Source organism: Sphaeramia orbicularis, chromosome 4 (assembly GCF_902148855.1).
Source record: "Sphaeramia orbicularis chromosome 4, fSphaOr1.1, whole genome shotgun sequence".
Taxonomy (NCBI): Eukaryota; Metazoa; Chordata; class Actinopteri; order Kurtiformes; family Apogonidae; genus Sphaeramia; species Sphaeramia orbicularis.
The window spans coordinates 17,463,178-17,524,125 of NC_043960.1; the positions used below are offsets into that span (position 1 = coordinate 17,463,178).

Below are 60,948 nucleotides of genomic sequence, written 5' to 3' on the forward strand. Positions count from 1 at the left end.
GAAAAGATATTAAACACTTTCTATGTCACAGTGACCTAAACTGAAGTGATGAGCTGCCCTCCTCCTTTTGTAAAATTAGTTCTTTTTCCTCTTCCTAAACTGAACAAAACCTTGGCTTCCTTTTCTAAACATAATCATCCTAAAAACTAGGTGAAATTCCAAATCAAGTTGACAAAAGTATGTGCATTTACGTGTTGGAGCAACATTTTACTCCTTTTGAATGAATGAATGAATGAATGAATAAATAAATAAAATGAATTTGTGGTTACAGTTTGGTGGCCCATTTTAATCCAGAATCCAATCTCTAAAATGAAAATAAAAAAAAATATTTTTAAACATCATATTTTTTGTTTTGTGTGGGTTCAGTAATAAAAAAAAACACCGGAAGGGAGACAGATTAACTTCAGATGGCACTCAAACTTTACTATTCAGCTTTACATTATACAGTATGGCGTACATGTTCATTACTCACTCACTAACTTATCAAATCTTTTTCTGATGTAACTTTACAGTCAGTCAGGAGTAACTACAACCAATCAGAACTAACTGCGACCAATCAGAATCCATAAAGGAGTAAATGCATGTGAAACACAGATCCAACAATTACTGTCAATGTGAGTCTAAAGATAACAACAATAAAACTGAACCGTATTAATATAAATGTGCATATATTTCAGTGTGCAGGTATTTTATAGTATGTAAATATATGAATGATCCCATGCACATCATGTCATGCTGAGTCTTGTTGGTGTTTTGTTCAACATTTGTACCGATATTGAATTGTGATGTTGACTTGTGTGGGCTGTGGTTTTAAATATGATGTTTTTGACTATATGTTCATCTATAAATGTGGACCCCTGGATCACTAGTCATCCCTTCAGGCAAGAATCAAAACAGAAAATGGCCCTTGAAATGTTATGTAAATAAATGTGAATAATTTGGCTGAATCATAACATAGTTCTGTTGTTCAAACTCCAATTAGAGCATACACTCGAGACTCTCGGTTGGTTTGCTTGGTTAAACTGTCAGTGTGAATGCCAAAAATTCAGCACCTGATTAAAAAATTACGAACAGCTAAAACATACATTTAACCAATGTAAATTACTAGCATAAGTTAGCATTAGCAACTCGATTTTTGTGTAACATTATTCTAAGGATGCAAATATCTAAAAATTCATAAAGTTTGCATTATATTGAAAACAACATATCCAATCTACATAAAGCAGACAAAATACCGTGGGTGCTGTCTCAACTTTCACTTTGGTGCTAGGTTTTGTACTGTTTTACTACACTGCTTTAGGCTGAAACATCACACCGGTATGAAGGCAGAATATATGAGAAAGTGAGGCAGACAGACATTCAGTGGAGTGCTCCCAAAGACTTTTGGCTAAGAGGGACTGAGAGGTGAGGGAAAGCCAGGGAGTTCAGAGGCTGTGAAGTTAGTTAACTGGCAGGTGGAGAGGATGGCACAGATATGAAAATTGGAAGCCTGAGGGTGCACTATGTCAAAAGGGGGAAGTGGAAACCTTCTGAGCACCGAGGGCTGTTAGACACTCAGATTTAATCAGAGCATCTGTCTAGCAAGTCTATAAAACTTTATGCAAGCTCCTCTAATTTCAGCGAAGGATTCATTAATGCAGGAACCAAAGAGGCTACAGTCACTGCAGAAAAAAAATATGAAAAGACTGCCCATGGAGATGACTGCATTAGGGAGACAGTCCTGATGTTGGACTACCACATCCAACTACATTTTTAAAGCATCCATTAATCATGTAATATCTGGATAGTACAGTGGGTCACAGGACAAAGCCTGTGAGTGGCTATTTACACGAATGCTTACTGACTATGACTAGGTTCATATATGCAGAAATGTTCAGTCTTTGCATGTATTACACAAAAGTTAATATTCTTACTACGCAAGGCAATGTGACGGAAATGCCAATTAGAAAGGACAGTAGTAATATTTAAATTTACTTTAACCCTTTGTAGGGCGCTTGCACTGGTCTACAATTTTTTAGAAATGATTTGCTTCAGAGATTAAATGTGCTAAATGTTACGTATTTTAGTAAGATTAATTGGAAAATAAATGACAAAAGTGCCGGTTTGCTGATGTTTTCAAGGTGTATGATTAAGTGTTATTACACATATATATTAGTTTATGTACATTTATATCATAGTTTTATAAATCTTCCACTAAACAGAACCTGTAAAGTGAATGTATTCTAATGTGCAGACAGTGTTTTGAAGTAGATCTTGTAGCTCTGAGACAAATATTCCTTTTGAGTCAAACCCATTCTCTCGTTCATTCTTGAATTTCACATTTTGACCCAAGGCTGTATCTTGGAAAGTTTAGCCAACCAGCATTTTTTACTTGATTTTTCTTTATCAGTGACTCTCGTGTGGTCAAATGTCATTACTTTTATTCTGGAAGCATTTTCCTTGTAGACGAGTGTTACAGAAATACTCTGAAATTCAAATTTTCAACCTTAGTATTAAAGGACATAAGACTTTATTACTTCTGGGAAATTTTTAAAAATGTTATATTAAGCAGAAAATCAAGGTCAACAAAGTTACCATATTTGGTTCCTTACCGGCAAGTGGCAAAAAAAAAAAAAAAAAAAAAAATTCCAATAAGTAAATATATAAAAACAAAAAAAAATACAAGAAAAACACATGTAAGGTGAAAGGAACATGTATTTTTGAACATTAGAACATCACTTTTAGAACATTACAACAACATAAGTGCTGATCCAGACACATTCTCCCTTTGAAAATCATTCCTTACATTAGTACCATTACTTCATGGTACCTAACAAAACCGTTACACGCACTGTTCATGCAGAGGTGGACCTTGCAGACCCTGTAGACCACATTGGACCTGAAATTGTTGACTCACTAGTGGCTTTTCCATTGGACATCTGTGCAAAACTTTACCAATATTTACTAAATGTTGAAAAAACAGAAGTGCGTAATGTTGGTTTTTCCATTAAATCACAAATGCGATGATTTGTTTATTATCGTGAGATGACACGAGAAGTCATTCCGTAAACATGGCGATGAACGTAAATATCACGTTGATTTACAGATATATTTATTGTTATTATGTGTTACCCTTCTGTCCTGTACTAAATTAAAAAATGATTCGGTTTCCTGGTGTGTCCATACATACCGCGCCATGTTTCTTTTAAAACTCTTCTTCTTTGCTTGTTGTAACATCCGTCAACATCCTGTAGTTGCGGAATAAAAGGTCTTTCATTGCAATTTTGCGTGATATACCAATTTTGCTACACCCGAAAAACCATCTCTTGCCAGCGCAAAAACGTTTCATCAAAAAATGAGAGTTTAAGCAAAATTTATGTTTTTCCATTAGGTAAAATTTTTTTGCATTAGGTCAGTTTTTTCCACTGACCCACTGAGGGTCAATGGAAAAGCGACTAGTGTCCTCATTGTAACTGTTACTGTCACTGTCTTATATGTGAAAACTATCAAAAATAGTCACTTGCCTGATAAAGGGTTAACTTACATTTCATGTGTTTGTGACAGAATGAGCATAATATGTTTCATATTTTCTGTCATCTTCAGTGCATTTGCAAATACACGTCCATTCTTCACATTCAGGCTGCATTTAAAGACAAGTAATGTGATAATAACAATGTGGTTAAAAACTGTTGATGTGAATAAATAATTCTGATCATGATGGCGCAAAAATAGCATCCAGGAAAAGTTGAGTCCTTTAGGAGCAATTAAGTAAGAAATGAGAAATGTAAATAAGAAAATTATTGAAATGTCACTCAAAGATAAAGAGCGATTTGGATATTTTACCCTCTACGGTGCATAATATAATTAAAAGATTCAAGGAATTGGAGTGTGTTTCAGAGCATAAAGGAGGCGAGCCTAATGTGAACACCCATGATCTCTGATCACTCAGACGCCACCCCATCGAGAACAGCAAACCTATGTTAAGCTCTGCGATGCAAAGTAACACAAATGGCAGTTCTTATTTGGGGTTGCACATGAGCACTGACAATTAATATTACACTACTGTTCCATTTACATTTACATATGCTTTGATTAAAAATACTCGGTCTTGCTGTTTATCATATCAAAGTATGGAAGTGTTGGAGTGGATGTGTATTACCATGTAAACACAAAATATCTCTTTCATTACCAAAACCTGCTGGTGTCCAAGTTCTCCTTAATGTAAAAAAAAAATCTCCTTCTAACCAAAAACATACGCTTCAGTTTCAGCCTTGTATCTTTACCCCAGCCTTGCAGCAGCACTGAGTGATTCACATACATGGCATAGTCATGGAAAAAATTATTAGACCATCAAAAGTCATCAAAAACAATTGTTTATGCAATCAAGTGCCAACTCCTGTGTGTATCATGTGACTAAAACAGGCAGAAAAAAAAAAAACACGGAATGCCTAAAAGCACTGTTTTTGGCAGTACAATGCCACAGATATTGATGTAAGAACTGAAGTGATTTTGGTTATTATCAAGAAAACCATTGAAAATGGATAGATATCAGCTCTGAAATTAAACTCTTATGAGCTATTTTTGTTATTATCATTATATTTGTCCAAACGAATGTACCTTTAGTTGCACCAGGTATTAAAATGAACAAGAAAGAAGGAGTGGTCTAATAATTTTTTCCGCAACTGTAGAGGCAAAAGGCTTCGAGGTATTGAAGGACATATTCCACCTGTGCAATAATGCTCCTAAAACCCAAATAATATCAGTAAATCATGTTTTATTTTGATAATGCTGCATTTAGAAGACCTGACCTGTGGCCATGACTTGAATCACTATTGTATATTGTAATAATTATAATAATAGTGGAATGTAGTCAGTATATTTCTTGAAAGTCATGGAGGAGGAAACTCAAAAAGTAAGGCTGCAACATACAGGTTTCTGAATCTAGAAATCTCCCTATGATGGAACATGGTAAAGCCGTATACAGACAAACTCACATCATGTGGTCACCAGGATATTTCATTACAACAAACATTGCTCAAATTATCCAGATGAATATTGTCACCGGTTCTGTTCAGAATTTTTATGGACAGAATTTCTAGGCGCAGCCAGGGGCTGGAGGGGGTCCAGTTTGGGGACCACAGGATTTCATCTCTGCTTTTTGCAGATGACATTGTCCTGTTGGCCTCATCGAACCTGGACCTTCAACATGCCCTGGGGCGGTTTGCAGCTGAGTGTGAAGCGAGTGGGATGAGGATCAGCACCTCCAAATCCGAGGCCATTGTTCTCGACCGGAAAAAGGTGGTTTGCCCTCTCCGGGTCGGTGGAGAGTCTTTGCCCCAAGTGGAGGAGTTTAAGTATCTTGGGGTCTTGTTCACAAGTGAGGGAAGAATGGAGCGTGAGATTGACAGACGGATCGGTGCAGCGTCTGCAGTGATGCAGTCATTGTATCGGTCGGTTGCGGTGAAGAAGGAGCTGAGCCGAGAGGCGAGGCTCTGGATTTACAGGTCAATCTACGTTCCTACCCTCACCTATGGTCATAAGCTTTGGGTCATGACTGAAAGGACAAGATCCCAGATACAAGCGGTCGAAATGAGTTTCCTCTGTAGGGTGGCTGGGCGCATCCTTAGGGATAGGGTGAGGAGCTCGGAGCAGAGCCGCTGCTCCTCCACATCAAGAGGGGCCAGCTGAGGTGGCTCGGGCATCTGTTTCAGATGCCTCCTGGACGCCTCCCTGGGGAGATGTTCCAGGCATGTCCCACCGGGAGGAGACCTCGGGGAAGACCTAGGTCACGTTGGAGAGACTATGTCTCTCGGCTGGCCTGGGAATGCCTCAGGGTCCCCCCGGAAGAGCTGGAGGAGGTGTCTGGGGAGAGGGAAGTCTGGGCATCACTGCTTAGACTGTTACTCCCGCGACCTGGCCCCGGATAAGCGGCAGATAATGGATGGATCCAGATGAATAGAAATTAATAAATGATAGACACATAACAGGAAGCATCTGGTGTTGATATCCATGAGAGTCTAATATTGAGTTGGTTCTCAAGTAAAACAGCAAAAAGGAAAGTCATGTTAAAACTCCTGATCCAATCACCAGTGTTGGGAGTAACAGATTACTTTTTACTGTAACACAGTCGTGTAAGGCATTACTAATCAATTTTCAGTAATATTTTACTCAGTACATGTTCAATAGCACTTGTGTAAGATCACTTTCACTCATAATTTAACTGCTCAATTGAAAAAAAAAAAAACAAGACCACGTGACTTTAACGAATCAAAAGTGCAGCAGTAAAGTTCTATTTCCTGTTTGTGGTCAGCCAATGGGTGAAGATGGCAGAAGACAGTACATTCACAAGGCGGATGTATGCTCATTACCTGGAGTTTGTTCAAGATAAGGACATGAAGAATATAATAGTCAAATGTCCAAAACCAAAAACATATCGACATCGAGAAATGGCACTAGCAATTTAAAAAAAGACATCTTGAATGGTGCCATGTCACCACTCCACTTACTGAGGTAGTCCTGTTGTGTTTAATATGAATAGACCCAAGCTGTTCGCAGATATTACCAGATAATCACTTTACCTCTACTGGACTTAATAGACTTGGATTATTTGGGATTCTGACTGTCATCCTTTCTTTCATTGTCTTGAACCTTCACTTTTTTGTTAGTAGCCTGGATAGCCCACAGTCATTATGCTACACCATATTTATTTTTTATTTACTTTATTTATTAGGGACCATGTATAATTCTAAACATGCATGTTGCCATTTGATTCATCGTATCAGTTACCCTTCAGCTAATTTACATCTGCAGTCCCCTGACAGGGCACAATAAAAAAGAAAACACATACAGACTCATAACACAAAACACAGAAGTATTCTGAACTTCTCTAAAAATGCTAAGACAGTAATTTATTTCCAGGTTTCATCAGTTTCATTTGGACCCTACGATAAGTGATCTGGTGGTTCACATCCTCTGTTGACAGACACTTACAAATACCCACTACACACATACACACGCACACACACACACATTTTGTCAACACCATGAGAGAAGACAAAAAAAAGTTAAATACAAAGTTAAGTCATTGATTGCAGATTTGATTGGTTTTCAGACAAGTTTTTCGTTGGAATTTGAAACCATTTATGGAACTGCAGCTTCTTATGTCATCTGTTATCCACTGTAGTGGCTTTCAAAGAAAAAGCAAATTGTCCAAAGGTTGTGTGGCAAAAAGGTTGATTACACTTATAAAAAGAAGCTATTCTGGTAGATCTCATAGAAGTCGCAGAGCTACAGCAAAGTCCAGTTGGCATGAAGGGGCCAGGCTGTTTAAGATCTTGAACACAAGACTCAAGTTGGAGAAGAGTCTAAAATTTTCAAAGCTCAGTAGATTGTGTTTCTCTAGAATCTTGCAATGATGGTACTGGAATGGCTTTTTATCAAAGATTTTCAGAGCTTGTTTACAGAGGTCTAATGACAGATTCACTGGCCTGACCCCAACAGGTGATACAGTAGGACAGGGGTTCCCACAGTGGGGTATGCATACCCCCAGGGGTACTTGGAGGAAGCTCAGGGGATACTTGATTTTTTTTTTTTTTTTTTTGAAAAATACATTAAATAAGTCACCATGTACCAAATACAGAATAAATAATGAGAATTAATGCTGAAATATAAAACACAATAAATACATTCATCTAATAGTTTTATTGTCAATCATCTTGTTTAGGCTTTGGTAACATTTTAAGAACATTTCTACTTTATATTATTCAAAATGAGTTTATTTGAGTAGCTAAGTAATTATCTTTTTGTTGATGAAAGGTTCATTTATTTATTAAAGGTAGGGTGGGAGATGTTTTCCTGGAGCATTTTTTACTATATTGCTTAAAATCCCCTTCACACTCCGATTACAACCAATTAATTAAATGCTCTAACACAAAAATTAAAAAAAAAATGTAGTCACCTGTGGAACGGACAGGACTGAAAAAACACTATCCACTCATTTAAACCGGCTCATCGAAATGATTGAATGATGATATGTCTATCAAATTCAACTGTCATCAGCTTGCTCAAACTGTTTTTCCAAGATCTCCCACCCTACCTTTAATGTCCGATTTATTTATTTTTTTCATCAATGAAAGAGGACACTTTTCAGTTTAAATTTTGCACACAAAATTTACTTATAAAATCTGTTAATTTTAATATATTAAAGTTAAATATATGTTGTTTCTTTACAAAGTTTTGACAATATAAACAGACACCTTTGGCACTGGAACAAATTTTGCTTAATTTGTCTCAATCAAAAATGCAGAAGCAAGAGTTGGGGGTACTTGGCTAAAAAAGGATATTTCAGGGGGTACTCCACTGTAAAAAGTTTGAGAACCACTGCAGTAGGAGATATCCCCCTCTACTTAATATAAAATGCTCTGAAGTACATTTTGTTTAGAATGTTAAGTTCTACTTCTGTAGTTATTTTGGTGAAAGTAACTCAAAAGTAGGAGTCATGTAATGCATTACAATTCTGAGACAGTAATAATTTAAGGTAAGGAATTCATTTTAAATAACAGTAACAAGTAATCTGTAATGTATTACAGTTTGGAAGTAACTTACACAACACTGTCAGTCACTAATTGGGGGTGAAGTTAAAGATTAAAAACTCGTAACACAAGGAATCAAGTTCATATTTTCATCACTGAGACCAAGATGCATTTTTCTAACAACTGTCGTCTAATGTGCTTTGAGCTATGAGATTACAATCCATCTCAAATGCGTCACATATTTTGCTGTGTACAAATCGCTATCTGATCCACCAAAGTCACACACCAGACTAAGTTTAACTGGGGTTTGATTTAATAACGCACAGAGGACTTTTACGCACAAAGTGACACACTGCCGCTGGCTCATCTGACACTTGGATGCTGGCATTTTTAGTCATCGGATAGCAAATTTCAGCGAATTAAAAAAACCTGATGATTCAGTACAATGCGTTCATCTTGAAAATTCAGTGCTAAAGAGTTGCTCAATGCCTCTAGATGTGTTGCGATCCACTTGATAACAAAAAGACAGGACACATAACATGTCCGTCCACGACCATCTGTGTTAGATGGAAATTTCATACGCTTAACAAATGTAATTCCCACTGAGACTGATTACATGTGAAATAAACCAAAAATAAAATTTAAAGGCTCCGGTTAAGTGGCCACAGCAGACTACCGCAGGCAGGACATGACAGAAGGTCCTAATTTGCGGGGATTGCTACACCTCACTTACCTAAAATCCACACCAGGTAATTGTAGCCATGTGGGCTTGAGCGTAATTCTCTTAGTTCGGTTTGATGCAATTTGCTCGTTTTCAGCTTGCTGCCTCTCTCACACACATTTTCAACGACTCACTCCAGACTTATCTCCACATTCCAATGAGCACACACTAATTCACTTAAGGCAGACAAATCTTACACCATATGCAGCCCAAACAGTCATCTCAGCTCCCTCAACCGCCGCTGCGTCATTTCCCCACACGAGTTCAGCAGTTCACCACTCCGAGGGGACCAAACCTCCCCCGTGCATTATGTATACCCTCATAGACCTAATTGAAACTGAAAATGTTATGTTCCACTCCAGTGCTCTCCTAATAGGCTGGCTCTCAGTAACCAGACTTGTGAGGCAATTACACTGCAGAGCCATGAGAAACTTAAAATGGGAGTGTCAGCGAGAGAGGGAGCCTGTGTGTTTATGGTGGGTGGGGGTGGGGGTGGGGGTTCGGTCAGCTGAGAGAGGAGCTACAGAGGGGTGAAGCCTAACTAACTCACTAATTATAGACGTCTCTTTTGGCTTTGCTTTAACGTTTCACACTTCTCTGTCTAGATGAGCGAACAAAGCCCTGGCAGATCTGAGGAGACGCTTCACTTCGTTGGCACAGCTCTAAGGCCTCTGTTCAGAACCGACGGGGGGGCCAAGTAAGAGCAGCCAAGGTGGTATCTCTATCCAACTGTTTAGGGGGGGAATGAAATTTAGGGCGCTTTTATACTGGCGGGGAAATCTGAATCTCGGATTTGCCTCAAACATGGCACTATGAACATTTAAAATGGGGCATTTGGGTTTGAGATCAGTTCCAGTCGAGCTGCAGGATGTAATCCTGTAGAAAGTGAAGTTGTGGTATTTCTAGTAAGGAAACAAAGGGGATATACTGTATGTAAGTAGGCGAGGACGGGAAATGTCATTTTGCAGTTGGGGGGGCGTTGATAAGAGCAATTCCTGAGGGAGACACCTACGGTTATGTCAAAAAGTACTGTCATATTTACAGTATACAGCAGCAGCCACTATTTCATTATTATTACTATATGTGTGTAATAACATAATTGTGGGCGGCCGTGGCTCAGGAGGTAGAGCGAGCCATCCAATAACCAAAGGGTTGGCGGTTCGAATCGAGTCATGTGCTGTTGTGTCCTTGGGCAAGACACTTCACTTCGCACTGGTGTATGAATGTGTATGAATGTTTGGTAGTGGTCGTAGGTGCCAATTTGCAGCCAGGCCTCCATCAGTCTGCCCCAGGGCAGCTGTGGGTACATATGTAGTTTACCACCACCAGAATGTGAATGTGTGAGTGCATGAATAATGGATCCACTGTACGCGCTTTGAGTATGCGTTCATAGAAAAGCGCTATATAAATTTAATCCATAATAATAATAATAATAATAATAATTATTATTATTATTATTATATTATTATTATTATTATTATTATTATTATTATTATTATTATTATTATTACTATTATATCAGTGTTTTGCTCTTAAAATGTGTGACTGACCTTGTAAAAGAAAAATTAACCTGAATGATCCTAAAAAAATTATCATGAAAAACCCACCACAAGAGGAGCTGCTACTGGAGACTCCAGTCCAGTCAAAGCTAGTTCTGGTTTGGAAATTTCATATTTCACAAGAAACTCAGGAGCAGAACTTCTAGGTCTCTCCTGGCTTTTCTGCGTAGACCACGCCCACTTCAAATTTCTGACCAATTACACAACAGTTGTGTCAAGAAAAAGCTGTGAGAACCCCCAAATCTGGGAGAGAGAACAAATGTCTCTGTTCTTGCAGCATATGTACAGGATGAAAAACATATCAAACACAGGACATACAGTCCTTTTTGCATATATATTATTCAAATTATACAATTATGTTTATGGTCGTCTCTTTAAAGGAGACATGGTGTCTTCTCATCTATAAATTCCTTTGGGGAAAATTACTTTCTGCATCTGCTTCATTAGTCAGATGGACTTTACTAGACCCGCTCCACTGACTGGCTCCTGTTTCATGTTCCACGAGTTGGGTTTTAAAGACTCTAAAGGCTTTTGATTTAACAGCACCTGAGTCATCGAACATAGTACAGCCTTAATTTGACCTTAAACCCCAAACCCCTCTCTCTCTATAAATATATATATATATATATATTTATGTTTTTATCTTAATGTTATTTATAAAAGATCTTCTCTCATCAATATCATTTTGTGGTGGCGTTATCTTTCCTTGTGGTGTTGTGAAATGATTCCTCCCTCCTCAACGATCTCTCAAGTATGAACAAAGGTTGATTGATTGAAAATGCTATATAGAGGTCGATGATAAGGGGGGGTGCAGACGATCGTTCCTCCCATTGGATTTTCTTGCATATGAATATGCTGTATGTAAGAACAGAGGCTGGACTGCTGTAGAGAAGTGATGAAAGAGGGAATCTAATTATCTGCATCAGAGCTTATGATTTAGTCAAAGGCTTCATTTAAAGCCTCTCCACCAGTGCCTGTTTCTTCAAACCTACACCCTCGTTGTATGGTGTGTTATTTATTGGAAAAAGTTCAGTTTAAGTGGTGGTCTTGCTCTTGTCAATAGTGCTTGTAAGGCTCAGCATGCTTAAATCAGCACCAATTTCCTTTTCTGGCAACAGTGTGTAAAATGATGCACTTATTGGCAAAAGGGCCCATGGGGGCATGGATCAGAACAACAGTTAGGAAGTTGGAAAGACCGGTAGGGTTAAGATAGCTGTGACAATCGAACTCTCGGACTTTAACAAATGAACCCACTGTGAAAACAGCCTTAGAGTGAGCTCTAGGCTTCCTATACTGTCCTCTATCCTCATGACCTGGGACAGTTCTTTTTGTATAGGCGAACATCTATTACTGTCTCCTGTAGCCAGAAACAAGAGAGCAGAGTTGGTCCGGGCCCCCGCAGGTGTGAGACTCCACAGAGGATTAATTAGAAAAGATGGAAAAGGTGGCTGAGGAGGAGCACAGGGTACAGGCATGTATTCTGGTTCAGAGCTGTTAGTGCCGCTCTAAGTGGTGCAGAAGTTCAAATCAACACTTTACAAGTTCACAAAGTTCATGTGTTGTTCATCTCTTTGCCAAAAGACCGTCTTAGTCTTGACAGCACCACAGATGCTCATGTTCACAAGTCAAGAAGTCCTCAAGACACGGTGTGATGTCGATTTTAATAGCCATTTCAGACTTGTTAAAGCAGCATTGAAAATAAAACTGTTCTACTGACACATTTGCAAAGAATAACTAACTTTGTGTTTGTTAAAGATGTTGGAAATTTCTTTTAGTAAGTAAATTCTCAAATTTATGCCGGTTTCAACCTACCTTGTTGCTATGACTCAACAATACTTTTATCTTTGTCAGTTGTTGATTAGTGACTGCAATTCAGAGAGAATTAATAGAGTGTTTGTGATTTTCAGAGGGCCAATAATATGGTACTAATTCATAATGAGGCAATCTCATTAAGAAAGAGCACCAACATGAGGTTAATTTGATCGGTAAGGTCATTAAAAAGTAGCATTTGGCACAGCACTTCCCTCCGATGAATGCATTAATTAACATACAGTATGACTTCCAATACTAAATGTGTCTGCCTTTAGCTCGCTTTGACCTTACAGTAGATTCTCTGCTTTCATTAGAATAATTAATGTCTAAAACAAGCTCAGAGTGCAACGTATTGTCAGCTGCCGAAAATGCATCGTTGATTATCTTCCCTTGACTTTTCTTTCTTGTCCAGCGTTTTCCCATTAACATATAAGGATTAATGGGAAATTAGCAGGGCTGCAAATTGTACTGCAGAGAAATAGAAAAAAAAAAGACCCACTGTGGTCCATTTCACAGGGTACACTGCCCCAAGGTTGGAAATAACAAGGTCACAAAACTTATTGTCCTGCATTCATCAGTGTGTTATGGCACCAAGGTCAAGTCATCAGAATAAATGTTGGCATTGTACATTTCTGCAAAACACAGACACTTATTATTATCTCAGCATAATGTGTCATTGAAGGAAGGATTCACTGTTTTTTATCTTTCCTCAGTGGGCATGAGATGGATGTGATTCTGCGTCTTAAATATTTATTTTTATTACCCCGCCTCCGCAGGGGAGGCAAGGGGTATTGTTTTTGGTTCAGTTTGTTTGTGTCATACCAAATTAGGTTTATAGATTGCCAGAGACCCAGAATAGATGTCATAACATTTTGGAAAAAGTAGGTCAAAGTTACATTTTTTAATGAATTTTGAAAAATCTTTTTTGCTTATAATGGGCAAAATTTCAAATCGCTACAAAAACATCAATTTTAACTCAATTTATGTAACGCTTTGCAGAGATATAGAAATTAATTTTAGACGTCACTCTGCAAAATTTCTAAGTGATAGCTTGTTTTTGAATGTTTTTGATAAATTTTTAAATCTTTTTTTCCCCATTTACTTATAATGGGCGAAATTTCAAATTTCTACAAAAATATCAATTTTGTTTCAGTTTACTTCAAACTTGGCACATATATGATTTTTTATATTTAACAAATATTGAATATGGATGAAAGAGGTGATTGATGCCAAAATAAACTACAATACATGCGAGGGGCGGGGTTTGTTGTGCCTGGCAACACTTGTTTTTATTTTTTTCTTTGCTAACCTTTAACCTTTGAAGACCTAAAATTACTTTTATGGTAACTTCCAAATAAACTTTTTTTTCTCTCTCTTTACTAAATGTGTTATCTCTATTTATTATTTTATCCTCTGCATTTTTCAGTAAAAAGCAAAGAATTTATTAAATTTTATTTGTTGACCATGTCAAAATTCAAAAAAGTTCAGAGTAAATTCAAAGGTTGTTATATCAGAACATACAAAACTGAAGCATAATAGACTTTTTCAACAAAATATATGTTTGCGTGCATGTGCACATGCTCACATGTGTGTGTTTGGTAATTAGGAGTTGAAGGATGTCAAAGAAAAGAAAACTGGTCAGAAGACACTTCTTTAGGAGTCTAAGTGTAAGTTACTTCAAGGGAATAAAACTGTAGAGACTCAACAATACAGGTATTAAATAAAAGACAATATTTAATGCCAAACAGATCCTTTTTTTTTTTTTTTAAGTTATTTTACTTATTATTTTCATGTATTTCTATGGAAGAGTACAACTGTTTAAAAAACACAAATAAACAAAATTTGTGGGGAAAATACAATAAAAGCTCAGATTCTAAATGTGATTCTAGATGTGATTTTATCCATATATTCGGGCAATAAATTACATGTAATAATTGAAAGTAAAAGCCTTTTTTGCTGTAGCAATAACTGTACAATCAAACTCTGTGATCATTGTATCCCTAATCTGTTCATATGTCATGCATCAACATATTTTTGTCAGGTGACAGACAGTAGAGAGGTTGGAGGAGAGGCTGGAAATTCACAGGTGAGGTTAAATAATAATGGATATGTTAGTCATGAGAATAACATTGCAGAATGCATTAAATTCTTGTATTGTCTTTAGATATTCAGATATGCATTCTAAACATGTCGACTACTGAATTTTTTGTCTGACTATGGTTGTTTGTTTGTTTGATCAGCTCTACATGACATGAAATTATGATTGAAATGCAAAAAAACATCAACTTTCAGGAGTGCTGCCTTGGAGCACTTTTGTGTCCCCACCAATGTCAGAATCAAACGTGACGTGAACATACATTTTTCGTGTACATACAGTAAATGTTGACCATTTATGTTTCCATGAAATACATATAGTTATTCTTGGATAATGGCTTGGGTCAAGTACTATTCCCGTTGAATTTTTGAATCAATTATCTAAACTATTGCTAGGATTCAAATCCTGCTTGAGCTTTTACGGCTCTTACATCCCCACCCTAATGACGAACACTAAGCACTGTTTCCTGTTAGGATGTGAGCCAGAAATACAGGCTCACAGAAGACAGCACAGTAAAGCATATGAATAGCTGATTGCGGAAGGAAGCATCTTCAAGGATATGGATAAGAGCTGTCAAATGGTGGGCTGAGTGGTACTTAGAACCCAAAAAGCAGCAGAGAGGGAAAAAATACATCCTACCACACCGGGCTAATCTCCTCATCCACCTCCTTCCACTGTCTCCCCCTCCTCGTCTGCCACTACTACTTCCTTCAAATCTGAATATGTTACTTTGTGCAAGAAACAGAGTATAGAATAGAAACATAGCAATGAAGTTTGCTCAGACATTGGATTCTGACAGTGTAGATTAGCGCATACACATACCAAACAAATCTGCAGAATTAAATACATAATTCAACTGAGCATTTCATATCTACGTCTCCGCATACATACCAATCATCATTTTAATGTCTTAGCTGCACGTGCAACCCAGTCTCACAGAAACCATTTGCATATTCAGGCCCATTTATTGGAGATAATTACATCTGAATTTCAGGAGCAGGACCACACCTGTCACATGCTTAGAAATGGCCTACACCTGTCCTACACACCTGTTTGCTCTCGCTTCCATAACCCTATCCTTCCTCCCTCTTCTCCTCCCTCTGTCATCATCTTTAGGGTACAAGGTGGGATCAGCTTAGCAGCAAACCCCTTGTTTCCTTCATTATCATCTTCATCATGATCAGTGTTGTGCAAGTTACTTCCAAAGTGTAATACATTACAGATTACTTGTTACTGTTATTGAAAAGTAATTCCTTACCTTATTGCTGCCTCAGAATTGTAATGTGTTACATGACTCCTGTATTACTTTTGAATTACATACAGACTCTGCTCATAAATGGTGAGTGCACAGTAGAAACACACACCCCCCACCCCCAAATACAAGAGGTAGAAGAGCCTTGGGACGCATACACTTTAGCCCCAAAGTACATGTGGACGGATAGCTCAGTAAGTAACACTACGGTCTATGATGCTTGAATCCCAGCAGGAACGCTTGCCTTTTTTTCAACATTTTCCATGTTCAAACAGGGGGCACAATGCCAAGAACACCAGTAGATAAAACCACAATTGATAAAGAATTCTAACTAGTCATAGAAACGTTAGCTTACCTTGTCATTGCTAATCACAGGGATCATGCTAACTAACTTGTCAAGGGATGATTTGAGTCTACGGATGATGTGAGTCGTGTGTGCGTAGACATCATGTGAAGACTGAAATCGTCCCTTCACAGTTGTCCTGCAGGGTTTCACGGCTCTGAAACAGGACCATGAGCAACCCGGACCCGGTGAGACCTGGTTCTGAGTGTTCGGATCCAGACCGATGAAGAAGAGCGGTCTGATGAGGATGAACCGGCTCTGCTCTGCCGGCCGGACCCCGCTGTCCCAGGCTAGGCTGGGCTAAATTTGATGCTGAGCTAACTTTACTCCAGAGTCGACCCATGCCATGCCGTGCTAACTGTGACCATGTGAGCTGTGTGTCAAGAGACGATTTGAGTCTCCGGACAATGTCTACGCTTGCGAGACTCAAATCGTCCCTTGACATAGCTTCTTAAAGTAGGGTTAGGGTTAGTAATGAGCATACGTCTTCTGCCATCTTCACCCATTGACTGAACACCAACAGGAAATAGAACTTTCCTGCTGCATTTTTGATTCATTAAGGTCTCATGGGCTTGCTGTTTTGTTTTGTTTTTTCATTTGAGTTAAGTCAATTAAATTATGGGCGAAAAGTGTGTTGTAACGCAAGCACTATTGAACATGTACTGAGTTAAATATTACTGAAAATTAGTTAGTAATGCCTTACACTACTGCGTAACAGCAAAAAGTAATCCATTACTGCTATGTATTACTAACAGATTACTCCCAACACTGATCACAATCATGTAAATAAACGCTAATTCCACTTATTTGAGGCTGTGGTCCTTGCTTGTGAACATTTATCATCATCATCAGTGTACCATTAGTATCACCACTGCAATTTTGTTGCAAGGAAACACAGTTTGATTGAAGGATCCACAATTTTTATTTATTTTTATTTATTTATTTCGTATTTCCTCACAGAGCAGGAGGTAGTTATGGTGGAATCCACATGTTTGCCACCCGAGACAGGAGTTTGCATCCCCATTCCTGTATGTTCCTTGGCTGGAGCTGAAGAAGTGTTTTCATTTGGGCTTAAGAAAGATTGTGGTCAATAAAAACACTGAGTCCTTTTTTCAATCGAATCAGGTTTCCTAAACCCTTGCAAAGTGCTTTCAGTGGCTCTACTTAACCATCAATAGTTTAATAATGTTGTTGTGTGAACCAGCTGGTATTGTAAATTGAGTTGGTGACCTTTTATCAGAATGGAATATGTTGTCCATGACCAAAAATTTGCTATTTTGAAATTCTTATTATTTTTATTATTATATTTGAAATTACTGTGTGATAGGTAAGTACAGTCCACTTGTCATTAATGGAAAATAACATCTAACATGGGTGGTGGTTTCCAGAAATGTACAATTTCTTTCCTGCGTAACTGGGTTAGACAGTACATACATGCCTGCACACACACACACCCTCACACAGCGAGGGAGCTAATGAAAGGCTGCCTCTTCACAGCTAGCCAGAGCAGCCTGAGGAATAAGAATTAGACAGAGAGCAAAAAGTGGAAAGGTAAAAGAGAACAAGAGGTTCTGGATAGTGAATCGGGGGCAAAAGAGGACAACACTGACAGGATGTCGAGAGGGTGCTGATATGTCAGCTTTTTATTTCTCGTCTCCTGAAGCTCTCTCTGTCAGAACAGGACTTGTCTGCGAAGCCCACTGAGGGGAACATTAGCCCTACAGCGCTCACCAGAAGCCGCTGACACTCATCAGTCTAAGAGCCCCACAGCTACGGCATCATCTTAGCTCTGACCTTGATTGATTGGTGCCAAAGACCTCCATCCTTTCCAAACGAGCCTTAATGAGTTTTAATGCATGACATCTAATAGATATATTCTAACTGGCATGAATATCGCCAAAAATTAATCAGTTTCTTAATTCATTTATCTAGTTAAGTCTTGTTAAGTGGTATTAAGTCATCCATGACCTCTGTAAGACCAGTAGGAATAGCAGCAATATTTTTCTTTCTTTCCTTCCTCTCTATCTTAAAACTTTAAATTCAGTAATTTACCAGCAGAGGAATCTGGTTTGTAAAAAAAAAAGAGACATAATCTTTCTTTCACATCAAATGCACAAATACATAAAAGCACTTTCAAAAAGATTCTTCTCGCACTGAACTGTCCTTCACTGTATTTGCGGCCAGGTTTTAAACTCGTTTACCATTAACCGATAAATATAGACACTCAAAGTGGCATTTCATCAACTGACAGCAAGTGGAAATTATTATGCTGTCAATTTTACTGAAAAGAAGAGCAGAGGAGACGTTCATTTTCCCAGAGTTGCACAACTCTACTTCTTGATCCTATGGGGATTTGGCTAAAGAAAAAAAAAAAGAAAAAAATCATGTAGTAAACATATCAGAAGGAATACCAGATTAGAAAATAAAAGATTGTTTATGCTGAAATGCAGTCTCTCGCATACTTGTTAGGTGGTTTTTGCCACACTATGTACATTCATCTGATTTAACCCTTCGTAATTGTGATCCCAGATTTATATTCTTTACGCCCTTATTGGATCCAAGGTGTTTTACTTGCCATGGAAACGTCTCACCACTGCAGTCTAGCACTGGGTTCATGACAGAATAGAATTACTTGGTAAACAAAACGAACAAATGGAGAAGTCTGGCTGTTTTAACACAACAAGCACATTCAAGAAAGTGGAAGTCTAAAAGTCTGAATGCAAGACTTTTTTTTTTTACCAAGTCTGCCATCACCGTTACACACCTGAAGATATTACCGTCATTTAGTGCAAGAAGACCATGAAAACCTTCAGTGTTTCTACTTTTAAATGTCACAGGGTTGGGTTCAGTGCTGACAGCCACAGGTCCTCTTTGCCAAAATGTGAAGTGCTGATGGGAAGCAGCTCTTTGTGAGCCATACGCTGCCTTTGTAATACTGATATTCACTGACATTTGAATTCTCCAAGTTTTTCTTTTCTGTTTGTTTCCTGTATTTATGTGACGGTATGTTTTTTTGTTTTGTTTTTTTTCTTTGCTTCTTCTCCCTCTTAACTTACTGTAATTTGTGATTTGATTGATTATTTCACAGGAAGTTAAAGCTGCAGTCATCACTGTCACGGTGCTTCATTAGAGACAAAAATCACATGCTTCTGTGAAATAAAATATTCTTTCTAGGTGTTATTTTGGCAGAGCTGCCAAAGACACTGCTATACAAGAATGAATGATTAATGTTTCTTTTTTATTATTTTTCATCTGATTGACAAGCGGAGTGAAAAGCAGGAACTCACCCCTGTGACAAATTGGTTCTACTGTATAAATCATATCTTCCCGAGTATTGATCTGAGCAGAGATGTCCGGACTTCCAGACATGTCCATCATTTTATAGATTCTAAGCAATGTTAGGAGGATAAAGTATATTTTTGGTTTCTTTCTTTTGCACATTACATGACCGTATGCGAATACTCCATCCTGTGGAAAGCTGGACCTTTACAGTATTTCTTAGTGTCAGGAAATGTTACCCCACGGTTGAGTGAACAAAATGTCAGAGGGGCTTAGCTGTAAGCCAACAAACATAGCTCTTTATATGTTCCTGTGGACCAAGGTATCTACACCACAAGAATGTCAAAAGATCATAGCTGTTGTCAGCTTCTGCTATGATCTATTGACTTGCTGCTTGTACTGCCAGCGTTATTATTAATTCCGCAACATCTACCTCCACTGCGGAGAAATACTATAAAGGTTAAGATAATTCCAAACATATGGGACGCAATATTTGGAAATCATGCCTTCATTCCAATTGAATCACTCATCATCCAATTAGGGAAAAAGCGGCAGATGGCCACATGGCAAGGACAGCTGGTTTTGAGGTTTTCACCGTTTGTCTGTCCATCAGCGTGTCAATCATTTGCCTCCCTTTCTGCAGCTCTCACAAGTTTGAGGCAGAGATTGTCAAAATTGTCAGGAATCTGTCATGAGTACCTTGCATTGCAGAGATGAGGAGGCGCGGCGCTGGAGAGCGATGAAGCAACAGCTCCATCTAGTGCTGCGAGGGTTAATCGTGTTGAGGAGATTTTTAGTGCTTCTGACCCAAGGGCTTCTGTAAAAAAGTCGACACAGTTGATTACAGCATCATGTTTTAAGGCTCTGTTCTCAATCTTGCAACCGGGGTGCGTTTAAGAAAATCTGTTGGGGCAGTAAATATTTGGATATTTCCCAATTTAATTTAGCATACAGTAATGAAATGTGCACATAATCTACTGCTAAATGTCGACCCTATACATCATGCTCTAATGGTTTAATCTTCTAATAAAAGGGCTTTGTTTAGAAAATTAGAGTAAAATACAGTTTTATGGCTACAATATTTCTACTTCTTAAAAAAATAAAGATTGCACTGTCAACATTAAGAGGCACTACATCTAAATATGATGTATCTAAAGAAGTGTTGTTGTGTTACATTGTTTTGGGGGTGTATTGTCCAACTTCCAGACACCTTATTATAAGTGCAACTCACTGTTGAATGAAATCAACTACAACTATAATGAAGGAAGAAAAAGAAAGGAAAAAAAAATAACATTGAACTTCTATGTCTTATCAGCCAGACACAGTGGGAGTTCTGTTGTGCAGCTAAACCACTGCACACATATGCTTATCACAGCCTCACAAACACCTCAATACCCCCCGCCCCTCACTGCACATATGCACACACACACTCAGTGGTTGTTTCAAAGTCAGGCTCCTGACTGCAGCAGCCTCATATGATTTGCCAGCAAGAGAGAAAAAAGGGAGATTGTGGGAAGAAGGGTTTGGTCTGTGAAGCGTTAGGAATCAATGCATCTGGGTTGGCTTTGAACACTCACTATGTCAGATGCAGCAATTCAGAAGCGATGAGGGAGGAAGGATAAATAGGTTAATTGAAATATTAAGCAAGGGCATCGTCAGGAAATTGAATAACCCAAGTCTGTGCTTTTAAGAACAAAATGTTCTACTGTAAAAGATTTACCGACAAAGGTGAGATTCGTGTGGATTTCTCACAGAGGAGGCTCTCATGTTTGTATGACTTTGCTGTCATGTTATAAACCGAAGGTGTTTTTGGGGGAAGGTTTGGGGTTAAAGTGCTTGATATCAGCAGGGTCAACCAGGGCATTTATTTCACAGCTTACAGTGAAACGTGTCAGTTTGAGTTCATGTAAGCCTCAAAATGAAACTCCACTCTGTCTTTTTTTTTTTTTTTTTAAGAGTTTCTATTGACAGCAAACACAAGAGTGTGTTCCCAAGAGTCTTTAGATGTCCCTCTCATGCTGAGCTCCATTTGGTCCGACTGTGCACAGCGGGGCCATTTCAGACATTTACCTGCCGTTGCCCCCCATGGACCGTACTCTAGTCGAAGCATCCCAGAACAATTGTAGGACTGTCTACTACTATCTTTACCAATGAACTTACAAATAGGAAAAAAGGAAGGAAAAAAAAAAGCTTTGATGATCTCTTCAGCACACACTGCAGGGAAAGGAAATGAGGAATTCTAGCTCATGAAAGAAAAGAACAAGGTCAGAGTCTGCCTTTTGTAAATTAATAGAGAAAAGACTGCAGGTTAGGCAAGAGTGTAACAACTCCAGACTTCTTCCGGAATTCTTTTTTAATTTGTTTATTTGTATTTGCTGTTACACTTTGCACAGTTCATGAGAGTAAAAATATGCAGTATCTTCTGTTGAAACCATTTTATAAGGGAGTTTTTCATCTTTTTCATCACCAAATACAGATGATATACGTATATTGCTTATGCACAGATTCCACAGACAGAACAAAAAGACTATATTTGTATGATCACATAGAGACAAATTCTAAATTAGAATATTTTTCTTCTCCATGTTCATACAACTATAACTGTCCCTTTGAAAAACTATCTATTATAAATAACTATCACTAAATCTGTATGGAAAACAAGTGTCTAATGTTGTTACAAGTCCCCATTATCATTCAGTCCACACAAATAAGAATATTTTAGAATATTTTTTATCTACATTTGGGACTCATAGTGTTTCAGGTCGTAAAAGTCTTTTTTTTTTTTTAAGTACAGTACTGTGCCAAAGTCTTAGGCCACCTCTAGGTTTGTTGTTTTTGCTGGGTTGGAATGAGCATACGTATTTATTTCTCATTCTCTTTACTTCAGATACAACAAGACAATATAAGAAACATGCGCACAGCCTTAAAAACTGAACTAAATGAACTGTAAAGGTCAAAATCATGATTTAGTGCGACCCCTTACCACATGACAAGAAGCAACACAAGCAGAAACATCTGACGTCATCAGAAAATACCTCGTCTTCTCCACAGTTCTTGTGTTTAGATCATTCGCTATGGCATCCACACGACAAACTAATGAAATTTATTTGATTGGCTATGCTGACAGAGAGACTATTACAAGATACAAACAATTACCAACTGTAAAGCAAGTATTGCAGCGTTTCTACCACCATTTGAAGGAGAGCAAATCCATCCGAAATGCCAGTCATGACACAATTGACTAGCTCTTGGTTGTGTGGTAAAATGCATCTATTCCGACAACTCTGAAGAAACATGCCATTGAAAAGCTGGAGAAAGTACATGACAACTGGCTGCTGTTGAAGAAAAACAAACACAGAACCTCAGAGACATGAAAAAACATCGAAAATACATTGTGAGGTTGACCTATCTTGAGCACTGCCATTCACTGAATATATCAACCTAAAACTTTGCAAAATAAAATAAAGTGGCATTTGAACAATTTGGGAAGGTGCCTAGACTTCTTTCATTGAATTTATTTTTTTCTCAAATTACTGGACCACCCTACTACTTTGGTGTGTAGAAGTTTTGTTTTTTTTTCCTGAAACTTGTTTTTACTGCTGTACATACACATACAGATATACCCATTCAGTCATTATAACTTTACTGAACTAACCTAAAGCAGGGTACACATATTTTGATCGTACTCTGTGTGATGTGCTCCGAGAATCTCAACACATAACCCCACACACATAATGATTCTGTCCCACACCCGATCTAGAATCTAGTCCTCCAAGCTAGAAATCTTGCGTGATCAAACGTGATCTAACAAAAACGCAGAACAAACATAGCAACAACCTGAAAACACAACACGCAACATGGAAGAGGACATACGAGAGGAGGGAATGATGGTGTTCTTGGTACTATTTTGTTTTTGTTTACGCCTGCTTTCTTGTTCCTCAGTCAGCTCGCTTCTTGATCGGCTACATTCCGTTCCACGTCACAATTAATAATAATAATAATAATAATGGATTGGATTTATATAGCGCCTTTCTAGACACCCAAAGCGCTTTACATTATTGACCCATTATTCATTCACTCTCACATTCACGGTTTCAATACTCGGAAGTCGTCGGTTTTCCCCACACATGAAGATTTTTGAAGTTTAATATTTACAATTGTCAGTCCCAGCCTGTTTCGGAGCTGATTATTGGGACAAATTCACTCTTAACACACCTCAGAACACAGGATAACCTTATAAGACGTAGGATAATCTGGCGTTTGCAGTCGATGGTCGGGAAGGGGGAAAATCGGGACAAAAACAGCCTGATTATCTTTATGTATGTACCTCGCTTAATGTTAGCCTAGGACTTTTACACAGTACTGTATGTTCCAAAATATATCATTTTAAAAACTTGATGGAAAGGTGAAAACATAGTAAACAATGCCATCACATCCTGAATACTAATAATTGTGTTGTGTGAAGAATATGAAACAAATAATTTTGGTAAGTCAGTGTATCACCTGTAATCTGCAAAGACATATGTACCGGTGTTTTGATGATATATATATATATATATATATATATATATATATATATATATATACACATATATATGTATATGATAAAAAGAAAACACGTCCACAACCTGAATACTTTTAAGTAGTTCATGCTATAAGTCTGCCAAACGTCTGACCCATTTGACCCATATTATCTGAAAGTCCACATTGTCCACGGTTTAAAGTCTGCCTGAACCAATATTTTCTCTGAGTATGTATTATGGTTTGTATTTTTTTTTTTTTTTTTTTATTATTATTTTCTCAAGTTGTAGCTCCTCAGTGTTGGACAATTTCCGACATAACTCACAGTTTTATCCCTTTCGTAGATCTGAGGTCAGGCTGCAGGTCATGGTGTGCTGCTTTCTGCACCCTTTGACTTATACTCTGTTGGACATCTGGATCTGCACACAAAATGCCCCCAGCACAATGTTCATGGACATATTTAGCCTAAACTACCTGCTTTTATCTCCTTTATGAGTATGCGTTTGAGTGGCTTTGCTATGTTGTCCTTAAAGTTGAGTGATCACTAGAACTATATAACTTCGTACAATCTAAACTAGATTCCTCAATTTCCAATATTAAGTGTTTTCAAGGGCTTGTTCGAATAAATGTTTTCCTGTGTAATACCTCCAGAGAGTCTTCTGAGTACTCCACGGTCTTCACCTCAGTCGGAGGTGAGGATCTGCTAAGAGAGAAACCAAGGCAACAGGCATTCAACAAAATCAGCTGCATCGTCTGTGTTATTTTGTTATAAAGCACTGCTGTACCTTACCATCTGTCAGATGAGTGTCCATGGAAACTTAGGATAAACTTTTAATTCACTTCACAACATGACATAATGTGTTAGTAGGTGACGTCATATATTTTAAACACTTTTAATAATTAATAATTCAGACTGAGGAAACCTTAAATTTTTAAAGTCCTGCTTCTGCTGTGGTTTTTATAATCCAGACGTAGGTTGTGGTTTTTCAACACGTCAAGGGTCTGATTGTCAAAAAGACTTCCGGGCAGTCATGACCCAGGATGCACCTGTGTAGCTTGATGCTTCTGCTGCTTGACGTGCATTTTAGGGAGCAGGGGCACCTTCTGTAATGCATTTACCCATAAAGACCCAAACATCCACCAGCGACCAAAACCATCTACTGATCTACAATGCTTAATACCCACTGATGCACTAATCTTATCAATACATGTAAATAATTGGTGTAAAATGCAGTTTGTCATCTTTTCGTGGTCATGAGATATGACCCATTTGGACGTTCAGAGGCTCAGTAGTGAACGTGGAAACACTGTCATCTTCTACAACATTGATTCACCAGTAAAACCATGGAGTTTAATCAAAGACAGTGGATAGAAATGCTTGGTTTATGTTCAGTTAATGATAGATTTTACTGAAAAGGTCACTTTCTTCAGTTTTCGGTTTTTGATGTATTAACCCTCAACTTTAAACTGATCTTTTATGAATATCTACGTCATCAGTAAATTAAATATAGGAAAATACCTGATTTTCACACAAAAAATGCAAAATACAGAGGGTAATCTTATAATAAATTATGATAAACCAATTAGGAAAAATCATTTGGAAACTGAGATAAAAGCAGCACTGGGTCTTTATGGGTTAAGATTGATTTCAGGGTCAAGGATCAGGTCAGGATCAACAAGTCAAGGAGATGAAAAAAAAACAACAACATATATATCAAATAGGAAAAAAAAGGAGGAAATATCCTTAATACCAACATGATATCGTGAATAGCGTACAGATAACAAGCCACTTTTAATTGGTGTGTTATCTGTACACATTATAAGCTTTTTGCGTGTATGTTCACGCTGCATCAAATAACACGGGATTAGCGGTTAGGGTTAGCAGTTACGGATATGTAAACCGGAAATCTTGGAGTACATTGACATGCAGTCAAATGGAGTTGAATAACACGTGAAAGGATGAAAATGCGTACGTATAGCATGCCAAATGCCATAAGAACTGGCGTGACATACATCTCAATTTCATGAGATCAGTCTTAATACTGTGGCCAAAGCATAAGAGTCAGGCTTGGCTCCCAACCAGTGGGACAATCACACTGTCCTGTTCATTAAAGCCCACCCACTCTCCTTGCCCCACCCACCTGAAACCGTTCGAGTCCTAAGGAGTCACTCTTTCTACCCGTCACCAGCCATGTGAAAGCATATTCTGTTGCATCCCAGGGTTCTTCCTCTGCCAGTTGTGGGTTTCTCACCACCACTTCAGCATATTTTTCTGGTTAGTTCTTAGGAAATGTCATGTTAGAATGGCAGTTCATTCTTGTGGGAAACCTTTTCAGCAGCCCAGTTGTCAGAATAAAATATAGCCGTTGTAAATTTCATTTCTGCCAACCATAGGAGACATATAATTTCCACATTTGAGAACCAAAAATACAGCGAACATCAACATTTCTTGTTGTTCTCTTGTAGTGTTTTCACTGATCATAGTGCACCTATAATAGAAACCATGTATCTAAGAAATAAATGTATGGTCAGGTTTAGACACTGACAGGAGGTGATTTATTATAGAAAAAATCTCACAAAAAATGACTCACAGTGAACCGAACCACAAACTTTCCGTACTCAAAGTGATTTTATACCTTAAGTTAGGATGCTAAATCTAGTCCCTGTGCAGAAATGTGCAACAGTAACATTTGTTTTTACAGCTGAGTTGTTTTCAAAGATGCTAAAAGACCATTCTAAAGCTGTTTGATCCCATTGTTATTCTGTGTCAGTTCTACTTCTATCTGAGCATCTTATCCTGAGTTCTGACACTTGCATAAGCCTTTATCCCAGTTTTGTCAAACTCCCCTAAGTGTAAATATACATTTTATCCTCGTTTGTGTGGCTTCAGCCAGGTTGAAACAGAAACATAGTATTTTCTCACTTTTGGAGAGTACAGTCTTGGTATTTAATGGTGCTAAGTCTGCTATTTGCCAAAGTGGTCATTTTCAAAAGCTATTATAAAACTAGTTTGTTAGACTATCGGTTATGGTAATGTCAGACTATTAAATAGCATGGCCAACTGCACTCTGTAATCAATAATAAGGATACTAGTATTTGTCATTTTTAAAGGAATATGACTAATAACCTTTTGTCTGTGTTCCATTTAATCACAATAACCTAAATATGATCAAAATACATCTGTATTTTTTTGACACAGTCGCACATAGGAATGCTTTTATTGTGTGGGTCAGTAACAACCATCTGTCATTTTGACTCAAATGCAGCTTTACTCTACACAAAAATAACGAGAACATGGAAGTAAAGGTCAAAATGTTTCTATATCTTTATCCTTCAGCCACAGCCATGAAACATCATACACTGGAAATGGAACAACATTAAACTAGAAGTGCCAAAATATATGAATATTAATATATATGGATATTTTCCGTTGCTGGTGACCTTGATGCTGAGAGTTAAGTCAGTCTGACAGTTTGAGCTGAAGCACAGCTTTCTGTTGACACCCCGCTGGTGAGTCATAATTCGCCGCTGGATATTTTAAATTACAGACTACAGTAATACTCATCTTGGGAATGATTGCCTTGCTTATTTCTTTCCCTAAGTATTAGAAATCATTGCCAAGCCACTCAGTAAACTCCAAAAATGACTTTAAAGTTATGAAGCTGTTATTTAGGAGTGTCACAAAGACAGAAAGCTGAACGTCAAGATTAGATCAGATAGAAATTGAAATTTTGGTAACCTTAAATTACTTTTTTAAGAACCCTAAAGAGGATTCATAAGTAATTTTGTCCAATTTGATATTTTCCGTCCACCATCCCTTCATTTGAAGAGACTTAAAGCGTTATTCACATCATTATTTTAGACTCCAGTGACTAATGGCGGCAACAGATAAACAGACACACAACACAGATGCGCTCGGTTGTACACACCGCCATGCTGCCCCACACACAGACGCACACACTCATACATATTCCACTGCTTGACTTCCACCCCTTCCTCAATATCTGCAGGAATGAGGGTGTTTTTGTATAAAGACAGAGGAGGAGACAGTATTTATTATAACCTGCTGGAGCCCCAGGGGCACACTGCCTCATATTTCATCTTAATGTATCTTCACTCACGCTTTCCCCCCGTCTTGCTGTAGCCAGGAAAACTTCAGAGGAGAGAAACAACAATGGCAAAGCAGGTGACTTGGTGTTCACAGTCAGTCTCACCTTGGCCTTATCTGGGTCTTCCATATCTCACAGATTAAACTGCCTAAATTAGACTGCGCTCTCGTTGGACGCACTGAGACGTCCCAGGGGAGCCGAGGAGGAACGATGGGTTTTTGTTGGAGCGGGGAGTGTGGCAACAGGCCTTGCTGGGCAGACCATTATATGTCCTGCCATAGTGGTTGGGTGGGCCCCACTGTGCTGCTCTGCATCTATGGTTTCTGTTCCATGATGAGGCCCATAGAGCCCTTCTTTACGGAGTTTCTCACGACTTACAAGAATCTCACCACGGAGCAGGTGAGCCACTGAGCTATGAAATGAGATATGTGACTATTGTACGATGGCAACCTTGGGTTATTAGATTTTCTCTGCTTGTTGTTTTAATATACATACTATGAATAATGTAAATAAATGGAAACTCGTTTATGCGAATAAAAATATACTGTATGAATAACAATAACATAATAATGCATGTTTCCAGGGTGTATTACAGATACTTCTAAATAGAGTGCACTGTTCATTTAATCTTTAGCATTCTAATTTCATGAAGACTAATTAATACATATTTGATTGTATAGAGAGAACTTCAGCTGTCGTCCACTGTTGTATAATAGTGTTATTATAACATATGCTTTGATTTATTCATAGCTTTTGTTAATTATGTGAATGAGAAAGATATGTTTATTATCTCAATGAAGGAGTATTTAATGTAGGTCACCTTTAGATTGGGACTATGCTAGTCTTGCTACTGTTCGTTTTAAGATTACTTGAGTACATACGAGGGCCAATCAATAAATTCATGGCCTCACCCAGAACAGAACAACACAGACTGATAATTTATATTTTATTTTTCAACATAATCTCCATTTACAGCAATGCACTTGGTCCATCAATGTTCAAGCATCACTATCCCATCACGAAAGAATGTAACATCCTGTATTATAACAACCAGTATTTCTGGGTGAGGCCATGAACTTATTGAACAGCCCTCGTATGCACCATGTTGAGACAAATACACTGTTGCTCATGAAGCTGGAATAAAATATTTTTACCTGTTCACATGAAAATATTCTGACAATATGATTTATTCTTAATACATATAGTGTAACTGGGACGCAGTATGTAATTATTGGACCTGGTCAAAGGTGATTACTGATGTGTTTACATAGAAATAAAAAGAGGGTGTGGCTAACAACAAAATTATTCCAACTTTATGGGCAGCAGTATAGTTCTAATGGCATCTGACAGTTACAACAGTAGTGAGAACCACTGAGAATTAATGTATAGTGTACTAAAGTGTGGGTGTTTTTAGTTTTCATTGTTTGTTTTTCACCTCAGGGTCAAAAATTGAAAAATAATAGTCTCATGAATCAAGGCCAAGAATAGGGGTAAAGGTTATCCAGGATGTATGTTTGTCTAGCTCTTCGATGGCAACAGTGCATTTACAAAATAGTGCTGGGAGAAAAGTTATTTTCATATAACGTACACAAAAGGAAGCACCTTGTGGAGAAAAAAAAAAAAAAAAAAAAGGGAAAAAGTAGTATGTAGGTTAATTCTCCTGTCAGTGCCATTGACCACAGTGCTATGTGCTAATGCTATTTGCTAAATGAGGTAGTGTGCATCTATTAGGATGCGTAAAATGCAGAGACTGAATTTCCCTACCAGGACAGTAAAAATAGTAAACCTTTAACATTTTATCTTTTAAAATCACAAAAAAAAAAATCCAAAGCAGCTCATAAAAAAGATGTGCAACTTGGTCATTTTCAGTGTGTACATATGGAGCTACATATAGTGACAGCAAATTTCAAAACGGCAATACACAGACAGCAGAGGGAAGGAGAACAATAAAATTATGTCACCATTGCCACAACACAATGGAAATATTTTGTCGTGTTCCAGCGGAGTACAAGCCAAACTAGAAGCACTCGGAGAGCGCAGACCTCCGCCAAGGCTGATCAGTGGCCCCCCCCGTGGGCCCCCCCCACCCCCGATCACCACCAAAATTTAATCATTTCTTCCTTATCCCATTTCCAACAAACCCTGAAAATTTCATCAAAATCTGTCCATAACTTTTTGAGTAATGTTGCACACTAACGGACAGACAAACAAACAGACAGACAGACAGACAAACCCTGGCAAAAACATAACCTCCTTGGCGGAAGTAACAAAACACTAAAACCAGTGACAATCTGCCTCTAGTGGCTGAAGGTTTTATTACACTGCATCATAGAATTTCACCAGAAGCCTGAGGGCGTTTTCACACCGTGTACCTGAGTCCGTATCTGAGTATGTTGGACCCCAAACTCCGCTTAACTTTATCAATGTGAATGCAAATGATCCATGCGTGAGTACCGTACCCGAGTCCAGCTGAGAAGGTAGTCCTGGGTATGGACTGCGCGGACTCTAGTACGGTACATTGCAGTGTGAAAGCGATCCGTGCCCGAGATCGGACATGACCTAATCACCACTCCGACAACGGAAGTGACTTAATCATCACAAGACCATAGATGGTGCTCCTGTTGTCTCCTGAAAAAGCCTCAGACCTGTGCAGCACAGGCTCGCCTTACTGACCGAACCACTCTGTGATATATCAGGGACAACAAAGGTCGCTCTACTTCACTTTGCCTCAAACAGGCTAACAGATAGAAAAGTATTGCCCGTCTTGCCGCCATTGTAGACAAATGAACAGTTGCTCGGTTGATGACGTAAGGCAGAGGTGTCCAATCCTGGTCCACGAGGGCTGGTATCCTGCATGATTTAGATGTTTCCCTCTTCCGACACACCTGATGGTCATTATCAGGATTCTGCAGAGCTTGATGATAGGATTATCATTTGAATCAAGTGAGTTGGAAGAGGGAAACATCTAAAACATGCAGGATACTGGCCCTCAAGGACCAGGATTGAACACCCCTGACGTAAGGGTTTGTTTTCTTCTGACTTCCGCATTTGTAGGATAGCGACAGAATTCAGTCCACACCACCGCCTACTGTTTCGGCCCTGTACCACCCACTCGTACTCGGACACGGGCTGTGGTACATGCTTGTAAATGCAACATCTGCAAGAAAGGTGTGAACGTATCAAAGTACAGTACAGATCTGGATATAGAGAAATACAAATGCAATAAATACTGTCAGTAATTTCTCCATTGCATTACCTGATCTAAATGTCACTCTGTCATTCTCTGTCTAAACACTGTTTTGAAAGTTTGGATAATATTTCACCTGACGGAGGTTCAGGAGTTCGGCAAAGTTTATCATTTTCTCATGGTTTCTCTGGTTCAATACAAAATTACACTGAAATACTTATTCCCATCATAAAGGCCAAAAATACCTGAGGATGTTAGACGCCTCGTGAGAGGTAAAGCAATCACATGCAGCGTCAATTATTTAATGTTTCATCCTGGAGAAAGATCCATGCTGTAAATTATTCAGCAACATGTTATTTTCTGTCTGTATGAAGCACAAAGCACCATAGTGGTGTGAGCACATACTGTAGTTCAGCAGAGTTGTGACATTTACATAAATGAATTTGTTATAGACGGAGGAGAACATATCGTGCATCACTTGTGGCAATAAGCAGTAACTAAATGAGGTCCTTCACACCCGCCAATGGCAAACACTTTGTGGTGCAAAAGAGTGGACAAGGAGCTACTTTGTTCATACAAATTACAGCAGGTACACTCAAGGTGTACTCATTTGATGCTTTGCCATGCAAGATGCAAATAACCTTTTTAACTCAAGTGTCCTCAGTGGCTTTTGAGATTTTATATGACAAACTTGACAACCAAAAACAACACAAACATCCAATTTATTTTTCAGAAGATCACAAAAACATATACTTGAAAGTGATGTTCGGAAGGGGGGGGGGGGGGGGGGGGGGGGGCAGCCACATTGACTGCAGTGTTGGTCGTGTTACAAACACAACTTTAAGAATCAAGATGAATTGTTTATAATGCCACTGCATTAGTATACTCTAATTTATTTATATATATTTAATTATAATGGTGGGCCCTATGCCTGTATTATTGAGAAATGTGATCAATAGTTTGCTACCATCATTTTATATTGATTATATTACAAATAGATCAATTTATTCTTCCTCTCTAAATTGTTTTCTCATGTGTGTTTCATCTCCACTGCTGTCAGTTTTAGCTTCAGGCTACAGAGGTCGACGAGTGTTATGAAAGTAAAACTGGAGACAGAACAGAAAAAGAAAAAAAAAAACTGGTTTAAGGTAAAGCCTTGGTTTGATGTTATTTTATCTTCTGTAAGAGACATTTTTGCACAACAAAAGACTTGTGAAAAGATCAGTTTCTCAAAGGCTGAAGTTAAAAGAAACGGCATAAATGAGACGCTTACTGGATTGTGGTACTGGAGAAATGAATCTGTGAAAGTCAAAAATGTGGTTTTTTTTTTCTTTTTTGGTTAATTTATGATTTTCTGTCTGCAAAGAAGTCAAATGAAGATGTCTGTACCAAATTGCATAGCATCATATTCTTTTGCATCATGTACTGTGCTGAATCGCAGCAGGGGTGAATCAAATAATATCACATTGGTAGTTGCTTCATATTTATCTTTAATGTGTTGGATCATCGGTGATGCATTAAGATGTATATTGCATGAAGCTCCATAAGTATTTAAGTGACAAATGTGTGCATTTATCGTCAGTTTGATGAAGGGCTTTGTGTCTGAAATGTCATAAAACAAATAAAATCCTATAATGGTTTTTGGATCTATATACATTTTCTACTCTAGTAGGTGTTATTGATCCAGCAGCCATCCTATTGGACACAAGGATTAGTGTGCTTTCTTTATCGTTTCATAACAGTAACTGAGATGCTGCTATAAAAACACACCTCTGAGGGTTGTTTAACTCATCGACGCACTAGCACACGCAAAAAACAAGTTAGTAACAAAAAACTATTGGAAAATCCAAAATGGGCTTTCAATCTGCAGCTGTTGTGTTTATTTGCATAACATTAAAATGTATCACCTCATCATATTATAAGCCTCATTCCTGCTGCTTGTTGTTCTGTTGCACATGCAGAGGTCATTTTTCATTGACAATGAATAAAGACTGAGTACCATCTGGTGTGCAACTGCAATCAGCACTTTTAAGAGTATCAGCAGGAATTGCGTTCTAAAAATAATGTGCCGTCTACATGTCTTCCTCCGTATCCAGGTGAATAGACAGGTGTATCCCGTGTGGACGTACTCCACCCTGGTTCTCCTGATTCCGGTCCTCCTGGTGACGGACCTCCTGAGATACAAGCCTGTTATCGTCCTCCAGGGGCTCAGCTATGTCACGGCATTTCTGCTGGTTACTGTGGGCTCTGGGGTCCGTTCAGCTCAGTTGGCCTTCTTCATCTACAGCATCGCCATGGCAGCAGATGTGGCCTATTTCTCTTACATTTACGGGATTGTCCAGCCCTGCCGCTATCAAAGAGTGACCAGTTATGTCAGGGGGTCCATACTTGTGGGTTTTGCTGCGGGTGCCCTACTGGCTCAGCTGCTGGTATCTTTAACTGATGTGTCACTGTATTGTTTAGCAGTTGTAACTCTAATCTCAGTCTCTGTAGCACTGATGACCTCTTTTATTCTGCCTATGCCCGAGGCAAGTTTATTTATTAAAGAAACACATTCTGCACGCCAGGGAACAACTGGCGAGGACACTAACAACCCTGAGAATCACAATTCTTTCATCTGGAAAAAGAGTGCGTCATATATTGGAAGGATGTTCAAAAGGCTCTTATCAGACTGTAAGGAATGTTTTTCTTCTGTGGCTCTGATCTTCTTCTGCATTTGGGGAGCTACAGCGAGATGTGGATATTACCAGGTTGCTAGCTACGTTCAGGTGTTCTGGGTCAACTTGCAGCCTCAAAACTTCACCGCCTACAATGGAGCTGTGGATTCCATCAGCACTTTGACAGGTAAGGGATGCACATTAAAATTCTTTGAAATATGTTTGCCGATGTAGTGAAAAATATCATATACTTTATTTGAATTACTTCCCTTAAATGCTGTAGTTAAAGCTGCAGTGCTTGATAGTTTGTGATTGATAGCTGTAATTCTGGAATCAATGTTCAGATTTCCTCGGACATAACTTACTACTCTAATACATCGCTTAAAATACAAAGCTTCTCTATGCCATAGCAGCATGAAACAGTATCAAGTAATTTCTATTCATATTAACCCTATAAAACCATTTGTATCATATTTGTTACACCAGGTTTTGGGAATGTTATCTTATTAACAAGATCAATACTTTCCTTAAAAACATGTTGTATATGATCTGATACATATTTTCTGCCCCCTGGTGGATTATCATCCCACTGCATCATCCAATTTTTTTGCCCTTTTCAATATGTAATGTAATGTTAAATCATCCAACACACATTTTGTAGGAAAATCTTTGGTAATTTTCAAAAAGATACATTAAGAAGAACATTTATATTGTTTGAAAATTTGAAATATTGAAAAAAAAATTGAAATTATAGTGCCAAGGAAAATAAAAAGGCTGTAAAAAGTTTTATGTAAAAAAAAAAAGTACTTGAAATGTCCTATATTTTCAAAATGTTACTGGCAAAATTTATTTTTGCATCTAACGTTCAGTAAAAACTTGCAAAAAACACCCAATGTATCGAACGTCATACAAAAATTATATCACAAACAAAATAATATGGCAAAAAAAAATTTGGTTTGGATTATGTTAAAAGGGCTAATAAACATTTCAGTTCCAAAAAATTAGAATTTTGTGGCTTGTTTTTAATGGGTCAGATTTTACAGGGTTCAGTCTTTTGGACTGAGAGGAGAGAGCAGCAAAAGGAAGGGGTGTATTTTCTGGTAGGATTTTCCCTTATTTCTGTTCCTACGGCCTTAAGTAAATGATCCGGTTCAGTTCAGGATTCAGGATCAATAGTGTTACTGAGTAGATTGGTTTATGTTAATCATGTCTACCATTCCAAATGTTTGTTAGAAATTTTCTTGTGATCAGCCGAAACCGTCAGCAGGTAAAAACATGTTTCTTCAACTCTACTTGTCTGATCACAAGAAAATCTCTGACAAACAAAGTGTTACTGAGTGAAATATATCAATTGTAAGGATTAGTTACTGATAAAATCTAAATATATTCTTTTCATTACAACTTGCAGAATATTAACATTAGGTTGCACTGATGTCAGACAAGAACACCTTTCAGAGCTGGAAATAAAACATGCAATCAGAAGAATAACTAGCATTAGCACTGAAGTTTATGTTTTGATTGTATATTTTATTATTATATATTATGCTATTCATAATTCTACATATGAATTAATTCAATTAATTATATCATATATTTATATTTCAATAGTACTGAGAAAGTAACCCTAAAAGGAGATCTTGTATCTTAATAGGATTTTCCTGGATAAATAAAGGGTAAATATTCAGTTGACTTAAAAAAAATCTATATCACGACATCATAAAGTTGCACCTGAAAGAATTATCTGTGTCTTTGCTGTTCATCTCTGCTCCACGGAAGCCAATTTCAGTTCACTGGAGATTCAGTATGAGAGATTTACAGGGTTTATTTACAGGAAAAGGGACAGAATCAAATTTATTTATTTTTATTAAAGTTCAATCACCAAAGATAAGTCATGTTGTCTTTCTATTACCTTACAACAAGCCTTTTATATCTACAGAGCTATATGGATGGGAGGAAATCGATCATGTTGTACTCTCACATGGTGGACCAAACTAAATAAAGTTCTCGCACATATTTTTTTCCTTGTTTTTCATATTTTTTTAGCAACTTCTGTAAAGATTCTGTCACACCATTGGCATCGGTTGATAACATGGGAGGTGTTTGACTAGTGCTATCTGCAGTTTCACCAGCAGATGCCGCTAAATCCCACCCAAAACGACACTGGGAGGAACTGTGAGCAGTGTCTTGAAAAGTCCAATTCAAGTTATTCACACTCACATACCACCATAACTGCCATTAAAACCTATGGGCGTTACCTGCTGCAATCAGCTTTAAAAACTAATTGAATAAACAAACAAATACAATTCTATCCCACTCTTAGTATTTCACAACCCCCAAAGCATGTAAGACAATAGAAGCAGCATTAATTAGACTATTTAATTGCCTGCTCTCATCCCCAGATGGGTATAGCAGCTGCTGCAATCCAGCCAGTGCACTTTTATTGATTATAGTACTGATACATTCCTGTATTCCCCAGAAACCAAAGGCAATTACTCTGTGTAAACCACATCCAGCTGTATGCCTTTCACTTGTAAAATGGTTCCACCCAACATGCAGTCAAGCTGTAGGGCCCATATCTGATACTTCCCTACAGATTCCTGTTGTATTTTTCTACATTCCACACTTAGAAAACATCCCTAAGGAAAAAACCTGGTTGAATCCAGTGGGGAAAATATGAATATGGATTACCAACATGGTAAAATATGGGGGGCACGACACAATGTACTGTTTCCATATTCAGCGTATTAATAAATGTTTCATAAAATAAATGCATCCTACAGCTTCAAAACAACATTTTGTAGCAGCTCATTAGTATTAAGATAAAACTAAATCCTAAGCAGAACAAACACAGTTGTGTTCAGTTATAATTTTGTTCAGCTTGAATTTCAAGGAGAACACGTTACAGGGCACCTTGACCTAGCTATCTATTTATCCTAAAAGAGTGATTGCAAGTCATTTACACATCAAACATCAGCTTGAGTCAAAGGATAATTTATACAGAACTTACTTTGAGTCAGGAAATTCCTTTCCCCAGGTCAGGGTTGTCCAAGGTTTCCCATTTAACTTGGCATGAAGCTGCAGGAAGATATATTTCATTTAGATGTAGGCCACATGCTGGGATTCAGTGCATCTAAATTCAGTGTTTTACACAACATGAAGTTAACCAGAATAAATGCACTGATCTATCGGCCAGACATATTTGCTAATACTGGCCAAACTCTGTTTCATAATACGACATGTCTTTTCATTTATGGTAGTGGCAGATATTTCTCTATTTATACAGAGAATTTAACCCTTAAAGACGCAAAACTATTTTTTGGCAACTTCCAAATGAATCTCTCCACATTTAACCTTTTTTACATGATTTCTCAACATAAAATATTATCCACTGCATTTTACATTTAAGTTACTTATTATGTAGATGTTCATTTCAATTCAAAGGTTAGCTCAGCAGATAGCAAACAGGTTTCCAAAGACTTAAAACTTCTCTCCAAAGCTTTACTTAAGATTCATTGTAAAACTGCAAAACATATATACAGAATATGTCTCAGTTATGTTTGTTGCCTTAGTATATTTAGATGGCATTATAAATGAATAAAAACTGAATCGCTAGCTCGAGGCTAACTTGAATGGGAAATTCCATATAAATGCTAACATTTAGCATTTACAAATTAACTTGAGATTTACAGCATCCCTTTATCCAACGACAAAGGTTTACATCAGAAATGTTTTTAGTATTCATTCATACAACTGAACGTAAAAATACTCACAAACGTTTTCCTGGCCATACAAATAGAATGACATAACCGTGTTGGTTTAGTCCCCTCTTAGGTTTGAACAGACTACGGGAACAATGAAAGTACAAAATAGACGCGACTGCAACTTATTCTGACCACTAGAGGACCCCCTATACTGCTGTATATCCTCCTGAGATCCAGTATACAATCAGAATAGTCTTTGTTGACATTGTGTGTGCTATGACATTTGGAGTGCTACTCCAGTCAGTGCAACAATATGAATAAAAAAACAATACATAAGAAAATAAGTACAGAGCAGATAAAGAATTACAAAATATAAAAAAGAAAAAAAGAAAATATAGTACAAAATACGATAGAATTAAAAGTAGAAAAAAAAATAAAAATAGACGTAAAACATGAATAGACACAATATTAACTGAGTGTATATCTATGGACAATTGTATGAAAATAGTGCATTTATGTTTGAGACCCAGGAAAGTAATTTTTTTCCCCTTTTTTTACATTAAATAATTACCTTGATCTTTTTTTTTTTTTTTTCTCTCTCTCTTCTTCAGGTACATTTATTTTAAGTAAACCTGTGAAACTCTTGTCCCCAACAGAGGACAAAATAGCATTGCTGGGTCTCAGGAGCATATACATATATCAGCTAAAATTTGCTTAGAGGTCTTATTTATGTCTTTTTGCATAAGAAATCAATATAAGTGAATCCCCAGGGGAACTTTGTGTTGGTAAATGCAAGTTATGCAAATTTACAGGATTTCAGTTCTGTTGCAACATGTTGATGGTCATATGAACTATGCTTTCCGGTCAAAAATGTCCAATTTCATCACAATTAATGCTATATTTTCATGTCACAAATGGCCAAGTTATATTTTAACTGAATTTACCTGAAAAACAAATATTCTATTCTTTTAGATTCCCCAATTTTTCTTACAAGATTATATACTACATATCACATGTTTTATTTTTACAGGTTGCAATATGGAGTATGGTGCTGATCCATCCTGCTTATGTTATGCAAATATATTAAGAATGCCACACAACGCTTTTTAAATCAACAGTTTTCTAATAATAAGCATTTTTTATAAAGAAATAACAATTCTGTATTGTTATTTACTCTTCTGTATGATGATAAACTATACAATAAATAATTATGATACTAGTTTTTGCACAGGGATCATTTGTGGAAACGGTGACATGGCTGCTGAGCATCAGTAAGATGGGATCCGTAACAACCATGTCACATCCGTCCACTGCCACATTTTGTGTTTTTGTGTCAGCTGTTATTGTTTTAGATCCACAATACTAACATTTATGAGTAAGAGGATAATTAGCAATAGTAAGTCTATAAGTTTATTACTAATAAAGTACTGGTACTGACCAGATCATCATGGGTAATGTCATGTCCATCCACCAGCAAAAGTTTTCACATACACGTGCTATTCAGAATCCAATATTTCTGAAAATAGAGCTTCCACTGTCAAATAATATCAGTAGTCTGTGCACACATGTATTAGCATTATTTCAACACAGTTCTATGCATTTCTTACAACTTTTTTTTTTTGGACAAAAATGGCCACTCATTTGACCCCCTAAGTAAATTTTACGCGATATATATATATATATATATATATATATATATATATATATATATACACATACACACACACATACTATGCTTGATATTAACGACAGAACATCACAGGTGGTGTAGCAGTTACACCTCTACGTCACAGCAAGAAAATTTGTTTTTTTCTTTGTTGAATGTACCTGTCCTGTCCATGCAGTGTGCATTTCCTCCAGTTCCCCTAACATTAAAAACAGGCACAAATAGATTAATTCTCCTGATCATGGTGGTGATGAAGATTTCATTGCTACTCATGTGTGCCCTATGCTAATGCTAATGCTAAATGCTAGAAACTGCATTAGCATGCATACAATACAGGAACTGATTAACCTTACAGGCATAATAAAGTGAGGTCACCTTTAACTTTTAAATAAACATCTACCTGAGGATTTATTAGAGGATTACTGTTCAAGCTCAGAAATTGTAATTTAACTGACTTTTTTTTTCTTTTTTTAAATATACTGATCGGATTAGTGGTTCAAAAGTTATAGATCAGAACATAGTTCTGGTCACCAGCAACTGTTTAGGTCTTGGAGGGTAAACATACAATCTATTTTTACATATATGATGAAGATTTCTTTGATGAGGAGGGGATACATTACAACACAAACCAAATTTAAAGAAAGTAACATCTGTATCAGGATCGTTTATCAGTCAAAATGTCATTATTAATAAATATTTGTATCAGTATCGGCTCACATTTGTGCAATAAAACCCAATTCACTTCCTCAAATTATAAGACGCTATTCTTTCAGGATTCACATTGGGCTCATCTAAAACACTGACATTGAATATTATCGTGTTTTCACAGCTTAATCAGAATTAACACACAGAATCAGACAGCAGTCAGAACCTCAGGATAGATAGATGGATACAAGGGCAGTTGACCTGTTTAGGGACAATGGATGTAAAAAGTCTAGAGGACACGGGAGAGGAGATGGAGGAAGACGAAGAAGAGGAAGGACATGGAGACAAATAGTAACTGATGAGATTCGTGCTAGTCTAATTGACCGTGTCCTTGTCTGTGGGATGTCAATGAGGAAAGGTGCAGCAAACAGCGCAGCCAAACCCGAGCCGCTTCACAGTAGCCTCGATAATCTGGACCGTCAGAGAGGAAAATAGGTAGACAGGCTAATTTACAGCTAGTATTTGATGTTGATAAGAGTCTGTGGTCCGGCCCAGACCAGAAATAAGGTGTAGAGGCAGAATAATAGGGTTGCTTTCTTTGAAGCCTATCTACTGTATTTTCAAAGTATCAGTATAATTGGATCAAAAAATGTTCACCTGTATTGTGTTCATTATCAATATTTTTACTATAGCTCTATTCCTTCTCAGATTTCTGATTTTTTTTTTTTTTTTTTATAAGTCCATACATGTGTTGTGTCTTTAGAATCTCATTCCCTGTAGTAATAGATTTTTGCTCTGGTGTTTTGTATTGAATGTGTAGAGAAGATGGGAGTATGTGATGAGTTTTCTGTGATGTCTGTGCAGATTGAATATGGTTTATTTGGAAAATTACATGGTTTTGAGGGTCAAAATTTGTGAAGTGCAGTCATTTGTGCTCAGCGTTTTGGGAAATAAAGCAGAAATTTAAAGAAATGTGTCTCCGCGATGGAGGAAAAAAACACTTTAATTACGGTGGGGGAAATCGTTTGATAGAAGATGATAAAGCGATACCATGCATGCTCTGTTTTGGGCTCTTTGATTTGATTTTTGGCACAGTGTGACTCAAGTGGTTGACAGGAAACACACATTCTACCTATTTCGGCTAATCACATGTTTTCAGGCAGGACCTTGCCCCCAAATTTAATTCTTAAACCTGCACTGAACAAACCATCGCTATGTCCACAACCTTCCTAATGCACCAAAATGAACCATAAATTGACTGAAAATGATTTTTAAAAACATGTTATTGCTCTATTCTAAGATTTTACAGTCTTAAAGGAAACTTGCAATACCTCAAAGACAACATTTACTTGTGGAACTTTTTCATTTTGTGATTAAGAGCTGCACAGTTTTATGCTTTTCTTTTTTCTTTTGTTCAGACAAGGTGTGGTTTTTAGATGTTACCTGTTTGACAGTTTCGACTGTGACTCTAGTCTTCCTCAGAAGCATCACCCGACGTTCTGCTGACGTGTCATTTATCAGCTGGTTGGACTATACCTTGTCTGAACAAAAGAAAAAAGAAAAGTATAATTACATTAACAGAAGACAAAATGAACGTCATTAGCTGCACAGTTTTATTTTGTCTGAACACAAGCCTTGTTCCGTTTTTGCATTAAAAAAAAACACTTTGGTAGTGTATTGATCCAAGACAGAATATATCAATTAATAGTATTTTTATGGATTTTGTGTTGATTCCATTCACATAAATATGGACATTCCCCCCTCCTTTGTCTCTTTGGTAAAATTTTCTATATTAGTCATTGATCTGAGGTGACTCTTAAGTGTTACTTTGTGGCTTGAAAAAGTGCTTTAACTTTTTCACTGGTGGCTTTTCCATTGGACATCTGTGCAAAACTTTACTATATTTACTAAATGTCGAAAAAATAGAATTGCATAATGTAGTTTTTCCATTAAATCACAAATGCGATTATTTGTTTATTTATTATCGTGAGATGACACGAGAAGTCATTCCATAAACATGGCGACCACCATAAATATCACCTAGATTTACAAATACATTAATTTTATTATTATATATTGCCCCTCTATCCCGTACTAAATTTAAAAAAATGATTCGGTTTCTTCATGTGTCCACACAAAACATTCCATGTTTCTTTTAAAACTCATCTTCTTTGCTTGTTTTAACAGCTGTCAACATCTGTTTTTTTAAATTTTTTTTTTATTTACGTGACTCTAGTTGCAGAAAAATGTCTTTCCATTGCAGTTTTTCGCAATATACCAATTTCGCTACTCCCGAAAAACCACCTCTTAACAGCGCAAAAACTTTTCATGTAAAAACGAGAGTTTGGGCGAAATGGTCATTTTTTCATTAGGCAAATTTTTATGTGCAGGTTATATTCACACAATTTGAGGGTCAATGGAAAAGCATCTACAATGATGTGAAATAATTCATCTATATTTGTATGTAAAATGGAAAACATGTCTTACTCTTTATCGCTGATTTTGTCTTGTGCAACTTTAATTCACTGTCTTATTTTCTTTCATTTTACATTTTAAGGTAATCAGTCACACATTATTTGCAGCACACACATTCATCATTACTATAAGTAGTTGCTTATTAGAAATGATTTCATAAAACACACACTAATCCTCTATACTCAAGGACCTTTAAGAATAATAACTACTAGGCTACTCCATTAAATAAGGTTTCCCTACCAAAAAAAAAAATACTGGTAATTGCTAATAAGTTGTTGTAGGCTAGATGAATTATGAGCTTAATATGTTCTGCTCAGTATGACTCTGAGGTAGTAAAACCACAGGAATAGTCACAGCTCTTAATAATTTATAGTCTATTGCATCCTGTGAAGTGAGGTCAAACTACTGTGGGCGTCTTAAGGACAGTTCTATGGTTATGTAAGAGCACTAAACAGATAACTGTCAAGATTTTTGCATATATATATATATATATATATATATATATATATATATATATATAGAGAGAGAGAGAGAGAGAGAGAGAGAGAGAGAGAGAGAGAGAGATACAGTATATAGATATACATAAACATATTCCATTTCAGTTATTTGCAACTTCTCGCTCACAGTAATTAACAACATTCACTCATTAAAATTCCAGGTAGTATATATTTCCTTCAAAACGTATCTGATGTCCAAACTTAATAAGATTGAATGTTACAGTGTGGGAGTCAGTGTGAGTGATGCATTGTTTTGGCGCTACATCAGTCCTGCAGAACAACCATTAATTAGTATGACACAAAATATAAGAGACAATAAAAGAAAGTGAAGTTTGTTATTTGTGAGGCAGCTCAATGTAATAATAATAATAATAATAATAATAATAATAATAATAATAATAATAACAATAATAACAATAATAATAATAATAATAATAATAATAATAATAAAAATCACAGGAGGAATCAGCTAACAGATATTTAATATCTTCATATTTTTTGTAACATTTATTTTCCCCATAGCGTAACTTGGTTTGTGGCAGCTGAAATAGGATTAATACATTTTTAATGGGTATGATTAGGGAATCCGAAAACTCTGAAAATGTTATAAAGGAGAGTTGGCGTCTTGGTTAAATATTTAAAAGGTCAGCGCTGACATGAAGCATGAAATACTGGCACTACTGTGGCAACTGTTGTGCATTGTTTACTCCACGCTGGCTCCAACAGTGATGGAAGAAGTATGAAGCAAAAGTATTTAACACATCAAGACCCAGCACTACTTTTGTGTCAGTTCCCAAATGAAATTTTCTCTATATTTAACCTTTCTTAAGGGATATACCATCATTTATTACAAAATTATCCTCTGTATTTTGCATTTTATCAGTATAAATCACATATTTTCCTGTATTTAATTTACTGATCATGTAGAAAAGCTCAGATTAAAGTTGAGGGTTATTATATCAAAAACAGAGGAAACTGCAGACAAAGTAACTTCTTCAGTAAAATATATCATTGAGTGAATATAAACCAAGCATTTCCATCCACTGTCATTGATCCAACTCCACGGTTTTACTGGTGAATCAATGTTGTAGAAGATGACGGTGTTTCCACATTCACTACAGAGTCTCTGAATGTCCAAACGGGTCATATCTGATGACCACGAAAAAATGATAAACTGTATTTTACACCAATTATTTACATGGATTGATAGGATAATGTGGAAGACGACCAGGGGTACTTGAATTTTTTTTTTTTTTTTTTTTTAAATACATTAAATAAGTCACCATGTACTGAATACAAAATAAATAACGAGAGTTAATGCTGAAATATAAAGCACAATAAATACATTCATATTATAGTTTTATTGTCAATCATCTTGTTTGAGGTTTGGTAATATTTTAAGAACATCTCTATTTTATATTATTCAAAATGAGTTCATTTGAGTGGCTAAGTGATTATTTTTTATTGATGAATGGTTCATTTATTAATTAATGACCAATTTATCAATGAAAGAGGGCACTTTTCAGTTACTTAAAAAAATGTTTTGTTTTTTACATATTACAGTTAAATATACTGTATGTTGCTGGTTCACAAAGTTTTGAAAATATAAACAGGCACCTTTGGCACAGGGAGACATTGCTGAAACGAGAGTTGGGGGTACTTGGCTAAAAAAAAGTATATTTCAGGGGGTACTCCACTGTAAAACGTTTGAGAACCACAGATATACACCAACCAGAGTTTTAAAAAATCTGTTTACATGTGAATGAGAGGCCCAAATATAGAGAAAATTATGTTTTCTAAAACATCTATATATTTAACCCTTTCACGCACCATCCCATACACTGACATTCAGACCATTACTGTAACTTTGCTGTTCTTGATAAACCTGATCGGCACTAACATGTTTAAGTGTAAATCAATTGTTATTTGTTAGACAAGAAGTTTTTTTTTTTTTGCATATTATCTCCATGAAGTGAGTAATTACTAGCATTAGAATATGTTAAAATGTGAGAAGACATCAGATTAGCAGCATTAAAAATGTTTTTATTTCATTGTTTTCATATCACTTTCTGATATTGGGTTTTAAACATATGTTTCTTTACTTCAAAAATATTTTTGTAACTCCATAGGAAAAAAAAAATGCGATCAAGTTTTGTTTTTTTTTTCATGCCTAAGGAGGAATAAAAACACTGAAGAAAAAAATCTTGACTAAGGTTCTCACAATTCATGCATGAAAGGGTTAAGGCATCAGTTTTGTCACAAACACTCAAAATCAGCATATTTGGAGATACATAAGAGTAGTTTTCATTGGACAAGAAGAACATCTGAAAAGTAATTAAATTTGTCAATCGAATGTACGTCTGAGCTGAAGTGGAGTAGAGGCACAATGATGCATAAAATGGAAAAACTAGTAAGATAGTATCCTCTCATATTGGCTCTTAAAGGATGTGAATAACAATCCTTTACAATTGTTTTGTTCCACCGTATTAACAACCTCCATAAAACCAGAATCGAACATCTAAACATTAAATCTGGCCAATCCCTGTTTCTACCAACCTGTTAGGTGATGCTACTTTCATGTATAACTTTAAGTACATATACACTTATCCAATTAAATGGAGATATGAGCAGCAGTTTGCTGTTTAACATGACTCCCACAGAGTCATCGTACTTGAACCCAGCTGCTTTATTGATCCGTCTCCATGAAGCTGTACAGATGCCTCCTGCTGACCCCGCTAAGCCTCCAATTGACACTGCTGTGGAAGCTGGTCTAATTATTCAGTCTCCGTTTGACCTCCTTCTGCTAATCAGAGCCAGGGGGATTGATTAAGTACATCTTAAATACACAGATTGGCCCAGGTGGTGTTTATGTTGAACTATTAGTGCTGATTGGCCGCGAATAGACAAGAAATCTCAGGAAATAGACACAATTAAAAGACTGGAGCAATTATAGTCAGTGGCTCCGAATAATTCAGTGGACAAAGAGTGCTGAGTGAATGGATCTATTTCTCTGGGGCACTCGAGTCAGGAAATGCTCTGTTTACACTTGCCAATGCAGCTCAGCTTTTATTTTTGTTTAACCTTTTGCAGTCACCAGGGAGGTTTGACAGTATGATGAGGATAGAAGTTAAATTAAAAAAAGAGACAGACAAGGGACAGACAAAACCAGAGAAAATGCCAGAGCTTGAAAGAGAGGAGAGAGCGACGACAAGAAATGTCCAGAAATAATCAATACCCCAAAGATTTACAGCATGGGATCTTCAACTTTTTATCCTTTCGAAGACTAAGGTCTCACAACTCCTGGAGAAGTGATGTGATGTGTTAGAGCTGCACAGTGCCACCCTGTGGTTGAAAGATCCCATTCAGGAAAATAGAATGGGTTTGATTTAGAAATAACATAAATAGAAGTGCTTCATATAGTTTAGGTTCAAGATTCAAGATTTTATTATTATTATTATTATTATTATTATTGTCATTGTTTTACAGGGTGGGGAAGCAAAATTTACAATATTTTGAGGCAGGGATTGAAAGACAGTGTATGACTAATTAGTTTATTGAAAGTCATGAGAATTTATTTGCCACAAGAAAATGTACATAATAGAAAATGTTTTTATTCTATGTGTCCTCCTTCTTTCTCAATAACTGCCTTCACACGCTTCCTGAAACTTGCACAAGTGTTCCTCAAATATTCGGGTGACAACTTCTCCCATTCTTCTTTAATAGTATCTTCCAGACTTTCTCCTAATAGTTTTGCTCATAGTCATTCTCTTCTTTCCATTATAAACAGTCTTTATGGACACTCCAACTATTTTTGAAATCTCCTTTGGTGTGACGAGTGCATTCAGCAAATCACACACTCTTTGACGTTTGCTTTCCTGATTACTCATATGGGCAAAAGTTTGTGAAAAGGTATGGATAATAGTGTTAGGTATGATTATGACATCAATATATGTTTGGTTTCAAAACAATTGACGTAGTGCCTGCTGAGAAAAAACAACTAAATGTTCATTGTAAATTTTGCTTCCCCACCCTGTATATCATTTTCATTTCAAAATTCTGGTGCTAACTTTCCGGGCTCTACATGGCCAGGCTCCTGCATACATTGCTTCCCTGATTCAGCCCTACAGCTCGGCTCGTAGCCTGAGGTCTTCAGAAGAGCACCTGCTGATGGTTCCACACACCTGTTTCAGCACACTCAGTGACATGTCCTTTAAAGCTGTAGCGCCACGTCTGTGGAATGACCTGCCTTTACACTTACGGTCCATGGACTCTAGAGAGTTTTAAAAAACACCTCAAAACACTCCTGTTCAAACAGGCTTTTTAATTTCCCACATGACTCAGGGCCACCACAAACTGATTACACTTTATGCATTCATCATATTTTAAACTGTTTTAATGGTACTTTATTGTGTTTTACGGACATTCTAAATGTATTCTACTTGTACTGTTTTGTTTTTCGCAGTGTGAAGTTGCTACTTTACAGTGTTACATGTACTCCATGTGTCTCCCCCTACCTCCTCCCTCTCCCCCAGTCTTTCTATATCTCTATCGCTCTCTCTTTTTTCCTCCTTTACTCTCTCTCTTTAACCCCAACTGGTCAAGGCAGACAGCCATCCTTCAGGAGTCTGGGTCTGCTCCAGGTTTCTGCTGTTAAAGGGAAGTTTTTCCTCGCCACTGTCACCAATCACAAGTGTTTGCTCCTTGAGGATTCTGTTGGGTTTCTGTAAATTTGATTTGATTTTTGATTTGATTTGATAAAGCACGTTGTGACTCTGTCTATGAAAAGTGCTCTATAAATAAAATTTACTTACTTACTATTTACTCATTATGTATATAAATAACGGAATTAGGCTGGTAGTTCTTGGCTAAGGTGCAAACTTAACCCATAAAGACCCAAACATCCACCACTGACCAAAAGCATCTGCTGATCTAAACTGTTTGATACCTGCTGATCCACTAATCCTGTCAATCAAGGGAGTAGGTTTGATTTTGACATTGGTGGGGACACAAAAGTGCACCAAGGCAGCACTCCTAAAAGTTGATGTTTTTTTTTTTTACTTTTGCAATCATAATTTCACGTCATGTAGAGCTGATCAAACAAGCAAACAATCAAAGTCAGAGAAAACAATTCAGTAACTGACATGTTTATAATGCATATCTGAATATCTAAAGACAAATAGAAGAATTTAATGCATTCTGCAAAGTTATTCTCATGACTAACAAATCCATCATTACTTTAAGCCTTTCGTGCAATTATGAGAACCTTGGTCACAATATTTGTGTGTTTTTATGCATGCTTTAGGCATGAAAAAAACATGCGAGTTATTTTTTTTTTTTTTTTTAAGGAGTTACAAAACTGTCCACTCAGCCGGACCCCATGCATTTAATTTTTCAAGCAAAGAAACGTGTATTTAAAACCTAATATCAGAAAGTTATATGGAAAAGTATGCAATAAAAACACTTTTAATGCTGCTAATCAGATGTTTTCCCACATTTTAACATACTCTAATACTAGTTATTATTCATTTCATGGAGACAATTTGCAAAAAAAAACCCTGTTTTGTTTGTGGATTTACACTAAAACATGTCACTGCAGATCAGGTTTATCAAGAACAGCATAGTTACAGTACTGGTATGAAATGCACTGTATGGGATGATGCATAAGTGTCCACTGTGTTGGCTGCTATGGAACTAAAACAATAAAACCCAAGAATATACAAGAGAACAGCAGTAGAATAGCTGTCCACTGTAGTGACCTCTATGCATGAAAGGGTTAAAAAAGTGGATCTGTTTGGCATTAAATAGTGCCTTTTATTGTATTGATAGTCATTACACAGTAGTGGCTGGACAGTTATTGCCTGAGTAAAAATGGCTTTTACTTTCAATTATTACATGTAATTTATTCCCCAAAAATATGGATAAAATCACATCTATAATCACATTTAGAATCTGAGGTTTTATTGTATTTTCCCCACTAATTTTCTTTGTGTTTTTCAAACAGTTGCTCTCTTCCATAGAAATACATGAAAATAATTAGTAAAAAAATAACTGTAAAAAAGTGTCTGTTTGGCATTAAATAGTGTATTTTATTGTATTGATTACCCAATTCTACACCCCTGCTGTCAATCCATGTCAATAATTGGTGTAAAATAAAGTTATTCATCTTTTCACAGTCATCAGATATGACCCATTTGGACGTTCAGAGGCTCCAGAGTGAACGTGGAAACACCGTCATCTTCTACAACATTGATTCACCAGTAAAACCCATGGAGTTGGATCAGTGACAGTGGATGGAGACACTTGGTTTATGTTCAGTTAAGGACGTATTTCACTGAAAAAGTCACTTTTCTTCAGTGTTTTTCTCTTTTGATACAATAACCTTTGAATTTACTCTGAGTTTTTATGAACATCTACATGATCAATCAATTAAACATAGGAAAACAGATTACACTGGTCAACAACAAATTTGTTGTTCAAGTTTTTTGAGCTGATTTAGGATCATTTTGGTGTGCTGAATCCAAAAATCACATTAATTTTGCTCAATCAGGTCAACTTTCTGAACTATACTACATATTGGCTTTTGAACATTTTTGCTTACATTTATGGGCATTTTCACATCATATGATACACAATTCTTTCATATTTCTTGCAATAAACAAGTTCTGAAGATTTTACTTTTGCCAATTTATGATTAATGTTTTTTTTTAATATTACAGGTGAATGAAATGGCTTCGACTAGAAGATCTTGCAAAAATAAGCCTGATGTATTCTGCTACATCTGTGGTGAATACACCATTGTACCTAACAGGAATCAAGTCACAAGTTTCATAAAGTGTGCTTACCAATCTTATTTTGGTATTAATTATTATATTTTGTGAGAAGATCAAATTTTTCAAAATCAAATTAGCAAAAAAACCTGACCTGATTGAAAAAAACAGATGTCATTTTTGGATTTAGCGGTGCAAAATTGTCCTAATTCAGTTGAAAAAACTTAGACAACTTGCAAAAAACATTTTTTTGTAACCCAGTGTTATTTTCAGTGGAAAAAAATGCAAAATTCAGAGGATAATAGGATAATAAAAGGTGATAAATCACTTAGGAAAGGTTAAATTGAGAGAAAAATTAATTTGCAAACTGACACAAAGGTCACACTGGGTCCTTATGGGTTAATAAGGCACAACACTGGAGCATTTTCACAGTGTACTATTATTACTTTTACTTCAGTCATCTGCGATAATGATGTTAAAACATATAAAGTTCAGATCTTTTGAAAAATAAACTGAAAATGAAATCTAATGATTGAAAACTAGAATTCATAATAGAGGTGAAGAACTGGTAAAGGAATACTAATAAAACATTGAAATGTATCGTCAGGTCAGTGTTTTTTTTTTTTAATTTTTTTTTTAATGACTCTCTGAGGTCAATTTCCACTGAGGCTGTTGTAAGGATAATTACATGCAGCTTTTTGACAAATTTAAACACCCTCAAATAGGTAAAATATTCCAAAAATGAATTACATCACGTCATACTGGGTCAGTCACTGATATAATTACATGCCCTGGTGATGAAAGGCGAGTCTGGAAATGAAAGCTCTGAACACTGTGAGGTGAAAAAAACATGAATTATCCAATACAAGCACATTTTATTCACCATAAAGAGAAGGAACGAGCATCTGAAACCCTGTCAACCCAAGGAATTAATATGGATTTTAACTTTTTTTGTGTGTAAACTGTCTGTTTATCTGAATATAGATGAGGTTGGTTATGATATTGAGTTAAGCTCTGTTTACACTGACAGAAAAACTGGCCTAAATCAGATGTTTTCACCCATGTGTGACTTTCAAACAGAGTGGATTGCACTAGTAACTACTTTTGCAGTAACTTCTAAGCTAATATTTCACATTTTTCTTCAACCATTTATTATTTATCTGCAGTTTTCAGTGAAATCCAGGTATTTTGTTATATTCAACTTGCCGACTATGTAGACGTTCATAAAAGTTTTACAGTAAATACAAAGGTTATTACATCAAAACAGAAAACAGTGAGGCAGCAAAATATATAATTAACTCAATATAAAAACAAGTATCTACAAAAACTGTCATTTCTCTAAATGCATCATTTTTTACTGATGAATCGATTTTTCAGAACATGATGATGTTTCCATGTTCACCACGGAGCCTCTGACCGTCCAGATGGGTCATATCTAATACCAGTGAAAATGAGAGAAACTGTGTTTTATCTGAATTATTTTAAACATGTTGATAAGATTAGCAGTTAAAACCTTATTTAACTTTTTAGATCAGTTTATGCTTTAGGTGTGGAGTGTCAAACTCATTTTAATTTAGGGGCCACATACAGCCTAATATGATCTAAAGTAGGCTGAACCAGTAAAACGATAACATAATAATATATAAATAATGTCAATTCCAAACTTTCTATGTCTAACTTCTGTTTTAGAGCGAAAAAAGTAAAATTATATTATGAAAGTGTTTCCATCTACAAACTGTCCTTTAAAAAAACATGAATAACATGAACAACCATGACCAAAATGAAATTTATTAAGAAAAAAAAGTGCATTTTTAACAATTTATGCCAATATTATGCTTCAGTCTCTCATTTTCACATGTTCATTAAAACTAACAGATAACAGTGGATCTACAAATACTTAAAACGTTTAGTAACAGGCAGAATATTCTTATTCTTAAGACATTTCAGGTTGTTCATATTTGTTCAGGTTATTCACATTTTTTTGTGAAAGGACAGTTTGTAACTGTAAGCATGTTTGTGTAATTTTATGTTTTTTACAGTAAAACAAGGAGAAAAATTCGTAGTTGTCATTTTTATAGGTAATTATGAGTATAATTTACCAGTCTGATCCATTTGAAATTGAATTGGGCTGAATTAGGCTCCGAACAAAAATAATTGTTAATATCTTAAGTGAATTTTTTTAAATTTAGAAATTCATTCCATGGATTGGACCCTTTGATGGGCCAGTTATGGCCCACAGGCCATATGTTTGACACCTGTGCTTTAGGTCTAAGGAAGAAAACTAAACCTTTAAACTTAATACTGATTTGATATTTATCATATTAATTCCAGACAATAAGTGACATGAACATTAATGTTACGAATCAACAGGGATGTGAAGTTGTTGGTCTAATGCGTCACAGTCTTTTTGTTTGTATAGTGGACATGTTTTTCTGTTGACTGCACTGACATTGATTTCCAGGACGATGTCATGTTTCCCTGTAGGAGCTGCAGCTACAGTTGCTGTGGGCCATGTGTCCCTGGAGTGGTCTGTGTGGGGAGAACTGGTCCTGGGGGGTTTCACACTCGTGATCGCAGGAGTTCTATTCCTGATGGATCTGACCGCCAACATCTGGGCTTCGTACCTCTGCGTCATCATCTTCAAAACAGTTTACATGCCGCTTGCCACCATCTGCTCGTAAGAACTAATTCAAGAGTTCACAGTGTTGGCCAGGACAGAAAAAGCCCATAAAAGTTCATTTATGACCCCGCCCCCCGAATGGGAGGCAAGGGGTAGTGTCTTTGGTTCAGTTTGTTTGTTTGTTGTTAACACTCAAGGAGCAAAACTGTTGGTTGAATTCACACCAAATTGGGTTTATATGTTGCCAGTGACCCAAAATAGATCTGATTACATTTTGGGAAAATTAGGTCAAAGTTGAAATTTTTAATGAATTTTAATTTTTTTTTTTTTTTTTTTTACCCATTTTCTTATAATGGGCGGAATTTCAAATGTCTATAGCAGCAACACAATGGGTTTAATTCACACCAAATTGGGTTTATAGATTGCCAGTGACCCAAAATAGATCTGATTACATTTTGGGAACAGTAGGTCAAATTTCAAATTTTTTATGAATTTTTAAAATCTTTTTTCCCCACTTCCTTATCATGGGCAAAATTTAAAATTTTTGTAGCAGCAAAACTATTGATTGAATTCATACCAAATTGGGTTTACAGATTGCCAGTGACCCAGAATAGATGTGGTTACATTTTTGGGAAAAGTAGGTCAAAGTTAAATTTTTTTTATGGATTGTTTAAATCTTTTCTTTTCTCCCATTTACTTATAATGGTCAAAATTTCAAATATCTATAAAAACATCAATTTTGTTTCAATTTACTTCGAACTCAGCACAAATATAGAGGTGATTGATATGCTGACATCAGCACACGCATAGGCATGACTACATCAGCTGGACTGATGCCAAAATAAGCTACAAAATGTGTGCGAGTCGGGGTCTGTTGTGCCTGGCACCGCTTGTTGTAGATGAAATGAAGATGATGAGCCTCTTTTTATTCATAAACACACATTAAAACCTCTCATACAGCCCTGTAATGGATTCTAGGACAAAAAAAAAAACAAAAACTTTGGACATGGGCTATTTAGGACTCGTAATGAGATAAATACAATGAATAATATAATTTCCAATAGTTGATGTCAGCAGGTGACTGTAATCAGGATTTTGCATAAAAACTACATCTGGGAGAGGCCTCTAGTCCTTGAGGAACAAAGATGTGCCGAGTATGGCCAATAGACGTTTATTACAGCAGACATTTTGGCTTGTCAAAGCAGGAAAATGCACGATCCTAATAACATTAATGATGAATCTGTTCCATTTAAGCATCCCGGGAAGGCATGCCAGTGAAGCAGCATGCACAAACCCAAAACCCTGGAATTAATGCAGGTACATGGAATACAGCCACGGTGAATTAAAGTGATTACACCGCTACATTTTCTGGCATAATGAGTCAAAATATCTGCAATTTTACCTCAAATACATGAGGAAATCACTTTGTGCTTTCAAATGTTACCACGTTCCGCAAAGAAAGATAGTAAGGGATTTCGACATTTCACCCTCTGCGGCATTGAGTATTATTAAAAGAGTCGAGGATTCTTTCGGATTGTGCTACAGGCAGAAACGCAGGAATAAATGTGTATATATACAAGTAAAATGAAGTCGATGTGGCTTTGTTGCTGTCTGTAATGAGAAAGCAAGTCACTCTTTTGTGTTTTAATGTGCAATTTGCATATAACTGTCTCTGATTCGGCTTATAATAAATATTTATCCTCTTTATAACATCATGTATGTATCTAATTAATCATCAATCTTCATTATTTTAAGAGATAAGAGTGTTAAATCAGCATGCATCCTAATAATACCTCATTCTTTACTGTGTTTTAATGATATATACCTGATTTTAGGACACTATACTTGCTTTTAATCCCAACATTATTAATACAAACATGGTGTTCAGCTGTGCTCATTACTGTACATATTACTGTATCACCAACACGGCTGAATCCAGCAAAACAGGCAGCACGCCCGAGGGCTGTAAACCATCAGGGAATTTACACAGTATTAATTGTGTGTCCAATGCTTTGCTTGAAACAGTTTATTTCCCAGTTTTCAGATAGCCAAGATGCTGACTAGGGAGCGCTACGCATTGGTTTTTGGCACAAATAGTTTTGTGGGCACCGTCCTACAGAGCGTCCTCACTGTCGTCGTCATCAACACCAAGACTCTGCAGCTCACCATCACCTCTCAGGTACTGCAAGTGGAGGGACTGTTTAGGACGCAGGTGTCAAAATTACAGCCCGTGTGGCAAAACTGGCCCCCCAGAGGGTCCAATCCAGCCTGCAAAAATTACACTCAAATTATTAACAATCAAGGATGTTAAAGTCATTTTAGTTCAGGTTCCGCATATAGACATATACTAGCATAATAACCTATAAATAATAACTCCAATTTCTTCTCTTTTAGGGTCCGATTAAGCAAAAGTGAACGTCAACATGATCACATCCTTTATCAAAGAGGCTCATTTTTTTAGCTAAAGATCTGTTTTATGGAACTGTTACCCTTTTTAACCCTTTCATGCATTAATTATGTGAAGCTTAATCAAGACTTTTTTTTTTAAGTTTTTAATTCCTCTTTAGGCATTCAAAAAAAACCCAAAAACAATGTGATTGAATTTTTTTATGAACCTATTTTTCATGGAGTTTCAAAAAATATCCACTCAGCTGGACACCACACATTTAATTTTGGAAGCAAAGAAACATGTATTTACTGATATACTGCATAAAAACTATGAAAGAAAGGAATTAATGCTCCTAATCTGATGTTTTCTCACATTTTAACATACCTGCATGGAGATAATTTGCAAAAAAACAAACAAACAAACAAACAAACAAACAAACAACCTTTTTGTTTAAAAAAAAAAAAAAACAAAAAAAAAGTAAAGATAAGATATGCCTTTATTAGTCCCACAGGGGGAAATTTCAGGTTTACAGCAGCAAAGTACAAGCACACAAGAGCAAAGAAAGTGGAAAATCAAGATAAACATAATCAAGAAAGTTGTATACACTATTTACAGCTGAGCACATACTGCTCATGTCACAGGTTTATTTGCAGGGTTTACTGTATTTGTTTACTGTATAGTTATTGCACAGAATTTTGCACAAAACAGTTAGTTATAGCCTAATAACAATTAGCAATTTTTTTCCACTCAAACACGTAACTGCAGATTAGGTTTATTTAGAACAGCAAATTTACAGTAATGGTGTGAATTTCAGTGTATGGGATGATGCATAAGTGTCCACTGTGTTGGCTGATACGGAACGAAAACAACAAATATCCATGAATATACAAGAGAACACCTTTGAACAGCTGTCCACTGTAGTGACTACCATGCATGAAAGGGTTAAAATACCATTTACACAGTACAGGAGAAGTTCCGAACCTTCTGCTAGGCTGCATTAAATTCACAAAAACACAAGCAAAAGGCTGTCTGTGACTTTGAGAAATTACAATTCTGAATGATGAAGTTTGGGAATTCATACACTGGTCACATTTAAAAAGACAATCTGTGAACTGTTACTGAGAAATTACTGTTTATTTGTAACTTACCTATATCAGTAAATAACACAGTGTTAGTATTAAGTACATTAAATAAAGTATTGTGATCATATCTGGCTTTTTGTTTTAAAAAAATAAGTCAAATTTTGGATGATGGATACAATGGTAAAGAGTTGTCCACATGTTACTATGGCAACCTGTCCACATGTTACCACATTCTCATGTCAATAAAACAGAGACATTTCAATTTTTTACTCCAAAATGTATTTTCAGCATAGTTGAACATCATATCCAGAGCGTTTTGTCCTACTTGATATCAATTTCTGTTGAGAACCACAGGTTTTGAATGTTTGCGTAAAGCTTAAAAAAATGATGTCCGTTTCAAGTCCATGAGTTACCGAGCAGTAATTTGACATTTTACACCTAAAAATTTTATCTCCCCAAATTTTGTCATACATAATGTTAGTGTTTATAAATAGGTACTCAAATATGTATAATTCATGCATATAAGTTACTCTGTTTACATGACAGACTGTTGAACATCAAATGTGTCCACATGTTACTGCTTGATCAGACCCTATAGAATAAAAATGTACAATTACATGAAAAGGTTTACATTCACAAACTATCATTACACAAAAAATCTGAATGAAATCAACAAATATAAACAACCTGAAATGTCTTAAGTGAAGTATTCTGTTGGGTTTCTGTAAATTGACTTAGAGTCTGGTTTTAACCAACTCTATATATAAAATGTCAAGAGATAACTTTTTTTGTGATCTGGCGCTATATAAATAAAATTTGATTGATTGAGTGATTTAATTGGTTTTCCCCTGTAAGTCGCTTTGGAAAAAAGCGTCTGCCAAATGCGTAAACATAAACATAAACATAAACATAAGTAAGTGTAATTTGACCAATATTCTGCCTGTTACTAAATGTTGTGTATTTGTAGATCTACTGTAAGTTGTAATAATGTGCATGTGTAAATGATAAACTGAGGCATAATATTGCACTTACATTTCATAAGTAATTTTAGGTTGTTCATGTTATTTACATTTTTAATGAAACTTTGTAGATGTAAAGATATTCATAAGGCAGTTTTGCTTTTTTCACTGCTATTATTTTACAAGCAAGGCCCATTTCACATCATATTGGGCTGAATGTGACCCCTGAACTAAACTGAGTTTGACGCCCCTGGTTTAGGAGATTGTGATAATGATGTCCAGTATGTGATCCATAAAGGTTTGTGTGCAATTCTCGAATTTTAAGTAAGTAAAATCCACATGTTGCAAATGGTAAGCACAAGAAAAATGTATGACAGCGAGAAAAATGCACTTAACCCTTAAAGACCCAAACATCCATCACTGACCAGAACAATCTACTGATGTAAACTGTTTAATACCTGCTGATCCACTAATTCTATCAATACACATAAATAATTGGTGTAAAATGTAGTTTGTTATCTTTTCATGATCATCAGATGTGACCCATTTGGACGTTCAGAGGCTCCGTAGTGAACGTAGAAACACTGTCATCTTCCACAACATTCATTCACCAGTAAAACCTATGGAGTTGGATCAATGCTAAAATTATTATTATTATTATTTTTTTACCATGTACTAGTTTGCTGTACTATGTAGCAAATAAATGTTAATTTTAGATGACATTTAGGCTATATAATGTATATAATGCACCTTTTTGGTGTCTGCTTCTCAGTTTCTCTTGGAGATGTCTAAGTGGGGCCAGGCAGGCAACGAAATCTTTCCATTCTCTGTTCAGTCCGGTTTTCTGAGTGCAACTGTGTCCAGGTTGAAGCGTAGTAACGCACATGGTCACATGATCGGGTCAATCAAGATATGCCCTCTCGGAAATTATATCCTGCATTTTATTTGAATTTGATTTTTATTAGGAAAAGTATGTGGTGATTTAATTATAATGAAATATATATTGAATCATTAAAAATATTTTTTATCAGTCATTTTTAGTGGACATGGAAACACTGTCATCTTCTACAACATTGATTCACCAGTAAAACCCATGGAGTTGGATTAATGACAGTGGATGGAAATGCTTAGTTTTATGTTCAGTTAAACATATATTTTACTGAAAAAGTCACTTTTTCTGCAGTTTTCTCTTTTTTTGATTTAATAACACTCAACTTTAATCTGAGCTTTAATGAACATCTACATGATCAGTGAATTAAATACAGGAAATACCTGATTTATACTGATAAAATACAAAATACAGAGGGTAATATTATAAATAAATGGAGATAAATCACTTAAGAAAGGTTAGATTTAGAGAAAATTTCATTTAGGAACTGTCATAAAAGTAACACTGGGTCTGTATGGGTTAAATACAGAAAGCATTGATTTATAACTTATTATTATGACATGTTTTTTCATTATAGATTTGTCTCAAATCCTATAATTCAAGTTTCTAATCCAGGGGTGTCAAACTCATTTTCTTTCAGGGTCCACATTCAGCCCAATTTGATCTCCAGTGGGCCACACCAGTAAAATAATAGCATAATAACCTAGAACTAATGACAATTCTAAATTTTTGCCTTTGTTTTAGTGCAAAAACCCCCACACAAAATTATGAAAATACCTACTTTTATGAACTATTCAAACAAAATGATGTGAATAACCTGAAAAAACTGAAATTTCTTAAGAAAAATAAGTGCAGTTTTAACAATATTATTCTTCAACTTGTCATTTCTACATGTGCATTATGGATCAGACTTACAAAGACACTAAACACTTAATAACAGGCAGAAAATTGTCAAAATTGTGCTGAATTTTCTTTAGACGTTTCAGGTTGTTCATATTTGTTCAGGTTATTCACATTTTATTGTTACAGGATAGTTTGTAAATGTAAATATTTCCATAATTTAATGTTATTTTTTGCACTACAACAAAGACAAAAATTTGAAGTTGTCATTATTTATAGGCATAATGTAATATTTTTTTCACATCAAATGAAGTAGAAAATATGTAGTCATTCTTTTTGTAGGTTATTATGTTATTATTTTACTGTAGATCATATTGGTCTGTAAGTGGAACCTGAACTAAAATAAGTTCAACAGCCTTGACTGTGGAATTTCTGCACTTTGCAAATTCATCCCATGGGCCGGATTGGAATCTTTGGTGGGCGGCATTTGGCCCCCGGGCCGCATGTTTGACACCCCTGCTCTAACCCATTCCAACAAAGTTAAGGACAATTCTAAAACCTAAATGAAAAAAAGAATCTAATAATACAATGGAAAATATCAAACAAAACTATTTTCATTTTCCACAGTCTAAGTGATTTTCATGTCTTTTTTCAGTTCTTCGTGTATGCTTCGTACTTTGCTGTCATTTCCCTGGTGTTCATGGTCAGAGGTGTGTACACTGCGCTGCACAACTACCAGGCCTCTACAGACAACAGCACTGATGGAGACAACAACCTGCAAGAGTGTACACGGGTCTGAGGAGCCTCCAAGACCCTGAAGACCCTGGAGATTTATGAGGACTGTTTTATGAAATCAGAGGGAAAAACAGACACACTCAATACATGACTTTTGAGTGCACTGAGTGTGTTTGTGTTCTGAGTAATCCAAAACTTCATCTCAGGAAGCAGTAAACATGGCTCAGATTGTCGAACTGCACTTCCCTGATGTTGCCACTAGAGGACGCCCTCTCCACAGTGAAGGACAACATGCTACACATCAGCTCTGGTTCAGACCTCAGATAAACATGATGTCCTGTTCCGTATGTTTTTATAGTAAATATAAATGTATAATCATCATTTGAAGCTTTAAGTCAGTGTCTGATAATTTTACTTTGAATAGGCATCCGAGTCTGTTTATTTCAAAACATATCTTCCCTGTAGATATATTTAACAACTAATGATATTTATCAGCTGATATTATACCTGATGAAGCCTACCTGACTGAAACAAAACAAATAAATGGGAATTATTCGTTTGTCTTGTCCATGTATCATAAACGAAGAGGCTCACAAACATCATTTTTGTCTTTTTTTAACCCCCAAAGACTTTCCATTTGGCAACTAATGGATAGATCTTCTGTCAAAGATGTGCCATGAGTCCATCTGCAAACCCTTTTTTTTTTTTTTAAGTATATAAGATATCTAATTTCTGTTCGAAAACAGATGTGTTTAATCATTGCTCTTCTTCTCCACTCAGCAAATGAGGAAACGAGAGAAGTGGTGGAGTAAGCGTTCAAGTCCAAGGGAAGAGTAAGAAAAATGACATAAAAAACAGAAAATAAAAGTATTCTTTTTACAACATGATATTATGAATTGCATACAGATAACACAATACTTTTAATTGGCATGTTATCCGTATGCATTATAAGCTTCACGTGTATATGTTCACGCTGCATCAAATATCATGGGATTAGGGGTTAGGGTTAGGAGGGTTAGGGTTAGAGTTAAGGGTGAGGGTTAGGGTTAGACGGTTAGTGTTAGGGGGTTAGGGTTAGAGGGTTAGGGTTAGGGTTGGGGGGGTTAGGTTTAGGGTAGGGTTTAGGGTTATGGTTAGGGGGTTAGGATTACGGGTTAGGGTTAGGGGGTTAGGGTTAGGGTTATGGTTAGGGATAGGGATAGGGTTAGGGTTAGGGTCAGGGTTAGGGTTTAGGGTCAGGGTTAGGGGTTAGGGTTAGGGTTGGGGTTTAGGATTAGGAGTTAGGGTTGGGGTTAGAGGTTAGGGTTAGGGAGGGTTAGGGTTAGAGGTTAGGGTTAGGGGGTTAGTGTTAGGGGGTTAGGGTTGGGGTTAGGGTTAGGGGGTTAGGGTAGGGTTAGGGGATTGGGTTAGGGTAGGGTTAGGGTGTTAAGGTTATGGTCATGGTTAGGGGTTAGGTTTAGGGTTAGGGGGTTAACGGTCAGGGTTAGAGGGTTAGAGGGTTAGGGGTTAGGGTTAGGGGGTTAGGATTAGGGGTTAGGAGTTTGGGTTAGGGGTTAGGTTTAGGGTTAGAGGTTAGGGTTAGGGTTAGGGATATCTAAACCAGAGATCTTGGCGTGCATTGACACATGATCAAATGGC

At 36.6% G+C, this 60,948-nt stretch overlaps 1 protein-coding gene across 1 annotated transcript; it reads left to right on the forward strand.

The window, feature by feature from the left end:
- Positions 1-28,411: 28,411 nt before the first annotated feature.
- On the forward strand, positions 28,412-60,147 carry LOC115418312 (thiamine transporter 2-like). The gene is made up of 7 exons (XM_030132731.1): positions 28,412-28,600; positions 33,485-34,232; positions 52,281-52,473; positions 54,454-54,595; positions 59,231-59,368; positions 59,517-59,654; positions 60,091-60,147. Exons 1-7 carry the CDS (start codon positions 28,412-28,414, stop codon positions 60,145-60,147), a joined length of 1,605 nt encoding a protein of 534 aa, XP_029988591.1.
- Positions 60,148-60,948: the final 801 nt, after the last annotated feature.

Bases quoted from the DNA above. Each gene is read 5' to 3' on its own strand.
- LOC115418312 (XM_030132731.1), top strand. From the start codon at position 28,412: ATGGGTTTTTGTTGGAGCGGGGAGTGTGGCAACAGGCCTTGCTGGGCA. The intron at 52,474-54,453 runs GTAAGAACTAAT...TTTATTTCCCAG, and splicing joins CCGCTTGCCACCATCTGCTC to TTTTCAGATAGCCAAGATGC. The intron at 54,596-59,230 runs GTACTGCAAGTG...GTCTTTTTTCAG, and splicing joins AGCTCACCATCACCTCTCAG to TTCTTCGTGTATGCTTCGTA.